The 72089-nt window shown below is 44.7% G+C and overlaps 2 protein-coding genes across 2 annotated transcripts; one reads left to right on the top strand and one right to left on the bottom strand.

Moving 5' to 3' along the window:
• Positions 1-29577: 29577 nt before the first annotated feature.
• SSTR5 (somatostatin receptor 5) lies at positions 29578-42806 on the bottom strand. The gene is made up of 2 exons (XM_040440643.1): positions 42646-42806; positions 29578-31165 (listed from the first exon to the last, which is right to left on the bottom strand). Exon 2 carries the CDS (start codon positions 31115-31117, stop codon positions 30008-30010), a length of 1110 nt encoding a protein of 369 aa, XP_040296577.1. The 5' UTR covers positions 31118-31165; positions 42646-42806; the 3' UTR covers positions 29578-30007.
• Positions 42650-44128, top strand: LOC121008222. The gene is made up of 2 exons (XM_040440645.1): positions 42650-43228; positions 43730-44128. Exons 1-2 carry the CDS (start codon positions 42650-42652, stop codon positions 43892-43894), a joined length of 744 nt encoding a protein of 247 aa, XP_040296579.1. The 3' UTR covers positions 43895-44128.
• Positions 44129-72089: the final 27961 nt, after the last annotated feature.

Raw genomic sequence — 72089 nt, forward strand, 5'->3', positions numbered from 1 at the left:
TGTTCTGCTCGAGCTAAGCTCGGGCAGAAAGTGGAAAGGGGAGGGCTGCTTTAGATGCTGATATCTCCTGACTGGTAGCAGATAGAAGCATGGAACCTGCCTTTTTTGAAAGCTGGCATTCCAGGCTGACAGCATTAGTCCAAGTAAAAGAGGAGACATCACTGTTAGAAAATGACTCAGGAATAATAGTGGGTAAAACCTGCTTTTATTTTCACTTTCAGCTGTATTCACGGAATCCCAAATTCTAACAGTGATATCTTCCCATGTAGTGAAGATAATGCTGTTATTCTGGTATTGTTTGAAAGCCTAGAAAGCCAGCTTTCAAACAATACAAAGCCCTATCTCTAGCTGGCATCAAACCTGAGATATGAGCAGCTAAATCTGCTGCCTCCCCCCCCCCTCCCCTTCAGTCTGGAGGAGAATGAGGGAGCATCTGCAGAGCTGACAGCCTGCAGGAGGAAAGGAAGAATAGTAAAAAAATATATAAAAATGTGGCATTATCATCACTGTACGGACCCACATAATAAAGTTATGTTATTTATGCCACACAGTGAATAAACCCCACAAAATAATTTAAAAAATTCAGTTTTTTATCTTTCCCCCTAAAAATAACATAATAGGTTATTTAATACACTAAATATACACCCAAAAATGGTTCCTAAAAAACTTACAACTAATCCCGCAAAATAAAAATAAAAATTTAGAAATAAAACCTAAAAAGTTATGACTGCCGGAACACAAAGGGGGGAAATATCATTGGTCCTTAAGGCTAAAATGAATGATGTCACTAAGGGGTTAAAAATTCAACAGTGTCCCCTGAGTTGTGCGCCAACAAGATTTACTGCAGACACACTAAAAAAGTGACATTTTTGAGAGGGTTTTTCCAATTTTAACGCGACTGTTAGGAGGTTAATGCCACAGAATTCTGGTTAAAGCACCGAAAGCAAACTTCAATTTGATCTGAGTTCCTTTTATGATCATATTATTATTATTTATTTTTTTAAAGAAATTCCTTTGCACCGAGTAGAATCGTCATGACGGTCCTCGTCATAAATAGACGCTAATTACCCATGTCTGCTCCGTCTGTTACCACGCGCACCGTCCTTCAGATTCGCCATTAGTCACGTAAGGCTCTGCGTTAATTAATGATGACTAATCTCCAGGATTCCCACACTCATTGCACCCACGTAAAGCCGGGGCCGCAACCTGTGCTACGTAAAGGGTTAACGCCATGAAAATCCCATTAAAGCCGCTCCTGTGAGAGGAGGCGTTAATTGGGGCAACGTGATTTGTTATTATTAACCAGCCGAAGGTAACAAAAAAAAAATTGAAAAAAAAAAAAAAAACATTCATTGAGAAATGCTACATTTGTATGAAACCGCCAATTATGTTGTGACCTTTTGCACTTTCCTCCGCTTCCTCTGCGTTCTCTCGCGGCGAGGCTCGGGTTGTAGCTGCTCTCTATGCACAGCCTGTCATTATGCTGGTGGGCTTTTATAAGCCGAGTGAACAGCAGGGGCGTTATATTGGAGTTATTGGACATGTGTAAGCACCGATCGTTGCGTCATCCCCTCCCCCCTTTCAGAAATAGAAAAGCTTTTTATAATTTTTGAATGAGTGAAGTGATGCACGGCCTGTCATTCACTCGGGGGCGCAATTAGTTCTTTAAAAAAAAAAGCAATATTTCTGGGTAATTTCATATCAGTTCTTGTTTTGAGGTCTGCGGGATTATATCTGCGGATGAGTGCTTTAGCAGCAGCCTCCGGAGGTGGGCAGAACAGAGCTCAGAGATGCTCTACTGAACAGATAGCATGATGCGCTAAGAACAGGAGGTGGCATTTTAGGTTTTTACTATTAAAACCCATGACTGAGACCTCCCCCGCACTATACAGTATGGGGCAACCTAATATTTCTGACACCTTTACTGACAACCTCTGGATAAACTTCTAGTAGGGATAATAGAGGAGCAGCACCACATAGAGTCCTAAGAAAAGAGGCTCCAGCATTGCAAGTAGTCACTAAAACAGACACGTCTTAAGAGAGAGGTGACAGTAGCAAGTGAGGGCCTTGCAGGGGTTATATACCAATAAAGGGGAACTCCAGTCTCCTCATTACTGAGACCTCCCCCCAGTATATATGGCAGTCTCATTTTTCTTGTAAGCATTCTGTCCTTGCTGCTAACGGAAATCAACACCGGATCCACCAAACTGGGTTTGCTTTTATGTGCAGCTGCTAATCTGAACATGTAACTGCAGTGTAAAGCATGGGGGAGCAACAAAACATCCGCCAAATGTTTTAGTTTTATATTTTTAAGACAAAAGGGTAGTTTTTGGACTGCTGTATAATCCAAAGGGAAATGTATTTAAGTTAAAGTCACCGAAGTAGGAACATGAAAACAGGTAAGTGGGCTCCAGACACCAGCCCTCCAGGGCCTGTAGATAAGGCAACACCAAAGCAATAAACTGGTAGGAGGCTTAGAAAGGGCAATGAAGAGGAGAAGGTTAGAGAACCTCCCGTCCTCCCCCGGGCTACCAAAGATGGGATAGCAGGCATAGTAAATGCTAGGGGTCCCAGCACCTCAGGGGGCCCTACTTCACTCTAATGGGTCCCACCAAAGTGAGTGCCTACTGTGGATGATGGAGGAGAAGAGCTGCTAGTTGCTGTCAATGGTGCTCATGGCAGCATGGGGCCCGTCCATGTCTTGCTAATGGGCCACATGTGCCACTGAAAAGGAAACTGAAGCTACGAGGAGATAAGGAACAGGACAGGTAAGTCTCCATGGACCCAATGCAAAAATCTTTGACAGGCCTCACCCGCCATATTCTTGTATAATACTGGTGACTTCTTATGTGGCATTTGTGCTCCCTCAGGGCATGGGTGGGACTATTAGCTCTGTACCCTCTATAGCCACGCCCCTGCAGTTCTCCCTTGTACAATAAAATGGTCTTAGAGTAAGTGCCATCCTACTGGTAGATCTTGGTCGTCTTAGGTCAATAGGAATCTAGGTTACAGAGGGGTGAAAGTGGTCCATGTTGCAGATCCTCCATAAAGGTCCTACCTCAACGCTTCAAAAACAGTTCCAAAAAGAAACGGTGCGCCTGGCCCTAAAAATGTGCTGTGTTCTCCCCAAAGCATTGCTATAAACAGGAGGATAGAAATGAGAATTGGTTAAAGGGCTTGTCCCATCTGGCACATTGAAGGTATAACGGTAAGATATGTGTAGGTCCCACATTTGGGTCCCCGCTGCTATCTCCAGAACCACGAAGTGCGCTCTCAATTCACTGCTATGGGAATTCCGCTTGCTCGTCTATTTTCGGGAGTCCCACAGCAGTGAATGAAGGGTCGCCGCTCATGCACGGCTGCTCTGTGTTAACTTTGGGGGTCCTGTTCGGGAGATTTAGGTGCAGTGACGCTTGATCCCAGAGAACGTGTCGGAGGACGTGAAATGGCCATTGGTCGCACGTTAAGCTGACTTCCCCATTTTTCTTTGCGCTGCATATCTGCATTACAGTAAATGAGATTGCTATGCGGATGACGAGTCGCAGGGCTATTTCTCGTCCTTGTTCCCCAGCACAGGAGCGCCAATCAATGTCTGAACGCTTGTGGATAGAGGCTTCACATTGATTCGTTTGTTAGTGGAGAAAACTCATTTACACTTGAGACATCAGTAATCCCAGCTTCGAGTGGCCATAGGAGCTTCTACGAAACATGGAATTGATATAAATCATGGAGCACTTGACTCAAGTCATCAGGTCACCTTAGACTGGAAGAGGAAGGCGTGGGTCCCCCTGCCAAAAGCTTCATATTTAAGAGATTCTTCGCCCATATTTCTGATCTGACAGTCTGTTTGCCAGGGAAACACAAGCTAACAACTACATATTTGCCAAAATTTGCATGGGCCAGACTGGGCCTTTTGGGCCATGCCCCGGGGATATTTTTGGGCAAGGTTTACAACAATCCATCCCTTTTCAGGTCTGAGTGGTGGGCAGAAACAGGAGGAAGAATAAAGTCGGTACAGCAGAGCTGTGTGCACAAAGTCTGTACAGCAGAGCTGTGTGCACAAAGTCTGTACAGCAGAGCCGAGTGCACAAAGTCTGTGCAGAAGAGCCAATTGCACATGTGAGATTGAGAAACCGTTCTTAACTTTTGAATACTGTTTGTGTGGACTAAATTAACAAGACTGTTATTTTGCTGTTTGGCCACAAGAGGCCATTGTTTCCCCACGCAGCTAATAGACTGCACAGATTACAATATGCATGAGAGGAGGGGCTATCAAGCTGTAGAGAGACAGCTAATCGCCATCTTGTAAGGAGAGGAACTCAGACAGTGTGTATCCGTCCCCATCCAAGTGTTTGCACCCTGCAGCCCAGGGGAGCTGATCATGTCCAGGACCCGGATCTCGTCCAGAAAGAGGAGTACTGCTGCCCAGGAGACAGAGGACGTCTGCCAGGAGTGCTGATGAGAGCTGAGGAACAGATTACCCATTCTGTGGTACCGCATGTTTGTTTGAAAGACTGCTTGTTGGGTTCGGAATCATCACTGGAGACCGAGCAGACCCAGGTCGGCAAGACAAATCGTGCACGCACCTCAATATAGGATTGGCGCCTAAAATACTAGAGACTGAGATCAAACCTGCCGGTAGTTAGTTAGTGTTGCTGTGTGGCAGGCTACAAAGAATTGCTGCTTATTTATTACAAGGACTTAACAGTTAAAGTTGTGGTTCGCTCCGGAACAGAGAGGCCTTCACCATAATCTCCAGTTATCCCAGCGTATTTATCGGGAGTGATATATTAGGCATGTGCCACATTACCAGTTTTGGGAAAAGGGAGGGGTAAATTACTGTATAGTCTGGTAAGATTGTAAGCTGCTGTGTTGCACCGCAGGCTAGCCTGTATCGTACACCCCAAACAATCGTTCCTGTTCTTTAGCGTAATAACAGGTATGGTGGGGCAGTGCTAACTCTGCTCGCAGTAGTTAAATCTGCTCAAGTGTTTTCCAGATACCATCGGAGGGCGCCGTGCTGTGCAACACAGGGGTTTCGGCTTCCGGGCTGAGTGTAGGTACACGGCTTACACATAGTCTGTACAGCAGAGACATGTGCATAAAGTCCGTACAGCAGAGCCGTGTTCACAGTGTATGCATCAGAGCCGTGTGCATAGTCTGTACAGCAGAGGCGTGTGCACAAAGTCTGTACAGAAGAGCTGTGTGCGCAAAGTCTGTACAGCAGAGTTGTGTGCACATCTGTACAGCAGAGCCATGTGCACAAAGTCTGAACAGCAGAGCCATGTGCACAAAGTCTGTACAGCAGAGCCGTGTGCACAAAGTCTGTACAGCAGAGCTGTGTGCACAAAGTCTGTACAGCAGAGCCGTGTGCACAAAGTCTGTACAGCAGAGCCGTGTGCACAAAGTCTGTACAGCAGAGCCATGTGCACAAAGTCTGTACAGCAGAGCCATGTGCACAAAGTCTGTACAGCAGAGCCGTGTGCACAAAGTCTGTACAGCAGAGCCATGTGCACAAAGTCTGTACAGCAGAGCCGTGTGCATAAAGTCTGTACAGCAGAGCCGTGTGCATAAAGTCTGTACAGCTGAGCCGTGTGCACAAAGTCTATATAGCAGAGCTATGTGCAGTCTGTACAGCAGAGCCATGTGCACAAAGTCTGTACAGCAGAGCCATGTGCACATTCTGTAAGGCAGAGCCATGTGCACAAAGTCTGTAGAGCAGTGCTGAGTTCACAAAGTCTGTACAGCAGAGCCGTGTGCACAAAGTCTGTACAGCAGAGCCGTGTGCACAAAGTCTGTACAGCAGAGCCGTGTGCACAAAGTCTGTACAGCAGATCCATATCCATGAGGTCTACACAAATGTCCCTAGGGTTCCATACTACGGAGCTGTTGGCACTTCTTGTAATATGGTGGCATTCTTAACTTTGTATGCCACCATATTATTGAGGTATTCCTTTAATACAGTATCTAAGGAAACATGGCACAAACGTCTTCAAAGCCATTTTCAACAGGACTTCCATGGAGTACCAGCATGGCCACCACCATCTACAAACATCTTTCTACGTCTATGTCATCACTTTCTTTCTGCTTTGGATGAATTTTGAAGATTTTTCATGTTATAATAAATCTCCCGGTGGTGAATTGGTCCCACAAAGGAAAATCCTTCTTATCGCTGGGCAGCATGTGCGCCGGGAGTCTGCGGGACGGTGAGATCCAGCGTAAGATGGATGGGCTGCTGCCATTATTACAGACGTCTAGTCCCAGGCTGCGTAAATCTACAGTGCATGATGGATGGTGCGGCTCATGTGAGATCCTGTCTCCCCCCCGGAGCTGCTATCACCAATGCAGCCTTGCATCCATCTCTCCCAGGACGCCTTGTCCTCTGCTGTTTTCACTTTCTAAACAGCGAAGATGTCTACTCCTCCGAATGCAATTTCCATGCGGCATACAGCTGGCTAAGATTTCCAAGATTCATCTGTTAGCAGATTTGTACCTATGAACCTGGCTGACCTGTTGAATGCATGCTTGGCAGCTGAAGACATCTGTGTTGGTCCCATGTTCATATGTGCCCGCATTGCTGAGAAAATGAAGTTTTAATATATGCAAATGAGCCTCTAGGAGCAACAGGGGCGTTACCATTACACCTAGAGGCTCTGCTCTCTTTCCAACTTCTGCACCCTCTGCATTTTAATTGACAGGTCCAGGGGTGATAATATTTACAGTGCCTGGTCCTGTCAATCAAAATACAGAGGGCGCGGAAGTTGCAGAGAGAGCAGGGCCTCTAGGTGTAACGGCAACGCCCCCATTGCTCTTAGAGCCTAATTTGCATACAGTCAGGTCCATAAATAATGGGACATCCACACAATTCTAACATTTTTGGCTCTATACACCACCACAATGGATTTGAAATGAAACAAACAAGATGTGCTTTACCTGCAGACTGTCAGCTTTAATTTGAGGGTATTTACATCCAAATCAGGTGAACGGTGCAGGAATTACAGCAGTTACATATCTGCCTCCCACTTGTTAAGGGACCAAAATTATCATAAATCAAACTTTCACTTTTTAATACTTGGTTGCAAATCCTTTGCAGTCAATTACAGCCTGAAGTCTGGAACGCATAGACATCACCAGACGCTGGGTTTCATCCCTGGTGATGCTCTGCCAGGCCTCTACTGCCACTGTCTTCAGTTCCTGCTTGTTCTTGGGGCATTTTCCCTTCAGTTTTGTCTTCAGCAAGTGAAATGCTCAATCGGATTCAGGTCCGGTGATTGACTTGGCCATTGCATAACATTCCACTTCTTTCCCTTAAAAAACTCTTTGGTTGCTTTTGCAGTATGCTTTGGGTCATTGTCCATCTGCACTGTGAAGCGCCGTCCAATGAGTTCTGAAGCATTTGGCTGATAATATTGCCCGAAACACTTCAGAATTCATCCTGCTGCTTTTGTCAGCAGTCACATCATCAATAAATACAAGAGAACCAGTTCCATTGGCAGCCATACATGCCCACGCCATGACACTACCCCCACCATGCTTCACTGATGAGGTGGTATGCTTAGGATCATGAGCAGTTCCTTTCCTTCTCCATACTCTTCTCTTCCCATCACTCTGGTACAAGTTGATCTTGGTCTCATCTGTCCATAGGATGTTGTTCCAGAACTGTGAAGGCTTTCTTAGATGTCGTTTGGCAAACTCTAATCTGGCCTTCCTGTTTTTGAGGCTCACCAATGGTTTACATCTTGTGGTGAACCCTCTGTATTCACTCTGGTGAAGTCTTCTCTTGATTGTTGACTTTGACACACATACACCTACCTCCTGGAGAGTGTTCTTGATCTGGCCAACTGTTGTGAAGGGCGTTTTCTTCACCAGGGAAAGAATTCTTCTGTCATCTACCACAGTTGTTTTCCGTGGTCTTCCGGGTCTTTTGGTGTTGCTGAGGTCACCGGTGCGTTCCTTCCTTTAAAGAATGTTCCAAACAGTTGTTTTGGCCGCGCCTAATGTTTTTGCTATCTCTCTGATGGGTTTGTTGTGTTTTTTCAGCCTAATGACGGCTTGCTTCACTGATAGTGACAGCTCTTGGATCTCATCTTGAGAGTTGACAGCAACAGATTCCAGATGAAAATAGCAGACGTGAAATGACCTCTGGACCTTTTATCTGCTCATTGTAATTGGGATAATGAGGGAATAACACACACCTGGCCATGGAACAGCTGAGAAGCCAATTGTCCCATTACTTTTGGTCCCTTAACAAGTGGGAGGCACATATGCAAACTGTTGTAATTCCTGCACCGTTCACCTGATTTGGATGTAAATTCCCTCAAATTAAAGCTGACAGTCTGCAGGTAAAGCACATCTTGTTCGTTTCATTTCAAATCCATTGTGGTGGTGTATAGAGCCAAAAATGTTAGAATTGTGTCGATGTCCCAATATTTATGGACCTGGCTGTATGTTAAAACATAATTTTTCTCAGCAATGCGGGCACATATGAACATGGGACCAATACAGATGCCTTCAGCTGCCAAGTGCACATGTAACAGGTCAGCCAGTGTCATAGGTGCAAAACTGCTGACAGATGCCCTTTAAGATCGGACGGGATGTGATGGGAGGGGGTCCAACCTGTGGGACCACTTCTGATCACATGTACAATGGGGGTGCAGAGCTGTCTTATCCAGGCTGAGCTGCGGTCATCTCCAGGGGCCACGGTCATCTCCAGGTGCCTGAGGCTCCTTCCTCCTAGGTTCTGAACTTCTGATCAATCTGTATTGCTGGAAAGCCCCTTTAAAGGACCACCCTGACTACCCTGTGTTGCCTTCTAACACATGACTACTAAATGTATGTGGGGACATAGCTATATGGGGTGCAGAGGAGCCTGGTTAAACGTTGAATTTCCTGAGGAAACATATAATGAGCGCAGAGGTCTTAAAGGATTAATAGCTTCCCCCTCAGTAAGGTTTCTTTTTATGGACACAGCTGGGACATTCGGGAATTAATTAGGAAAGTGACGATAGATACATAAGAATGAATTAGGTTAGACTGGCACAAATGCTTGTCATGGAAACCATCAGCAAGCAGCTGACAATGAATCTATAATTTTTAATATATATGTCTAGTACTTTGAGGGCCCTAGGGTGTACTGTATTAATAAATGGTTCATCAGAAAGGCGGGCAGGTTGTACATGTGCAGCGACCGTGTCCGCAGGGGCAACAAGTGATGCACGGTGGGCCAATGGGGGTAGTAGTTAATTTACTCACGGTCAGCGGAGCCTCCCTGGGCCGGCGGGCAGTGATGGGAAGGACAGCACCAGTTCCTTCGGGGCACTCTCTGTTTGTGCAGGGAATCCTGCCAGACGGTGTTTGAGGTGCCCTGAGTGTAATGGCTTTTTGTTAAGAGGATCCCTGGTGTTCGTGACGCCGGCACCGTTAGGTGCAAATGAAAAGTAATAAACTGAGTCCAGACCTTTTGTGAAGTTCAACAGCAGCTTTACTTGAACAAACGTTTCTCTAACAGTTTACAGACTTTATCTTGGTTCCAGCAGGCGTTAGCATCAACTATGGCAGGCAAACAGACTCAACTCTGCTACATCTGTTGCTCTCTGGCTCTGCTGTGCTGACAGGTTTAAATAGAATCTTTGCTTTCTGCTTTAGGCTACAACTTCTCTCTCAGTAGTCTGACTCTAGATTAATACCAAGGAACTTTTCCTCCTAGCTTCAGAGGCTCCACGCTGTGACCTCCATATCCAGCATAGAGCTTAAGGTGCTCTAGCTGGCCTAGGCAGGACCCGTCCAGCAGGAACGTGGACCTGCTTCCTCCCTTGGCAGGGGGTGACTCTCAACTCTCTCTAACTAACTAGTCTACTCCTCTTCTTAGGGTACTTTCACACTTGCGGCAGAGGATTCCGGGAGGCAGTTCCGTCGCCGGAACTGTCTGCCGGATCCGTCAAAACGCATGCAAACTGATGGCATTTGTCAGACGGATCAGGATTCTGATCCGTATGACAAATGCATTAAAAAATGCCGGATCCGTCTCTCCGGTGTCATCCGGAAAAAGGAATCTGGCATTTTTGTTTTTTCCACATTTTTTTTGCGGTCTGAGCATGCGCAGACCGCAATGCCGGATCCATTTTGCCGGAAACACTTGGGGCCGGATCCAGAATTAAAGCATGTCAATGGGGAAAAATGCCGGCATTCCGGCGAGTGTTCCGGAGTTTTGGACGGAGATAAAAGCGCAGCATGCTGCGGTATTATCTCCGCCCTGAACTGAAGACATCCTGACGCATCCTAAACGGATTGCTCTCCATTCAGAATGCATTAGGATAAAACTGATCAGTTCTTTTCCGGTATTAAGCCCCTAGGACAGAACTCAATGCCGGAAAAAAATTAACGCTAGTGTGAAAGTACCCTTAGAGAGGGAGTTTAGAATGGAAAGAAGGGTTCCATCCTCTGCAACATTAGCACTGCCATGTTTGCTGCCACCTCTGGTGAACCGGGCACATTACATCTGAACATAACCTTTACTTAATCACTGGCCTCAGTCATCAGTACAGTTCATTTACAGGTGAAACTCGAAAAATTAGAATATCGTGCAAAGTTCATTTATTTCAGTAATGCAACTTAAAAGGTGAAACTAATACATGAGACTCATTACAGGCAAAGCGAGATATTTCAAGCCTTTATTTCTTATAATTTGGATGATTATGGTTTATAGCTTATGAAACCCCAAAGTCACCATTTTGAGGTCCCCTTTGCTCAGGGGGTATGGATTAATTAGCTGACTACAGGGTGACACTTTGAGCCTAGAATATTGAACCTTTTCACAAAATTCTAATTTTAAGCTGCATTACTGAAATAAACGGACTTTTGCACGATATTCTAATTTTTCGAGTTTTATCTGTAGATGGTAACGATGATAATCCAAAAATTTTATCGCAACTGTAACCCTGGTAACAGGCTTGACAATGGGTTTTCTTAAGATTGTACTTCAATAGGCAGGAAAGGTTCTTTCTTATATCTGTCCCCCCTCTAGCACTCAGGTTCTGGATATAATAACTTATTACTTGTAATTAGCAATCCACAGGGCGGTCCCCCTAGCGGTAGACAAAATCCTCTGCCGACATATCGTGCGGGTGATACAATAAACCACAAAACTGGTGTTGCAATTAACATATTGCATTAAGCACCGAGTCTGCATTTGTGGCAATTATATCCAAACTGGCCAAACACTTGTTTCTTTGGCTAATGAAAAAACTTTTTTTTAACTCAAACAATATGTTCATTGCGACACCAGTTTTGTGGTTTATTGTATCACCTGCACGATATGTCGGTTACAATACATGGGTTGCACCACCAACAGCCTTAAAGTCAGAGTCCGCAGACACATTTCCAACATTCCTCATGCGCTGACAAGAAATGTGTGTTGTGCGGTTAGTTCACGCTACGCGGCCTGTCATGCAGGTGATACTAGAGGTCTAATTGTGCAGGGGGTGGAAAGGGTTAATTATCCTAAACGTGGAGGAGACCACTCTTAAACGGAGAATCTTATTGGATTTTTTCTATGAACACTTGTAGACCCGATCTTATATTGCTGATCCCTATGCATTGCCTCCTGTTTTTAATATACGTTTTCGTGCTCTAGAGGAGGATCTGTTGTTAATTATTTCCACCGGACATGTTTGACCTGCCCTTTATTTAAGGTCAGAGTCTTACATTCTTTATTTTTGTCATGAGTAAGGATCTGTATGGAATGATCCGAAACGCGTAGATTTGGATGTACATGTTGGATTTTAAAGCACTGATTTATTAAAGCTGGATTCCACTTTTCTACTTGAATTTACTTATCGCCCAGTTCCTGGCGTATGTCCGGGTCTTCCTTCGACATAGACCAGATGAGCCTCAACACCCTTTCTATGGTTTTATCTCTGTGCTGTTCCACACCTCCATTAACTCCTTACCTTCTCCTTGACTGTTCTGCCTTGTATTAGGCTACTTTCACACTAGCGGCAGGGGATTCCGGCAGGCTGTTCCGGATCCGTCCTGCCGCTAGTTCACGTGTGCCCCTGGACTGCCGCTCCGTCCCCATTGACTATAATGGGGACGGGGCGGAGTTCCGGCAGCGCGGCCGGACTAAAACTACTGCATGCCTTAGGGCTCTTTCCTCCCTTCGCTTTTGTTTTCCGGCATTGAGTTCAGTCGTCGGGGCTCTATGCCGGAAAAATCCTGATCAGGATTATCCTAATTCATTCTGAATGGAGAGAAATCCGTTCAGGATGCATCATGATGTCTTCAGTTCCGGACCGGAAAGTTTTTTGGCCGGAGAAAATACTGCAGCATGCTGCGCTTTTTGCTCCGGTCAAAAATCCTGAACACTTGCCGCATCGACGGATCCGGAATAATAGCCCATTGAAATGTATTATTCCGGATCCGTCCTAACATCTTCAGTTGTTACGACGCAACGACGGATCCGGAAGTTGCATCTGCGCCTGCGCCAGGAAGTAGGAAGGACTTGGCTGGCGCGAAAAGAGACTGATCCGGAAATCCTGAAGCCAACATCAACGTTTTTTTTCCGGATCCGTCGTACGGATCCGGCCCCATACCGGATCCGTACGACGGATCCAGAAAAAAAACGTTGATGTTGGCTTCAGGATTTCCGGATCAGTCTCTTACCAAAAAAGCCGGAAAGACGCATCCGGAAAGAAAAAATTATGCGTTCTTACGCGTTTTAATTCCGGCAAATGGAGTAAACGACGGATCCGGACAACGCAAGTGTGAAAGAGCCCTTAGCACACCCTCAAACTATATAAGAGGTGCCAGCACCACCTAGGGGTGAATAGATGTAATGACACTAAAACAGCCTGCTATGAGGAATTACAGCTTGCTACAACAATACATTTGGAATGCATATGCCCAAAGTTATACAGGGACAGGGACCCATGACCATCACTGACATGCACACTGCCGATCGATTCGTTCACTATGGGACTGTCAGAGATTGCAAAGTGGAGTGCTAGACTATCTCCAGCAGTCCCATAGAGAATGAAAGGAGCGGCAGCGTGCCACTCCATTAGGAAGAGAGAATCGGGCCCTTGTTATTGGGATCGGTGGATGTTCCCAGTCTCAGCTCTGCCAAATGGCAGATAAATATAGAGGGAGGGATATATTAAACAAACTATCAACAAGCTGCTGATAACGGATCTATTATTTTTATTATGTGTCTTCAGTACTTTCAGTGCTCAGGGTGTACTGTCGAAAATACTGTAGATGGTGGCTGCTGCTTCTGCCTGTACACGGATGAAAAGATCCGGTGTCGGGGGGAGCAGCCAATGGCAGGCGGTGACAAGGACAAGACTCCCTAGCGCAGGGATGGCCAACCTGCGGCCCTCCAGCTGTTACAAAACTACAACTCCCAGCATGCCCAGTCAGCCTACAGCTATCAGCCTACAGCAGGGCATGGTGGGAATTGTAGTTTTACAACAGCTGGAGAGCCGCAGGTTGGCCAGCCCTGCCCTAGCGTCACCCGCGATGCTAGGGATGCTCGTTCCTGTCCCCGCCTGCCAATGGCTGCTCCCCCCTGACACCGGATGTTTTCATCCGAGCACAGGGAGAAGCAGCATCGGCGGTGCGGGGACCAGAAGCGGCATCGGGAGCGGGGTAAATATATTCCCGGTGAGGGGCCCGGCACATGGGGGGGGGGGGGGCCTGTTTGTGAAATTGGATAACCCCTATAAACTCCACGAAGCCCATTGAAAAACCATCAATAAGCTGATGGATGACGGATCTATTATTCTTATGTATTTCTAGTACTTTAAGTGCTCTGGGGTGTACTGTAGTAAATAGATGGGTGGTCCTGAATGACACTTAGACCCCACACAGTCCATTGAAGAAACAGCAATAAGCTAATGATGATGGATCTATTATTCTTATTATCTATCTCAAGTACTTTGAGTGCTCAGGGGTGTACAGTGGTAAATAGCTGGTTGGTCTGATCAAAATGATCAATAATCTGATGATGACTCCATTATTGTTATGTTTTTCTAGTACTTTAAGTACCCTGGGGTGTACTGTAGTAAATAAGTGGTGGGTCTGATTGGCTCATATACACTTATAACCCTCATTGAAAAACCATTTATAAGCTGCTGTTGATGGATCTAGTATTCTTACGTATTCCTATTACCTTAAGTGCTCTGGGGTGTACTGTAGTATCTCTGGTGGGTTTGATCAGCTCGTAAACACCGTAAACCCCGCGTAACTCCTTGAAAAACCATCAATAAGCTGCTGATGATGGATCTATTATTCTTATTATGTACCGCCAGCAGTGACTCAGTATTTCAGTACCCCTTGCAGTGGTATTTGTCAGACTGGCACAGGGGAGGCCATGCAATGGGCAATCGTGAAGCTTGTTCAGAGGAACCTTCGTATTATTTGGATATTCCCTAACGGGACTGGTCAAGGTGACGGTTTTCCTTTAAGATATGAGCCCCATTGCGCGCCAAGAACTCAGTTAACCGTTTCAGTAACTGTTTAGGTGCAAATGAGATGAAATATAAATATTCAGCTTCCTCTAATGGGGATTTTGCAGAAGCCTTCAGTTTGTCATCTATCTCCTGTGGTGAAATCTATTTAGAAAGACAAAGACAACAGTCTGCAGGCAGGAGGTTTGTCATGGAGAAGAAAGCTTGTCGAAAGAGTTCTGCCTAATTATAATCAAGCCTCATTGTATCTCATATATATATGACAAAACACAGAAAAAGTGAGGATCCTTCATAGTGAAGCCTTCACGCATTTTACTGAAGGTAAGGTGCCCCTATGGATGCCATGGAGACCAAGCAGGGAGGGTAAGTAGGTCAAGGCTGGAACCATTCTTGTAATCCATGACCAGTGTCACCTAAATAGATCTCCCGCTGTCCATGGGAGCCACATGTGAAAGCTAGACCACTTTACTTTCCTCATGGGTGGACAGCAGGAGGGTAAAGAAGCCTCAGAGCCTACAGTTCTGGATTTGGGGGGTAGCATGAACCAGCATCAGTAAAAGACCCAGATTTTTTATTGTTATGTAGCCTTCACCCTTCTATATACTCCCCATCTTATCTGCAGTGAGGGCTTAAGGTCAGGTATACATTGAGGAAAGGCAACATTGAAAAGGATTCTTAACAGTAAGAGCTTTAAGGACTGGGGTAGAGCTCCTGCTGCAGCCAGTTGCTCTACCGCAGAGGCCGATCTGATGGGATATAGCCGATATCTGAGGGCACACTGACTATTTTTTACTTATTTCCCATTGCTTTCATTGCAGTGAAGGAGATTATGGAGGGCTGCCTTTTAATGTCTCCGATGCCCACTTATACCACCAGTTTGTGGTCTTCCGACACACGGGTGAACATCATTGATACCTCGGGAGAAGAAATGGCTAGACCCCTGAAATAGAAGATGTGCTTGATGGACTCCTGGTATTTTTCACCCCAGATAACACTTTTCTCGCCATGTGCAACCAACATTCCCTAAGTGACTCCAGAGTAATGGCTTTGTGCCACCTAGATGAGCACTTAGAGCATAGTGTCCACAACATTTGCTAACCCGGTTTGGAAGTCATGCGTTAACCTATAATTTAATGATGTTTCCACTATAGTCTGTATGATATATCACTGCATTGGAATAGGCAACTCATCTTACCTTAGAAATTATTACAGGTCAAGACTAACACGGAAATTATATGAAAATTTCTAGAAGAGAAAACTCTACGGTTCCTTTACTGAAGAGTTAATTAAAGGTTGTCTATGTCAGCCCTCAAGGACCATTGACTTCTCAGCTGCTCGTGATATTTTCTAATTAAAGTGTAATTTAACCAATTAACTACGCCTTATGCCTCATTTCTCAATGCAAGTAGTGGTTTACTATAACATCACAGGCATATGTAGCCTGTGTCTCCTGGGTTCTGATGCTAACATGGTGCCCATGAGAATGCAACAAAATGCCCTACGAAATCACACAATACTATCATACAATATGGGTACTGGAGTATCTACATTGTTGGCTAGGTGTAAAAAGTCTTACAAAGTGGCTATGTGTAAAAAGTCTTACATTTAGCATATGGTGGTAATGGGACTGCAAGTTTGCCCTCCTCTACCTATAAGTGGCTTCCCTGTAGTTCAACGTCTGACCGATTAAAGAGCCTCCAAACATGGCTAGAGATTACAGCCAAACCAAAGACACCCATCTGTAGAGCTCTTGCCTCTTGGCTGGGTGAGATGCCTTTGATAAAGCTCTCAAAGAATAGTGTTTCTTCAAACTTTAGTTGCTTGACCGGTCACCAGGCCCTTCATGCATTGTTCCACCAATGATAGGATGCTCTTAGTTCTTCATGAAGATCTCACTCTGTAGGAGCATAGCCACACCCATAGGAACTTTGATATAGCTCTTGGTGAGGGCTGGTTTTCCCCATGGAGATAAGGGGTAGAGAAAGCCTCAAAATTTAGTTGCTTAACCAATGATCTGGTTCAACAAGCACTGTTCCACAAAGGACAAGAAGCTCTCAGTTCTTCAAGAACATCTAAAAGGTCCTAGTCGTCTTCCCCCACACTACAGCCAATATTTTCATTCTTCAGTCTTGGTCATAACCATTCAGAACTTTATCTGGAAAGTAGAGACCTGGCCCAAAAAAACCTCCCCTCAAACTTGCCATCTTACAATCAGCACTATGCTTTCGTCTATCACACTGCCCTCATAGTGAAAGGATATTCACATATCCGCTGCTCCAGAGTCCGGTTACAATGTGCTTTACACCAGTCCAGCTACCATTTGGCATTGTCCATATTGAGGAATAGGCAATTTATATGTCCCATAATTAGGATTGGTGTCCATATAGTAGATGTGGTCAACTATGAGAATTGTAACCTTGAGTTTCCTCTATTCGTGACAGTCCCAATGGCCAGAACCTCTTTAAAATGACACCTGTATGAGATGTCACATTGCATTGATTATGGCGTCCTATTTGGAGGATCTAATGACGATCTTTGAATGTGTAGAGGGGAGATACATGATATCCTAGGGTGGATTTAGATCAAATAAGCTTAATATTGCTCTGAACCACCACCATGTTGAACTAAGAACCTTCTGAGGCATCTTATTCCTCAACCACCATGTTTCCAAAAATTGTTAACTTCAGATATTTTGAAGATCTAGGCATGGTGTCCCTCAATGGCTTACAAAATCAAACATTCATGAAATGAGAAAAGAAATCCACTTCATCCACTTCTGTGAAATGTAATTAAAGGAAACTGGTAACAGGATAACAGATTACAGCAGAGGAAATCACCTGTCATCCTTGGCAGCTGACGGGATGGGGCTTCAAGGGGAAGATCAAAGACAAGTTCTACTGATCACAGTCTCCTCTTACCATCGGGCTGAGCATTTACTCCTTTAATTGTGATGAATAATTTCCCCCAGGGATGCCGGCCGAGAGCGATATCTCCGGAATCCTAAACATAGATGGTGCCTTATATAGAAACTAAGGGGTGTGAGCTCTTCTGCAATGTAATATACCTGCCAAAAACCCATATAATCTGGGTATCTCCTGTATATAATTATATATGTACAGCTGGTATAAGTTATACATCTTCTTGTATATAGTGATATGGACCATGCTGGTATAACCTGGGCATCTCCTGTATATAATTATATATGTACAGCTGGTATAAGTTATACATCTTCTTATATATAGTGATATGGACCATGCTGGTATAACCTGGGTATCTCCTGTATATAATTATATATGTACAGCTGGTATAAGTTATACATCTTCTTGTATATAGTGATATGGAGCATGCTGGTATAACCTGGGCATCTCCTGTATATAATTATATATGTACAGCTGGTATAAGTTATACATCTTCTTGTATATAGTGATATGGAGCATGCTGGTATAACCTGGGCATCTCCTGTATATAATTATATATGTACAGCTGGTATAAGTTATACATCTTCTTGTATACAGTGATATGGAGCATGCTGGTATAACCTGGGTATCTCCTGTATATAATTATATATGTACAGCCGGTATAAGTTATACATCTTCTTGTATATAGTGATATGGAGCATGCTGGTATAACCTGGGCATCTCCTGTATATAATTATATATGTACAGGTGGTATAAGTTATACATCTTCTTGTATATAGTGATATGGACCATGCTGGTATAACCTGGGCATCTCCTGTATATAATTATATATGTACAGCCGGTATAAGTTATACATCTTCTTGTATATAGTGATATGGACCGTGCTGGTATAACCTGGGCATCCCCTGTATATAATTATATATGTACAGCTGGTATAAGTTATACATCTTCTTGTATATAGTGATATGGACCGTGCTGGTATAACCTGGGCATCTCCTGTATATAATTATATATGTACAGCTGGTATAAGTTATACATCTTCTTGTATATAGTGATATGGACCATGCTGGAATAACCTGGGTATCTCCTGTATATAATTATATATCTACAGCTGGTATAAGTTATACATCTTCTTGTATATAGCGATATGGAGCATGCTGGTATAACCTGGGTAACTCCTGTATATAATTATATATGTACAGCTGGTATAAGTTATACATCTTCTTGTATATAGTGATATGGACCATGCTGGTAGAACCTGGGTATCTCCTGTATATAATTATATATGTACAGCCGGTATAAGTTATACATCTTCTTGTATATAGTGATATGGAGCGTGCTGGTATAACCTGGGCATCTCCTGTATATAATTATATATGTACAGCTGGTATAAGTTATACATCTTCTTGTATATAGTGATATGGACCATGCTGGTAGAACCTGGGTATCTCCTGTATATAATTATATATGTACAGCCGGTATAAGTTATACATCTTCTTGTATATAGTGATATGGACCATGCTGGTATAACCTGGGTATCTCCTGTATATAATTATATATGTACAGCTGGTATAAGTTATACATCTTCTTGTATCTAGTGATATGGCGCATGCTGGTATAACCTGGGCATCTCCTGTATATAATTATATATGTACAGCCGGTATAAGTTATACATCTTCCTGTATATAGTGATATGGAGCATGCTGGTATAACCTGGGCATCTCCTGTATATAATTATATATGTACAGCTGGTATAAGTTATACATCTTCTTGTATATAGTGATATGGACCGTGCTGGTATAACCTGGGTATCTCCTGTATATAATTATATATCTACAGCTGGTATAACCTGGGCACTTGGAGGATAGAGTTGCCTGAAAGCTGGATGTATGCAGCATCCAGCCATTTTCTATGTAGAATAGAAGCAAATAATATCATGTGGTAACATATATATCTATGATTGGGGTTAATAATGAGAATTTCGGCTTCTGACACTAATCTTCAAATGTTAAACGGGACTATGATGCAGTAACTCAGCTCTTGAATCAGAAGGTCAGATGGTTACTTACTGTGCTGATCAGAAAGTAACATGACTAAATTCATTAATTCAGTGGAAGAGGTGAAGATTGTAATGGAGAATATTCTTGTTTTTAATGCAAGCATACTTATGTATAAGTTTGTTTATCCCATGTCTTCTGAGAGAAGCTGATACAGGTTATCTACAGGATGCGCTAAAGTGGTACTTTATTAAAGGGGGTGGAAGATTATATACTTGTACATTAGAGCAAGTATTATACTACTTATATTCTTGTACATAGGAGCAGTATTATAGTAGTTATATTCTTGTACATAGGAGCAGTATTATAGTAGTTATATTCTTGTACATAGGAGGCAGTATTATAGGAGTTATATTCTTGTACATAGGAGCAGTATTATAGTAGTTATATTCTTGTACATAGGAGCAGTATTATAGTAGTTATATTCTTGTACATAGGAGCAGTATTATAATAGTTATATTCTTGTACATAGGAGCAATATTATAGTAGTTATATTCTTGTACATAGGAGCAGTATTATAGTAGTTATATTCTTGTACATAGGAGCAGTATTATAATAGTTATATTCTTGTACATAGGAGCAGTATTATAGTAGTTATATTCTTGTACATAGGAGCAGTATTATAGTAGTTATATTCTTGTACATAGGAGGCAGTATTATAGTAGTTATATTCTTGTACATAGGAGGCAGTATTATAGTAGTTATATTCTTGCATATAGGAGCAGTATTATAGTAGTTATATTCTTGTATATAGGAGCAGTATTATAGTAGTTATATTCTTGTACATAGGAGCAGTATTATAGTAGTTATATTCTTGTACATAGGGGGCAGTATTATAGTAGTTATATTCTTGCATATAGGAGCAGTATTATAGTAGTTATATTCTTGTACATAGGGGGCAGTATTATAGTAGTTATATTCTTGCATATAGGAGCAGTATTATAGTAGTTATATTCTTGTACATAGGGGGCAGTATTATAGTAGTTATATTCTTGTATATAGGAGCAGTATTATAGTAGTTATATTCTTGTACATAGGAGCAGTATTATAGTAGTTATATTCTTGTACATGGGAAGCAGTATTATAGTAGTTATATTCTTGTAAATAGGAACAGTATTATAGTAGTTATATTCTTGTAAATAGGAGGCAGTATTATATTAGTTATATTCTTGTACATAGGAGGCAGTATTATATTAGTTATATTCTTGTACATGGGAAGCAGTATTATAGTAGTTATATTCTTGTAAATAGGAGCAGTATTATAGTAGTTATATTCTTGTACATAGGAGGCAGTATTATAGTAGTTATATTCTTGTATATATGAACAGTATTATATTAGTTATATGCCTGTACATAGGAGCAGTATTATAGTAGTTATATTCTTGTAAATAGGAGCAGTATTATATTAGTTATATTCCTGTACATAGGAGCAGTATTATAGTAGTTATATTCTTGTAAATAGGAGCAGTATTATAGTAGTTATATTCTTGTACATAGGGGGCAGTATTATAGTAGTTATATTCTTGTATATAGGAGCAGTATTATAGTAGTTATATTCTTGTACATAGGAGCAGTATTATAATAGTTATATTCTTGTACATAGGAGCAGTATTATAGTAGTTATATTCTTGTACATAGGAGCAGTATTATAGTAGTTATATTCTTGTTCATAGAAGGCAGAATTATAGTAGTTATATTCCTGTACATAGGAGCAGTATTATAGTAATTATATTCTTGTACATAGGAGCAGTATTATAGTAGTTATATTCTTGTACATAGGAGCAGTATTATAGTAGTTATATTCTTGTACATAGGAGCAGTATTATAGTAGTTATATTCTTGTACATAGGGGGCAGTATTATAGTAGTTATATTCTTGTATATAGGAGCAGTATTATAGTAGTTATATTCTTGTACATAGGAGCAGTATTATAGTAGTTATATTCTTGTACATAGGAGGCAGTATTATAGTAGTTATATTCTTGTACATGGGAAGCAGTATTATAGTAGTTATATTCTTGTACATAGGAGGCAGTATTATAGTAGTTATATTCTTGTACATAGGAGGCAGTATTATAGTAGTTATATTCTTGTAAATAGGAGCAGTATTATATTAGTTATATTCTTGTACATAGGAGCAGTATTATAGCAGTTATATTCTTGTAAATAGGAGCAGTATTATAGTAGTTATATTCTTGTACATAGGAGCAGTATTATATTAGTTATATTCCTGTACATAGGAGCAGTATTATAGTAGTTATATTCTTGTAAATAGGAGCAGTATTATAGTAGTTATATTCTTGTACATAGGGGGCAGTATTATAGTAGTTATATTCTTGTATATGGGAGCAGTATTATAGTAGTTATATTCTTGTACATAGGAGCAGTATTATAATAGTTATATTCTTGTACATAGGAGCAGTATTATAGTAGTTATATTCTTGTACATAGGAGCAGTATTATAGTAGTTATATTCTTGTTCATAGAAGGCAGAATTATAGTAGTTATATTCCTGTACATAAGAGCAGTATTATAGTAATTATATTCTTGTACATAGGAGCAGTATTATAGTAGTTATATTCTTGTACATAGGAGCAGTATTATAGTAGTTATATTTTTGTACATAGGAGCAGTATTATAGTAGTTTTATTTTTATACATACGAGGCAGTATTATAGTAGTTATATTCTTGTACATAGGAGCAGTATTATAGTAGTTATATTCCTGTACATAGGAGCAGTATTATAGTAATTATATTCTTGTACATAGGAGCAGTATTATAGTAGTTATATTCTTGTACATAGGAGCAGTATTATAGTAGTTATATTCTTGTACATAAGAGCAGTATTATAGTAGTTATATTCTTGTACATAGAAGCAGTATTATAGTAGTTATATTCTTGTACATAGGAGCAGTATTATAGTAGTTATATTCTTGTATATAGGAGGCAGTATTATAGTAGTTATATTCTTGTATATAGGAGGCAGTATTATAGTAGTTATATTCTTGTACATAGGAGCAATATTATAGTAGTTATATTCTTGTACATAGGAGGCAGTATTATAGTAGTTATATTCTTGTACATAGGAGCAGTATTATAGTAGTCATATTCTTGTACATAGGAGGCAGTATTATAGTAGTTATATTCTTGTACATAGGAGCAGTATTATAGTAGTTATATTCTTGTACATTGGAGTAGTATTATAGTAATTATATTCTTATACATAGGAGCAGTATTATAGTAGTTATATTCTTGTTCATAGAATGCAGAATTATAGTAGTTATATTCCTGTACATAGGAGCAGTATTATAGTAATTATATTCTTGTACATAGGAGCAGTATTATAGTAGTTATATTCTTGTACATAGGAGCAGTATTATAGTAGTTATATTCTTGTACATAGGAGCAGTATTATAGTAGTTATAGTCTTGTACATAGGAGCAGTATTATAGTAGTTATATTCTTGTACATAGGAGCAGTATTATAGTAGTTATATTCTTGTACATTGGAGTAGTATTATAGTAGGTAAATTCTTTTACATAGGTAGTATAAAGCGGTAAAAGTAATACAGCTGTTATCGCAGCAGAGAATATGCCCTAATAATGTTATTTTTCATGATTATAGAGCACATTGCTCAGTAGCCACGTTTGTGGGTGCACGTATCTTTGCTCATGTAGTATATTTTGTATTCTTTGTGTTTTTGCCAGTGACTGGGGAATTTTCCACTGAGTCTAATGAAGTCTTAGACTGTGTGACTGGTGTTCACTTCTCAGAGAAAATCCCATAGGACGGTTCTGCGTGTGAACAGAAAAGGACATTATTATCCAGTTTACTACAATGGTAAATTAAAGCTGCATAATTACGCCTCCTTCCATCATTGATTAGTCCTGTAGAGAATGTGGTGGGAAAAGCCACCAATAAAGTAACAGCAACTTTTGATCATATTCATAACCAGTTCTCTGTATATAAAGGCGCTTACATAAAGGGGAAAATTAATTGCTATGGTAATCTGTTCCTCTTACAATGAACACTACAGCACAGACATTATATCCTAACTAGAAGGCGTGACAAAATAAAGTTTTACACTGTGACATTGTTTCCACCTCTTTAATATAATTTTCCATCTGATAATTCAATTTTTTTTAGCACATTACATATATTAAAACATGCAATGTTTTTGTTTTCAAAATAATATATGACATTTTATAATTGGTAGTGTGATCAAGAACACAAGAATATAACCCCTTACCTCTCATGCCTGTGCACAAACTATAGTCTATTACCTCAATTCACCAGTACCTCCTAGGTGGAGAACCCATGATGGTGTGAGGGTACAGAAATCAGGCAGTAAAAGGAGAAGGTCGAGCTAACAGGATCTGAGTCTAAGCAGGGGAGGTCTTGAGTCAGGCCCCTCCCCGAGGAGCAGATTAAATTTGTTAGAGGCTTTTTGGCCAAAAATATTTGGGGTCCACATCTGCCTCATCTCAACTCCTTTCCAAGCCACAAATAAGATTGTTGGGCCTTAAGACTGGTAGCTGAAAAGACAGCCAAGCCGAAGACTAAGAGGGCCACACTGATAGATGGCCAGCTCAGCACCAGAATAGGATCACTGGACAGTTCTCTGTGGTCTTCCTTTTACCCAAGAGGTAGAGACCCAGAGGTGATCATTGTGTACCCTAACCATAAAACTAGTGATGCTACAAGGAAATGCTGGATCAGAAGAACGAGTCTTGGTGAGGGCCCCTAGATCCTCAGGCATCAGGGCATGTGCTCCTTGTGTCTTCACACAACATGTAGCATCATGGTTGACGCTAGGGAGGTTCATCCCCGTCCCCACCTGCCATTGGCTGCTCCCCCCGACACTGGATGTTTTCATCCGTGTACACGGAGAAGCAGCAGCGGTGCGGGAACCAGGAGCGGAGCGGGGAGCTCATTTTTTGACAAAGCTCTCCTTCTCATGGATCATTTTTGCAGGTATAACTTTGGAGTCTGTAGTTGCACCAGAAAGTACTGTGTAATATCTTGATGCACTTTAAATTAAAGGTGATAGCTATTTAGAGCCAACTCTAAAGACACTGAGATGACTCTGCTTACCCTGCCCTCTATTGCTAATGAGATGACTCTGCTCATTCTGTCCCAGTCTGTACAACAAAGCTGACATGCAAGTTGCAGAAAGCAACAAGCGTCAGCCTAATGTGCCCTAGTGGTCAGTGTGAGGACTGCAGAGTTTGGATTTTAACATAAACTTGAAACAACCGCTTGAAACTTGAAACAATTACCTTTTAATTTTCCCCGTCTGGTAAATGAGCCGTACGGCGAGATAATCGGCCGCCGATGCCGTGTACTTAAAAACATAAATGACCATGACAGGACTGATAAAATAGAAATAATAATAGTTTATTCGAAGGCTTGCAAATCTCCATTCAGATTTACCTTCCGCAACAATAAATACTATATACATTCACGCCTCATTTCACAAGTGAAATTCTTCTCGGCCGCGCCGGTTGTAATCATAGACGTGGCGATCAATAACTTCCTGTTAACGCCGCATAAAACAATAAACGTTCCCCAGGGTCAAGCTTTAACCTTTCCATTATATTGGTTACTTAGATACAAAGCATCGGGATTAACCACTTTGTTGCCAGAATGCTTTCAATGCTATAGGTGTAGGTAATTTGCAATGTCAATTTTTTTTTTTTTATTGTGTAGTAAATAATGATAAACTCTAACTGTACATTATATCATCATGGAGAAGTTGGAAAAACATGGTCCAGAAGCAATAAAACAGCGCCACCTAGTGGTCAAAGTGTCCTGAGAAATAACAACATTTTAGCAATGTTACTTTAGAAAGGTAGGTTTAAATCGCGTCAAAAGCAAGGATGTAGCGTCCCTGTGCTCAAATTGCGAACATTATAGCCAGGGGCAAACTGGGAACTTAAAATGGCCCTTGAAAAAACCTAAAAGAGTCCCCGTGCTGTAGGCGGGTCCAAATCTACGGAAGGCGACAGAACTGACAAATACCATTACCAGCAGAACCAAATACAACTTTACAGCACAAAATACTGCCGCCCCCACCGGTATTCAACTGTATTACAGTCCTAAGGACGGCGATACAGCTGAATACAGGAGGGCAACGGCCATGTGCATAAGTAAGCGATGCTCCCTATTGAGTGCATGAGATCATTATGCATCCAGCTGGCGGCCAAGAGGAGGCCTCGAGTGGTCCCCTGGGCATCGGCCCACCAGGAAATTTCCCTGAAGGGTCTATGGACTGTCCGTCCCCGATTATAGCAATAGTTTTCTAGCTGTAGCATGTTTACACTGACTGGAAAGGATGGGACAGAACCATCTAGCGGTCAAAATGTTCTGAAAACATTTTCACAATAGGTTTCTCAATTTGGACCAGCTACAACAAAAAGATGGAACGGCGTCACCTAGCGGTTAAAGTGTTTTTTTTTTTTGTTTTTTTTAAGAATAGTTTCTTAAAGGGAGTATTTTTTTTACAGACTGGGGACAATGGAACAGTGCCAACTGTTGGTCAAAATGTTCTTAAAATTGAAAAAATCTACCAAAAGTATAAGTTTATACTGGCAAAACAAAAAATAATGGAACAGCAACACCTAGTGATCAAATTGTTGCAAAACCAAATAGGAAATTCTAAAATTCTAGCAATTATTATATAGTGAAGAAGCAATGAAACGTGCCACCTAGTGGTCAAAATGTTGCAAAAACGTCTAAAAATGTTTGCCTAAAGAGCAAATTTATACTGATGGAAATGTACGTCAAAACATAGACAATTTAGGTTAATAGAACGGTGCTTTGTGTTGAAGGACCAGCAAGCCTTCGATTCCCCTGCAGCGCCACCGCTGGAGAAATTAAGAATTACACAATTATTATTGAAATCAATGTACTATACATATGATGCATGGACATGCTGGGTCCTCCAGAGTGAGAAACGCTTTTTGTAGCCGCTTTGACTAATAATATGTGAGGGTCTTGAATGGATACCCCCCCCCCCCCCCCCCCGCATTTCCCATTGTATTAACTTACAATGCTTTAATAGGTTATTTCAAACCTATCATTCCTATTAACGGAGTATGCGAATCCTGCTGTCGGAGCATTCAACGTTATATTTTCACATATCACATGCAGAATATTCAACACCCAGAGGACCAACGAATCGGATCATGAATATTAAAATATGTGAAGGTCACATGAAGGTCGTGCACGGCTTCACTCATACGGAGCATCAAATAGCGAAACCCACTTTACTTCCAGAGAAATGGTTATGAAAAATATATCCTTCCCTACAGGGTGAGGTTCTTGTCTACTGGACTTCACAGTGTGCATGCAAAAATGTCTCAGGTTAGATGGCATCTAAGATATTGAAGGACCTGAAGTGATGTACAGGTTTGGTTTTTACATATTGTTCAGCTTTTAATCTCCATCGATCCAAATTGAGAGAAATGAAGTAAGAAAGCATGAGTCTTCCCTTCCTTGGTGGTGCCCCCAATTGGATGACCTTAGACAGGGCTTTGGCTTTGGAAAAACATGGCTTTCTTCCAAAAACAGTGCATGTCCACCTCCAACTCAATGCAGCTGAGCTGTAAGATCAGTCAACACCACTGGACAGGTGAAAGAAGCAGTCAGTTTTTCCTAATCTTGTACAACCCTTTTAAAGAGGACATTTTAGGTTTAGAGGTTATGGTTGTCCTTCAGACTTCCATGGAGGTGAATAAGCCCAGCACCATGGTCCTCAAAATGAAAACTTAGGCACCGAACTCAGACACGTAATCTACGTATTATTAATGTAAGTCTAGTGACCTCCCAAACTAGTCCCCGAGATGAGACCTCTGCCCGTACAAGATGAATTCCCAACATTTTTACTTAAAATTATCACTAATTTATATATTTTTCGTTGACTAAAGCTCAGTGTGATCCCTAATTCTCCACGGACAGTAGAATGTGGGTGTCAGCATCCATTTGCTGTACGTCTTTGAGGTTTGACCTCTCTGCTTTGTGTCCTCTCGATGAGGTCATGGCAGGACTCCAGAGTATTATAGACTTCAGCTGGGACTCAATATATATTCATTATAGGAGCTGTCACGGTCTTAATTCGGTGGTGTATGCAGCTGAGGAGCAGGTCAAAGGTTACGGCAGAGGCTTCATACATCTTTGTAGTGGGAGACGCTTCATCATGGCAACACAGTCTTCCAGACTTTGGTTAAGTAGCATCTAAAAGCAACATCAACCCTATCAATCTAGGTATACTGCCTGGTAGGGTTGATACTGCTAATTGAAATTATCTGTCTTTATCTGAAACGATCTGTCTTGTGAAAATCGACTGTGGCCCCCATTCACAACTGTGGGGCTGCCATGCCCGTGTTGAACACGGACCTGCAAAACATGGGACTGGCTGTGTGCACTCCACTCATTGACTTCAATGGGACATGTCCTATATTTTGTGGCGCGTAGGCACAGTCCCGGAAGCACACGGAAACCCTTCAGCGTGCCTCCAGGTCTGTGCCTCCGCCCCGCGGTTGAATGGGTCCGCACAGCGATGCAGAGTGTACACGGCCGGTCGCGTGTTTTGCATGTCTGATGGCCATGCCTGTATTGTGAAGGTCTGCTGTTTGTGGTCCACAATATAGGCACAGCCGCCCAACTTTCATGTGATTAAAGCCTTATTCTTTGTGCAAATGAGGTTTCAGTGCACCAAAGAGTGTGGCCAACACTGGAAAGCTGAGGATCGGAAGTGCACCGAGGGGCTAGGCCCCGCCTCCTCAATACCCCAAATACCTTATTTGCATATGAAATAAATAAGTGTTTGGGGGAGATTTATCAAAACTGATGTAAAGGATAACCACAGATCAGAGCTGATCACTTAGGATCCTTAGTATGCACCTAACAAAAAGGGACTTTCACGTAGAGACCTCCATTTCGGTATAAAAGGAGCATCTGATAGAATCCATGCACATGGGTGTAAATGTATCTAGGTGGTCTCTGTGATCAAGGTGGCTGGAGGGTTTCCATAGTTCCTCTCATGCATCCTATTGAGTGACCGTAAAATCAGCATCCCCCTAGCATATAATGGCTGATAATGGGTCACAATAGATTCCATCCAACAGTACAGTCCTTGGACAAAAACATATTAAAGGGATTGTCCTGCTACAAATATTCATAACATATCCTCAGGATAGGTCAATGGGGATCCACGACACCTGGGACCCCGATCACCACCACCTCGGAAGCAGAAGGCGCCAACCACTGAGTAGTTTCTGGAGCCAACATACTACCGCTCAGCTCCCATGCACTTGGGTATGTAATGTCCTACACATTGTATGGAGCTGTATGTACAATGTATAGTTTCCGGAACCGGCGGCTTCTCGAAAACAGCTGATTGTGAAGGGATTGGAGATGACGGACAGGGGAGTAACTACCATAGCGGCAGACCATGCAACATGCTATGGGGCCCAAGGCAAGAGGGGGCCCAGTCTTAGTTGGGATCATCTCCTCTTCTACTGGAGGTGAAAACTTGGTCAGGACTCTACCATCTAAAGGAACAACTTTTAGCAAATGAAGCAGTGGAGAAATGGCCCAAGGGTCATTGGAAAGGGTTTAGGCAGAAACCCATGTGTCCTGTGTGGGGGGTCTGGTTTGATCTTTGCTATAGGGCCCTTACTTCTCTATGTATGCCACTGGTGACGGATGTCAGACCCTTACTGTTCTGGTACTGATGACCTATCCTGAAGAAGGGTTATCAATATCTGTAGCCCAGAGGACAACCCCTTTACTTATAAGGAAGGCCATTCTGTAGAAAATGTAACTTTTTAGTCATAGGTGGTCACTTAATTGGATACAGCCACTTGTTATCCTATTCATATTCCAGATTATCATGGAGATCGACTACGTTGGATGATTAGATGTCAGTAAGACTTTTACTTTTTAACCGTATTATAACATAAAAAATCCCAACAACCTCCATTGTTCTGAGACAAGAAAAGTTATTGTGGATGGCCGAGGATGAGCATAATGGTAGCTTTCAATATTGCATATCACATCCATCATTATACAATACCTTCCCTTCTGGCATGAATAGAGATTACGGCAAGATCCAATCATACACAATACACATTAGTATGGAAATGTGACGTGTGTTTATATTACAATGCCGCACATATTTCATGGGTATTTTATTCTGAACATGAACCTGATATGTTGTTTCACAGCTGTAATTGCCAACAATATAGCTTCACGTGAAGTGGGTTACAATGAATTGTTCTTGGGTGTAAGCGGGGGAAGGGCTGGGAAGAATAATGCATGGGATGCGAGAGAGAGAAACGTCATTATCGACTGGTGAAACCAAGCATGACATTTATAGAACAACGGCAGTCTATGTTCCTCTGAATGTTATTCCAGTTATGGGTAGAAAACACCATCATGTTCAAATAGATTCCAAGAAGAATTCCCTCAGGGTCAAGATTTTCATTTCTAATCCATGAAAACCCATATATATTTGCCTCAAGTGCTCTGTGCCTATTTACATTCCTTGTGAAGGATCTGGCGTCTCAGACTTTGCTTGTTTGCATGTGCCCGTTAAATTCAGAGTTCCTTGACGTGAGCATGGTCTCCTGGATTCGACTGCTCTTTTCTTGCCTATTTTCGGTCAGGTCGGCATCCTTGATGCCATTGCTTTTGCGAAGGCAGAGAACCTTCTGAAAACTTTGCTTGAAATTGTCTGACAGGAAGCCGTAGAGGATCGGGTTGGCGCAACTGTTGGCATAAGATAGAATGACCACAAAGAAATACACACCGACGTAGGCTGGTTCCTCCGGTACAATGAATGTTAAATTGACAATGTTCAATATGTAGAAGGGAAGCCAACAAAACACAAAGACGGCCACTATGATAACCACCATTCTCGTGACTTTACGTTCTGATCTTCTACGCCTGGTGGATCCTACACGAAGACCAGAAGACTTCACCTTAATGACAATTAAAAGGTAGCAGAGGCAAATCACCAATAGAGGTCCAAAGAAGCCCAACACAGAGGTGTAGATAATGAATGCAGTAGACCAAATATTCACTGGCTCGGGCCAGTTAATGTTGCACGTGTGGAAGTCTGGTTGGACATCTGAAAAGATGACAACTGGGAGGACGACCAGAAAAGAAATGGTCCAAACCGTGGCACTAATTAACTTGGCCACTCTGGGTCTCCTCCACTTTGTTGACTTGATTGGATGAACCACTGCCAAATAGCGGTCAATGCTCATAACCGTAAGGCAGAATATACTGGTGAACTGGTTTATACCGTCCACTGTCAACACCAGCCTGCAAAGAAAAGTTCCAAAGGGCCAATAAGAGATGGCATTTTGGGTAGCAAGGAAGGGCAGTCCTAACATAAAAAGAACATCTGCTACCGCTAGGTTTAAAATGTAGATGTTAGTAACAGTCTTCATCTTGGCATAACGGAGGACAACATAGATGACTAGAGTATTTCCACTGAGTCCAATGGCACAAACCAGCAAATAAATAAAAGGGATGATGACAGAGCTCATCCTAGACATTGAGGCCTCCACCACTGTTTCGTTAAAAGTCACATTCCTGCATACTGTTAGGTTGGGGTCCCTCACCCCAGGCTCTAAGAGAGAAGTCATTGGAAGAGATATGGGCTCCATGGCTAAGTTATTACAATCTTCTTCAAAACAACGAGACCAACGATATCACTGAAAAACAAAGCAGAGATAAAGATGAGAGACTGAGAATGTCAAAATTCTGTATTTACAATGGACGACTAAAATGGATATTGCCATTAAAAAGGAAAACTGATGTATCGCTTCTCTACAAATGTAATCAGTTTACTTATGTCACATCATGAAGAATATACCTACTATAATACTGCTCCTAAGTACAAGAATATAACTACTATAATACTGCTCCTATGTACAAGAATATAACTACTATAATACTGCTCCTTTGTACAAGAATATAACTACTATAATACTGCTCCTATGTACAAGAATATAACTACTATAATACTGCTCCTATGTACAAGAATATAACTACTATAATACTGACTCCTATGTACAAGAATATAACAACTATAATACTACCTCCTGTGTAGAAGAATATAACTACTATAATACTGCTACTATGTACAGGAATATAACTATTATAATACTGCTCCTATGTACAAGACTATAACTACTATAATACTGCTTCTATGTACAAGAATATAACTACTATAATACTGCTCCTATGTACAAGAATATATCTACTAATATACTGCCTCCTATGTACAAGAATATAACTATTATAATACTTCCCCCTATGTACAAGAATATAACTACTATAATACTGCCTTCTGTGTACAAGAATATAACTACTATAATACTGCCTCCTATGTACAAGAATATAACTACTATAATACTGCTTCTATGTACAAGAATATAACTGCTATAATACTGCCTTCTGTGTACAAGAATATAACTACTATAATACTGCTCCTATGTACAAGAATATAACTACTATAATACTGCCCCCTATGTACAAGAATATAACTACAATAATACTGCCTCCTATGTACAAGAATATAACTACTATAATACTGCTTCTATGTACAAGAATATAACTACTGCACGCTAACCCCCTCAAAGCATAATCTACAAACCATGCTTATTACAGCAGCTCGACTGCTGATCCCTCTATTATGGAAAAACGAATCAGCTCCCTCGTTCTTGATGTGGACGGAAAAAGTTGATCAACTATATCGGTTTGAAGAATTAGCCCACTGGGAAAATCACTCTAGAGCAGTTTTTGTTAAACTATGGTCTCCTTGGAAGCTATACCGCAAATTCTAGGCTTAGATATGTCTTGACTTAAGATTTCGATTGACATCCAACTTTCCCCCTTCCCTCTCTCTCCCAACCCACCTTCCTTTGTCTTGTTAGCCCCCCCCTCGTCAGATATTTGTTTACATGTGTCACTTTATTATTTGAAGTCGTGTATGCAATCACCTTGAATGCATTGTGTTTGCCGACTATGCACTTATCCAGCTGCGTCTGGACACAAGATGTTTGTCTCTCTACATGACTGTGTATTTTTTTTTTTTTTTTTTTTTTCTCAAATAAAAAGAAATTTGGCAAAGAATATAACTACTATAATACTGCTCTTATGTACAAAAATATAACTACTATAATACTGCTCTTATGTACAAAAATATAACTACTATAATACTGCTCCTATGTACAAGACTATAACTACTATAATACTGCTCCTATGTACAAGAATATAACTGCTATAATACTGCTCCTATATACAAGAATAGGTATACAGTACCAGTAACGTGCCAGCAGATGCACCACCACAACATGAAATTATAAAATTCTGGTTGCCTACAGTCACCACAAGGGGGAGCTCACTGCATATATATCTGCAGACCGCCTATTGAAGCTGGAAATTCAGCAGATGGTCACCTATTGGACCCTACACCTACGGGGGCCTGTAAGGGGGATGACGATGCCTACCCTCCCTCTTTTCAAGGAAATGTATCCTCATGTATATGTGGCACGCTTTATTATGTACGGTGTGATATGCCATGTAATGTGCCTTATGCCACTGTGAGACTCCAGCGCGTCACCGATGTAAGGTATGCCTAAAGCCCCGAGTATTCATGCCATGTGTAAGATGAATATTGGGAATGGTGATATCATAGGTGGCCAGTGTAGCAGTGATATCATAGCCCATGTGGGCCATATACCCTCAGTATGATGCTGATGGGTGCTGCAGTTGTGTGCTAGCAGTACCGCACTGTGAGTGATGTAAACCATGCTGTATTTGTTGAGCTACAGCACTGTCTAATGTTGACCTGTGCATAATGGGTTAATGGCCACGTATGCTGCAACTTCTCCCGGAGTGCATGAACAGAGGAGCCCAAGAAGACCTTTTGGTCTGTACACACAGAAAGAGAGCACTGAGAGAACACCAGAGCGCTGCTATAGAGAGGATCAGCTGCCTGTGTGGTAGTTAGCTAGCAAGTAGAGGTGATCCTGCCGAAGGTCTCACCCCTTACAGAACCATTTCCACTTAGACATGAGGTTAGTCATGTGTTAATAAGTGCTGACTATGCATGATGATTTTGGGCTGCGGAACACTGAAGGAATCCCCATTCTGTTTTACTATACAGCCCCATGTTTATCCCTGCTGTGTGCATTTTTCCTGTACTGTGACATCACTGTGTGTATTGATCCTGCATTGTAATATCACTGTGTGCATTATTCCTGTACTGTGAGGTCATTACATACAACCTCCGTGTACTGTGACATCACTATGTGCATTTTTCCTGTACTGCGATATCACTGTGTACATCATCCCTGTACTATGACATCACTGTGTTCGTTATCCCTGAATCGTGACATCACTGTGTGCATTACCTGCATTGTGTACAGTGTATTTTAGGTGACTGTTTAGAAGAGATACATACATTAAAGGGCATCTGTCAGCAGTTTCGTACCTATGACACTGGCTGACCTGTTACATGTGCACTTGGCAGCTGAAGACATCTGTGTTGGTCCCATGTTCATATGTGCCCGCATTGCTGAGAAAAATGATATTTTAATATATGCAAATGAGCCTCTAGGAGCAACGGGGGCGTTACTGTTACACCTAGAGGCTCTGCTCTCTCTGCAGCTGCCGCGCCCTCTGCACTTTGATTGGCAAGTCCAGGTGTGATCACTTTTACACTGCCTGGTCCTGGCAATCAAAGTGCAGTGGGCGCGGCAGTTGCAGAGAGAGCAGAGCCTCCAGGTGTAATGGTGACGCTCCCGTTGCTCCTAGAGGCTCATTTGCATATATTAGAACATCATTTTTCTCAGCAATACGGACACATATGAACATGGGACCAACACAGATGGCTTCAGCTGCCAAGCGCACATGTAACAGGTCAGCCGGTGTCATAGGTACAAAACTGCTGACAGATGGACTTTTAAAGTAAATGGGAAAAAAAGGAGAAAATATTGATTTGCAGAGGTAATTCTGGGAAGCGAGAGCATTTTTCAAGGAATTGTCCATTTGCCCATGAAGTGTGATGATAACATGTAAGAGAACTTATAAATATTACCGGGGAGAGCATCTCAAATGGAATAATTGCAAAGTAGTAATATTCTCTAACGTAAACGCATGCTTCAGTGCACTCCGCGAGCAAGAGTTCAAAGAGCGAGAATCAGCCGAGCACCGGGGACTGACTGAAGACAAAGCTGGGATCGGGGGGCTTATTAAAATATATTATGCTCTATAGGGCTCTTGTACACACACTGCTCCACTTTACTGAGCTACTCCACAATGAAGACTGTATTTGTACTGTGACATCACTGTGTGCATTATCCCTGTACTGTGACATCACTGTGTATAGATTCTGTACTGTGACATCACTGCGTATAGATTCTGTACTGTGACATCACTGTTTGCATTATCTGTGTACTGTGACATCACTGTGTACATTATTCCTATACTGTGACATCACTGTGTTTATAGTCCCTGTACTGTGACATCACTGTGTACATTATTCCTATACTGTGACATCACTGTGTGTATAGTCCCTGTACTGTGACATCACTGTGTACATTATTCCTATACTGTGACATCACTGTGTGTATAGTCCCTGTACTGTGACATCACTGTGTGTATAGTCCCTGTACTGTGACATCACTGTGTGCACTACCTCCTTACTGTGACATCACTGGGTGCATTATCCCACTACTTTGCACCCTCCCTGTACTGCAATATTACTCCTTGCATTACTACCAAAATTAATGTAAGCTTATTCTGAAGTTACTGCTGCCCCTGCTGCCCCCCTGGTTACTTGTTACACCCCTGCTGTTGGGCTGATCTGTGCAGGAAATGACTCTTCAACACTTGCAGCTGCAGGCTACACTGAGGTACCAGGTATCTGGTATACACCGCCATCCAACACTGAGACTCTCCAGTAATTGCCATTTCCTATCACACACACCATGCCCTAGGCAGCTGTCTACTCTGCCTTCCCCTCCCCCTGTCTTGTATATATATAATGGCATGTGTGGGACTATTCCACTCGCCCACCTGACGCCCATCTTACAGCGTACTCGGCCAACTCGTTACGAGCGTTTCATCAGTAGTCACTTTCCTGTTTTTAAAAACAAATCGCTTTGCTGTGAGCACTTCATTGTGGAGAGCTCGCGGTAAATGAGTAGAGGGTGTCATGGGTAATTTTTTTTATTTTTTGGATTTAGGAGGCCCAATGAGAAAAATGCTGCTGTACTATAATAGCGGTGGAAATTTCTGTAGAGTATTCTGCGGTGACTGTGGTACACTCAGCTCATAGCTGGCACCAAAGACTGACCATTTCAGGACATCTTTGACCACATTTTGGAGTCAGATGCCCAAGCCACGTAGCCTGGAAGATATCTGGTTTCCCTCACTTGTTGTACGTGGTAATAGAAGTGAAAACTCCTCGGATGCCACAATTTGAAGTTTTTTTTGTGTGGGTTGCTTTTTATTTGTTACTCTTGACCTGATCTGAAGTTCTTTATAGGGGTTGTCTAGTTTAGTAGACCCATCTTCATAAAAACCTTTTTTGGATGCTTTGTGTTCAGCTTATTGTCAAGAGACCCTTCTAACAAGTTGGAACTGTCCAAAGCAAAGGACCCCTTAAATGTCCGTAACCTTCTGGATGTTCAGCCTACACCTTCTAGACAACCTCAACTGCTCTTTAATGTTCTCATCCAGTGAATTTTCCCCATATGTTGGAGCACCTTTTACACATGGTTGGATGACAGCGATGTGTTTTCCACTCATAACGATGGTCGCTTGTTACTTTCCATTGAGCTTGCATCAGCAAACTGTGTAACTTCTAGAGGCTCCAAATCAAAAAGAAGACGAGAGAGCAAAGACATCAAGATTATGGGAAACTATCTGATATCCAAGGGTGGACATCTCATGGTGGCAGCACATGAAGCAGTCCAAGGAGTAGAAGACCTCAGTATAGAAATATCCTACTTCCTGAGGGTGGTGAGAGCCTACAATTGTCTTGAGATCAGGTTGGATGGCAGACGAGTACCTCAATTTTTCTCTGCTATGGGTCCTCCTCTCTCTTCTGTGGTCACAGCAATGATAGATGGTAGACCCCTGGTAAAGATATTGCATTGCCCTGACAGTATTATGGGCTGAGTTCAGATCTATGTGGACTCTTGAGCTTATTTCTGCCCAACACCATGGTCTTCTGGTCAACTAACCTCAGCTTGACAATCTTAGAGCGTATTTACCCAGGTCACCTTGGGCCCTCCTGAGCCTGGCGTGCCCTGACATCTGCCCTGGTTTCCTTGGTACCTGCCCTGAGAATTTTGTCTCTCTTGTCCCTGTCATTTACATTCCCTTTCGACAGCCCCGGCCTCGATCTTCTATTTTAGGTGACTGTTAAGAAGGGATATATTAAAAAACTAAAAACTAGAGGGAGAACATTAGATTTTCAGAAGTAATTCTGGCAAGCGAGTACATTTTTCAAGGAATTGTCCATTTGCCCATGAAGTGTGATGATAACATGCGAGAGAACCTATAAATATTACCGGGGAGAGCTTTCAAATGGAATAATTACAAAGTAGTAATATTCTCTAATGTAAAAGCATGCTTCAGTGCACTCCGCGAGCAAGAGTTCAAAGAGCGAGCCGTCAGCCGAGCACCGGGGACTGACTGAAGACAAAGCTGGGATCGGGGGGCTTATTAAAAGACATGCTTTATAGGGCTCTTGTACGCATACTGCTCCACTTTACCGAGCTGCTCCATAATGGAGACTTGAAAGGCAACTCCACCAAAAAGGCATAAATCCCCTAATGCTATATCTTTAAGCTTACGACCATACGAGGCTGCTTTAACCATTTCATCATTCTTATGATCCTGTCCTTTGACTGTGATTGCTTTGTGGTTGTTACAGACCCCCCACCAACCTCTGGGGGGGGGGGGTAGCATGTGGATACCTAAGCCTTTGATTGCTAATACTGAGGCCTCCAGTATGAGTCAAGTATTGCCTTCCTCCAGCCCTACAAGAACCCGATGGTCGGCCTCCATGTCCTTCCAAGGGCCCCTTCCGACCACCTCTCCATTCACTTCTATGGAAGTGCGCTCGCCATTCACCTCTATAGGAGTTCCGGAAATAGCCAAGCGCACTCCATCGGCACGTCCACGGACGGGAACAGAGAGCATGGTGCACGCTCCTTCGCTTTGGGGGCCCTGTTCTAGAGATTGGTGCAGGTCCTCGAGGTGTAACTCCTAGCGATATGCCACCACTGTGTGTGATGGGCCAACCCCTCTTACTGATCACAGGCTGTTCTTTGGCTGGGCCTACCAGTGATTAGATGTACTGTACTCTGCAAGGTACTCAATTTGCCCACAGCTCCCCCACAGGGAAAATGAGGTATTACACAATGGAAATCAATGGATTATTCACGTCATGCAGGATCCTATGTAAAAAGAAAGTAATGCCAGCAGGTTCTGAATACTGAGCTCCATCTACTAACTCAAGATACCCGAACTATGTCATTTTAAACCAGACAATCCCTTTAAGTATCCTCCTTAAAAAGCAATACTTCCTTAAAAGCTCTAAATCCGCCATAAACCTTTTCATCTTTTACTGAAGCTGAGATCGGTGTTAATATCACAGACTTCATGTAGAGTTATTCAAGTACGGACACAAAGCGTCAGATCCATCCCGGGGCCCGAGCGTGCGCTGCCATTGTCTCTGGAGCTCAGGATTAGAGGTTTTACGCTAATCTCGCCCTGAAGCATCTCGTAGGTTGTGTTGTGTCTTCAGCCTCATAACGATGGCTCGGTTCTTCCTCACAAGTGAAAGGTAGTTCATTTCTCCACGATGGACACCCCTGGAGACCAGCAGAGGTCCAACTTTTTGTAGTTATTTAGAACTTTTTTTTTTTTTTTACTTTCCTTGAAACAAACATAACAAAAATTGGTCAAAATTCTGAGGTTCTTGGTTAAGAGTCACAAGGAGCCCCAAGTCTACTTCAACTTGGCTTGACTAGCATAAAGCACGATAACCATTGTCCTCCTAAGCCTAGGTCTTCCAAAGTCTACCAGGTTGCCTTGTGTTCACCCCACACCTCAGTTCTTTAGGGGGAATTCTGTATTTGGGTCTATGTAGTGTATTTACCCCTGGACACCTCTCCTATGGAATATTCTCGCCTGGACAAGTAGAGGCCACAGCTGAAGAAACGTACAGGAAGGCAAATGCCCAAGATTGGCCATAGACAGGTAGTTCTGCCCAGCACTGGACTTTCCGTCATGTTGTAAGTAAGACGTCTTTAGAGTAAAGGGTTCGAGGGGAAAACCTGCTATCAATTATTAACAAATATGAGGCATAAATGATTATTTTACCACCTTCATTAATTTTATGGACATCCCCTTTAAATGCCATTTAGAGGTTAATAGGACCTGCGTTTCTTTCTCTCTCGTCCTGGACTTTGTTTCTCTCCTACAAACGGACAGTAAATATTGCCTCTGCTTTATGGAAGCATTTCAAGAAATCGAACTGCAGATCTGGGTCTCCGATAAGCATCAGAATTCCAGGTCATATCATGGTTTGCAGCACTCTGCCATCTAGTGGGTATTGCTGGCATGTGCCGCGAGGGCGATATTGAAGAAATGAAGGCTTTGCTTACAGAGGGAGGGTGAAAATTTTTAGAACATTTTCCCTTTTGACTGGTAGTGCTGTATGAGACTGTATCATACATGGCAGAACTTTCCATTGGATTATCTATATATCTATCTATCTATCTATCTATCTATCTATCTATCTCTCTATCTAATATCTATCTATCTATCTCATATCTATCTATCTATCTATCTATCTATCTCATATCTATCTATCTATCTATCTAAATTTATTAATCCAAATCAATAAAGCTTTATTGGCAGGTCTAAATTATACATTAGTATTGCCAAAGCAAGTGGGAAATAGGGGGTTGAGAAATGGGGACACAACCGGGGTCGGTGTATAGGAGTCCGTGGCGTATATCTATCCTTCTTTCTATCTTAGCCATGTATCAGATTACTGGATTCCATTGGTCTCAGCTGATAATGAACCCTCCTTATTCCTTTTGAGTCCTGGAGTATCTCATATCTATCTATCTCCTCTCTCATATCTATCTATCTATCTATCTATCTATCTCATATCTATCTATCTATCTATCTATCTATCTATCTATCTATCTATCTATCTATCTATCTATTATCTATCTATCTATCTCATATCTATCTCCTATCTATCTATCTATCTATCTATTATCTATCCCATCTATCTATCTATCTCATATCTATCTATCCATCTATCTATCTATTTATCTATCTCTCATATCTTATCTATCTATTATCTATCTCTCATATCTTATCTATCTATCTATATCATATCTATCTACTGTAATATCCATCCATTTATCCATCTTTCTATCTTAGCCATGTCTCAGATTACTGGATTCCATTGGTCTCGGCTGATAATTAACCCTCCTTGTCCCTTTTGTGTCCTGAGTAATAACACTACCCCCCCTCTCCTCCGCAGGCGGTGAATAGGTGGAGTAGTCGTTGATGCCGGTTGCTGGAGAGACTGACTCAATGCCCTCAGCTTCCCATTGACTGAGATTCCGTGTTACTAAGCTACTGTCCGAAATGCTGAATTTCGAGAAGAGAAGCGGCGTCTCGTGTGGCAGCCCCTGGTCTCTGGCATGACCCGGCATCACTGATTCCCCAATATTTATTTTGCTCGCAGCCTCTGCCCTCTCCCCAAGGGGCCGTCAATGATTAACCCACATCAGACATGGGCACATTGGCTCCAGGCTAACCCTTTACTGCCCATTTGCTGGAGCCTTCCAGATCAGGTGGTACTACAAATCCCAGCAGTGGCGTTGCTAGGGTTGTCATCCAGCTTTTCTAGAATTTGGAAAGGGAATAATGTCCCACAAGGCCATGATAGAGGAAATATCGCTGCGTGCTATCCAGACTCTGGGAAAGCTGGGTGACATCTCCTAAGGGAGCAGGAGCGGCCACCACGTTATGGGTCACCCAGCTTTCCCAGAAACAGAGAAAATTTTAAGCAACTGAATAGGATTTTAATATCCTGACAGCAGGGGGCGACTCAAGGATCCATGCAAAGGAACTATGATCCTGGGATCTCAGACAGAGAGGATTAGGGGTCTGCAGTCTTGTGAAACTACAACTCCCAGCATGTTCTGGCAGTCACAGAGAAGAAGTGGAATCTCTGCCTGCTTTATGTTGATTTAGGAACTTATGCCATAACTGGAGACGTCGCAGCCTTAAAGTTGGGGTGCAGTCTTCACTAATCACCCAGGTGTCCACAGACGGGCGCCCAGGTCGCTGCCATAGAATGGATGGGATAACACAGACGGGCATTATGAACGACAATTAGAAGCCGACCCACTATAGACTAGATTCAGGTTCAGAAAGAATCTGGGGTTCAGGCACAGCCAGGAGTTCGGGCACATTACAGACGGGGTACATGCACACAGAATATAGCCAGGATTTAGGGTAAAGCATGAATTTGGGGTACATATAGCCAGTTTGAAGCGTTCACACTGCCAGGATTCAAGATGTGGGCACAGCCTGGATTTTGGGTAAAAGGCACAGTCAGAGCTTGGGCACTTCCGGGATGTAGGGCAGAGCTCGAGTATAGATACACTTAACTTGGGGTGCAGAGACTAACCACATTTAGGATACAGACACAGCAAGGATTCAGGGTGCAGACACAGCCAATATTTGAGGAACAGATAAAGCCAGGGTTTGGGGTACAGACAGTTTGGATTCAGGGTAAAGGCACAGCCAGGATTTGGGTTATAGACACTGCCAAGGTTTAAGGTAGAGACCCAACTTAGTTTGGAGCGCACAGGCTAACTGCATTTAGGATATAGACACAGCCAGGATTTTGGGTACAGATAGAATCCGGATTTTGGGTACAGGCACAGCCAGGATCTGGGGTAAAGACACATCTAGGACTTTGGGTACAGACACAGCCAGGATCTGGGGTACAGGCACAGTCAGGATTTAAGGTACAGAGTCAGGATTTGGGGTACAGACAGTCAGGATTTAAGGTACAGAGTTAGGATTTGGGGTACAGGCACAGTCAGGATTTAAGGTACAGAGTCAGGATTTGGGGTACAGGCACAGCTAAGACTTTGGGTACAGGCACAGCCAGCATTTGAGGCACAGGCACAGACAGGATTTAAGGTACAGAGCCAGGATTTGGGGTACAGGCACAGTCAGGATTTAAGGTACAGAGTCAGGATTTGGGGTACAGGCACAGCTAAGACTTTGAGGCACAGGCACAGACAGGATATGGGGTGCAGACACAGCTAAGACTTTGGGTACAGGCACAGCCAGCATTTGAGGCACAGGCACAGACAGGATATGGGGTACAGACACAGCCAGGGTTTTGGATACAAACACAGTCAGGATTTGGGGTAAAGACAGACAGGATTTGGGGTAAAGACAGACAGGATTTGGGGTACAGTCACAGCCAGGATCTAGGGTAGAAGTAGAGCCAGGATTTGGGGTACAAACAGAGTCAGGATCTGGGGTACAGGCACAGACAGATTTTGTGTACCATCCACATGTATATAACTGCTAATCACATAGATTACAATTAAAGGGGTATCACCTCACCACTTGCCATCAGTAATACAGATGTAGCGGAGCTGTGTGTCATCAGAAGCAGCACATAGTGATTTTACATGGGGCTGCAGGTGAGTCTATAGCAAATCTGGAAGATCAATCAGCATGTGCAAACCTTGCAATCCCAGTGAGGAAAATTAAACTCAGCTCTGCTACATCGGTGCATGCTGCCACTTACAGACCGGAGGTCTCTTCCAAACTATTTGTCTGCAACTAAAATCTTCTGTTCCATCCTTACTGTAATTGTCTCATGTATAGGGATCGTTTCCTGAAGACTGGAGTCCGTCAGTAAGCAGGATCCTAGGTAAACAGTGGTAATGTCACATAAAGTAATAACCACCAGAGGTAGCAGAGCTCAATTTGTCATCTAATTCCATTAGGGTTGCTCTGTTTAAGCACAGTGGTAACAAAAGCTTAGTAGAAGATTATGCCGAATGACAACCTCATCTCTGCTACACATTCTGGCGAGGAGAAGCAGACTTACCTGAATGCTTTCTCTTCTTCTCTGTTGCTCTTGTAAAGATTCCATTCCTCCATATAGTGTAACGTCTATCTCATCCCAGTCTCACAGACAGAGACCTCTGCAGCCTCCCCATCTGTCCTCAGTAGTGCAGACTGCTTCTATTGAACAGTCCTCAGTAGTGCAGACTGCTTCTATTGAACAGTCCTCAGTAGTGCAGACTGCTTCTACTGAACAGTCCTCAGTAGTGCAGGCTGCTTCTATTGAACAATCATCAGTAGTGCAGGCTGCTTCTATTGAACAGTCCTCAGTAGTGCAGGCTGCTTCTATTGAACAGTCCTCAGTAGTGCAGGCTGCTTCTATTGAACAGTCCTCAGTAGTGCAGACTGCTTCTATTGAACAGTCCTCAGTAGTGCAGGTCGCTTCTATTGAACAATCATCAGTAGTGCAGGCTGCTTCTATTGAACAGTCCTCAGTAGTGCAGGCTGCTTCTATTGAACAGTCCTCAGTAGTGCAGGCTGCTTCTATTGAACAGTCCTCAGTAGTGCAGGCTGCTTCTATTGAACAGTCCTCAGTAGTGCAGGCTGCTTATGTTGAACAGTCCTCAGTAGTGCAGGCTGCGTCTATTGAACAGTCCTCAGTAGTGCAGGCTGCTTATGTTGAACAGTCCTCAGTAGTGCAGGCTGCTTATGTTGAACAGTCCTCAGTAGTGCAGGCTGCGTCTATTGAACAGTCCTCAGTAGTACAGGCTGCTTATGTTGAACAGTCCTCAGTAGTGCAGGCTGCGTCTATTGAACAGTCCTCAGTAGTGCAGACTGCTTCTATTGAACAGTCCTCAGTAGTGCAGGTCGCTTCTATTGAACAATCATCAGTAGTGCAGGCTGCGTCTATTGAACAGTCCTCAGTAGTGCAGGCTGCTTATGTTGAACAGTCCTCAGTAGTGCAGGCTGCGTCTATTGAACAGTCCTCAGTAGTGCAGGCTGCTTCAATTCCACAGTTGTTAATAGTTCAAGTTTCAAATCACCTAACCTCAGTAGTGCAGACTGCTTCTATTGAACAATCATCAGTAGTGCAGACTGATTCTATTGAACAGTCCTCAGTAGTGCAGGCTGCGTCTATTGAACACTCCTCAGTAGTGCAGGCTGCTTCTATTGAACACTCCTCAGTAGTGCAGGCTGCTTCTATTGAACACTCCTCAGTAGTGCAGGCTGCTTCTATTGAACACTCCTCAGTAGTGCAGGCTGCTTCTATTGAACACTCCTTAGTGGGTTAGGTTGCTTCTATTGAAGAATCCTCAGTAGTGCAGGTGGGCAGTGTTCACCTGTTCTCAGTAGTGCAGCCAGGTCCCGTGCACCTGCCTCCAGCAGTCCGGCTGCTTTTATGCTGCTGTGGAGGATCCCTCAGTCCTTGTATCGGTGTCTCCTCCTCACCGGCCGCAGATCCATTCACAGACGAGCAGCCAGCCCTCGCATTGTCTGTGACCGCGCAGTGTGCACTGAGCTCCAGACTGAGGCTGGGGGGCCACTGAGTGCTGCTGCGGGGCAGGGGCCACAGACTGGGAGTGAGGAGCCGAGCAGCTCATGGATGACCAGCCTCTTACTGCGATCTGGAGGACCACACAGCACACACAGCTCTGCACAGTCCTGACAGGTACACACTCAGCTCTGCACAGCCCTGACAGGTACACACTCAGCTCTGCACAGTCCTGACAGGTACACACTCAGCTCTGCACAGTCCTGACAGGTACACACTCAGCTCTGCACAGTCCTGACAGGTACACACACAGCTCTGCACAGCCCTGACAGGTACACACTCAGCTCTTCACAGTCCTGACAGGTACACACTCAGCTCTGCACAGTCCTGACAGGTACACACACAGCTCTGCACAGCCCTGACAGGTACACACTCAGCTCTTCACAGTCCTGACAGGTACACACTCAGCTCTGCACAGCCCTGACAGGTACACACACAGCTCTGCACAGTCCTGACAGGTACACACACAGCTCTGCACAGTCCTGACAGGTACACACACAGCTCTGCACAGTCCTGACAGGTACACACTCAGCTCTGCACAGTCCTGACAGGTGCACACTCAGCTCTTCACAGTCCTGACAGGTACACACACAGCTCTGCACAGTCCTGACAGGTACACACTCAGCTCTGCACAGTCCTGACAGGCACACACACAGCTCTGCACAGTCCTGACAGGTACACACACAGCTCTGCACAGTCCTGACAGGTACACACACAGCTCTGCACAGTCCTGACAGCTACACACACAGCTCTGCACAGCCCTGACAGGTACACACTCAGCTCTGCACAGCCCTGACAGGTACACACACAGCTCTGCACAGCCCTGACAGGTACACACTCAGCCCTGCACAGTCCTGACAGGTACACACTCAGCTCTGCACAGCCCTGACAGGTACACACACAGCTCTGCACAGCCCTGACAGGTACACACACAGCTCTGCACAGCCCTGACAGGTACACACACAGCTCTGCACAGCCCTGACAGGTACACACTCAGCTCTGCTCAGCCCTGACAGGTACACACTCAGCCCTGCACAGTCCTGACAGGTACACACTCAGCTCTGCTCAGCCCTGACAGGTACACACACAGCTCTGCACAGTCCTGACAGCTACACACACAGCTCTGCACAGCCCTGACAGGTACACACACAGCTCTGCACAGCCCTGACAGGTACACACACAGCTCTGCACAGCCCTGACAGGTACACACTCAGCTCTGCACAGCCCTGACAGGTACACACACAGCTCTGCACAGCCCTGACAGGTACACACTCAGCTATGCTCAGCCCTGACAGGTACACACTCAGCTCTGCACAGCCCTGACAGGTACACACACAGCTCTGCACAGTCCTGACAGCTACACACTCAGCTCTGCACAGCCCTGACAGGTACACACACAGCTCTGCACAGCCCTGACAGGTACACACTCAGCTCTGCACAACCCTCGCAGACACACAGCTCTGCACAGTCCTGACAGGTACACACTCAGCTCTGCACAGCCCTGACAGGTACACACACAGCTCTGCACATCACTAGTTACATCACTGCTTGCTTCGGCCTCTGTGCAGGGAAGGTGAGCGATGGATTTCCATGTGACGGGGTTTGTCAGGTCTATTCCAGTCGCTCAGGAGAGGGGGCGGCACCGGGGGAGCGGGGGGAACTCTGCGAACCCACGAGGGGGGCACTTAGTATGTGCTGTATACCTAGATAATTGGTGAGAGCCTGGCTGTGAGTTAATTGCACGGTTCACACACCACGGGCAGGTTAGTGGTAGGACCCCCTGCGCTGACACACTGTGACGTGGTGCATGAGGGGCTCCGATAGGTTCCTGACTGGAAGATATTGGCAAAGTTCTCAGCTTTTAACATCGGCCTGAGGAATTAGCTAGTACTGTCAGTTGCCTATCATTTTGTGTAAGATGTCCTTGTGGTGCATGCGGTCCGCATTTTTTGCTGGGGCTTGCCGCTGTCTGCGGACCGCATGCGCAGGAATTGCTCCCCCCGTTAGAGACGCTCCACAGTGTCTGGGTTTGGAGCGTTTTCACCCGTTTAGGCCTTTTTTCCATGAGTTTGTATACCTAGATAATAACCTGCTGCTGCAGAACTACAACTCTCAGCATACCCTCACAGTTTCCAGTTTGTTGGGAAACCCCAAATGAACCTCAGTTTTTATTTTATAATAGTTCCTAATATCTGATGATGTCATCAGTTATAATGATAAAAGGTGATGACATGACAGACAGATACCATACAGAGGCATCCGTCACCATAGAGCTCCATTGTAAAATAAAAACAGCAGGAGAGCACCACGCGTTTCCATCCTGCAAAGTCCAGCAATCTGTATACTTTTTTTTTTTTACAATGGAACTCTATGGTGGCGGATGCGTCCGTTGAGGCATCCATGGACGTATAGCTTTATGCTAAAAACATGATTTCAGCCTTAATTCTGCATATTCAGATTGTGGGATTTGGGCAGAATTCGTTTTCTCCATCTCGAATACATGGTCACTATAGCTGGCGGCATGATGCATATGCTGCAGCTCCACCTGTGGCCACAAGGGGGAGTGAGTAGAGAGTATGGTATTCAGAAGCTGTATTACTTGTGGCCACCAGTAGGTAAAGGGGTAGATGTGCAGATGCTGAAGCCCCAGAAGCAGCCATCAGAGATGGAAGAGAGATGTGTGGATGAGCAGTCCCTCTTGAGACCACCAGAGGGAGTTTTTAGAGGGTAGGTGTGTAGATGCTGTAGAACCATTTGTGGCCACCAGGGGGGAGTAGATACAGGGGTAGATGTGCAGTTGCTGAAGCACCAGTAGCAGCTATCGAAGTTTCGAAGAGAGGTGTGTGGATGCTGCAGTCCCACTTGTGACCACCAGAGGCAGTGCTTAGAGGGTCGGTGTGTAGATGCCGGAGAACCACTTGTGGCCATCAGGGGGGAGTGAGTAGACGATAGGTGAAGGAAGTAGAGTGGGCATCTCATATGTTGTAGTACTGCTTGGGGCCAACAGGGGGAGTGATTGGAGAGTACAGTATCAGCAGTTACAGGTAGAAAGTAAATGTAGAGGGAGTAGTTATAGCTGTTTAGATGTTGCAGAACCACTTGTGACCACCAGGGAGCAGTAGGTAGAGGGTAGATGTACTTATGCTGAGTAGCACTACTTGGGACCACCAGTAGAAGGCGGTAGCGGAAAGCAGGGTGGATACAGGGTAGAAGCAAAGGTTTGGCAGCACCATTTGTAGCCAGCAGGGGGAGTCCACACATACTTCTTGGACTGGATAAGGGCGCGTCCTCCGGGGGGCGCTCCTCCATATACTCGTATTATATCACAGCGCACCATCCACCCAGATAATCGCGGCCTGATCTCATTTCACGTTTGAATACAATTTCCACAGAGGCATCGGAAATCTATAGGGATGAGACGTGAGCGGGCACGATGCCATACGAGGGCCTCGCCCCCCCTTCATATCAACTCAATCACATATAGCGCATCCAAGGTACTGTAGGTTATGAGCAGAGCCGAAACGCGCCAGGGCAGTCTGTTATCACCGATACCTTCAGGCAGGTAGGCACTTATGGTGGCATCCTTAGGGCATCTGATCTGAGGGGCTCTTACTTTATACATTGTTTGACTTGTTACAGCAGCAGTTTGTGCTCCAGAGCTGATTTTCCTACTATAACTGCAGAGTTCTTTGGGGTCTGGGGGGGAACTGCGCTCCCCGGTGTAATTAGGTTGCGGGCACTTTCTGCATCATGTTCCGCCCCATGATCCTAGTCCAGTCACAACCTGCGATGTAGGTGGGTTGCGCTTGCGCAGTCAGGCAGTTTTTGACGCTGTGAGCGGTCAGTGCCCGAGGCTGCCTGACTGTGCAGGTGCAACCCACGTACATCGCAGGTTGGATCACGGGCCAAATGTACGGCACGTGATCCAGGAAGCTTGCGGTTTAGGGTAGGGGAGAATGGGAGGACCATTCAAATTTTTTGAAAATTCCAGATTACCCTTTTACTTTCTCCCCAGTAACGCTAGGCGCCCACCGCCCGTTTTCAGAACCACTGAGGTCTATTGGCCGTAAAAAAGGACCATAACAAAATGGGACGTGTCCTATTTTGGCCGTTTTCATGGACTGACCGCCCCCATGCAGATGAAGGGGGGCAGTTTTTAATGGCCGTCTTTTAGAAGGAAAGAAATCCAAGACTGTCCCGCTGGATCCAGGATGGTAGTGAGGTATGTACCACTATGGTCGTGGCTAATATGTGCTAGGGTGCTACACACAGATAGGGCCGCAGGACACCCCTCACATGGGCACATTCTTACTGCGGTGACTAGTTTACAGGTTGTCCTCACAGCCCATGTAGCTGCTACAGGGTCCCGGGAGAGGGAGGCCCGTTCCAAGGTTGATTTCTCTCCACTCTGACAGGTGTGTAGGACCTGCCCAGGTAGGTGATCTCCATGCAAGAGGTACTGGAGTCATGAAAATGAGACTGGTGCATCAGGACCTCTTGTACTTGGGGTCAGTGTGCTCAGTGTCAATCAGCTCCTGAAAGGGGCCTCATTTTTGTAATGGGATCCCTTCCCTGCCCCCTGAAGGCTTACATGCCATCATCTACCAGTTGTGTTCATGCCACTCTTGGCCATGTGTCATTTCAAGTCAATTCTTTGGCAACTGAAAATATTGACCTCCAGGCTGAGTAAACTTGTCTCCCCCCCCATGCTGGGCTGATAATGACGCCGTTAGCTTACCGCCATATTTATCTATAAATTGTATTTAAGAAGTTACCAGGGATCCAGTAACACAAAGAATCCGGTGACGAAGGCGAATCAGATATTACGTAGTCTGTCAGTGTGCAAACAATGTGCTGTGCCCAGTCCTGCGGGTGACGTCACAGGTCACAACGGGAGGGTCAATACCTGTACAGACATCCCTGCGGATTGTATCTAGTGATATGGAGCATGCTGGTATAACCTGGGCATCTCCTGTATATAATTATATATGTACAGCTGGTATAAGTTATACATCTTCCTGTATACAGTGATATGGACCATGCTGGTATAACCTGGGCATCTCCTGTATATAATTATATATGTACAGCTGGTATAAGTTATACATCTTCTTGTATACAGTGATATGGAGCATGCTGGTATAACCTGGGCATCTCCTGTATATAATTATATATGTACAGCTGGTATAAGTTATACATCTTCTTGTATCTAGTGATATGGACCATGCTGGTATAACCTGGGCATCTCCTGTATATAACTATATATGTACAGCCGGTATAAGTTATACATCTTCTTGTATCTAGTGATATGGACCATGCTGGTATAACCTGGGTATCTCCTGTATATAATTATATATGTACAGCCGGTATAAGTTATACATCTTCTTGTATATAGTGATAAGGAGCATGCTGGTATAACCTAGGTATCTCCTGTATATAATTATATATGTACAGCTGGTATAAGTTATACATCTTCTTGTATATAGTGATATGGACCATGCTGGTATAACCTGGGTATCTCCTGTATATAATTATATATGTACAGCTGGTATAAGTTATACATCTTCCTGTATATAGTGATATGGACCATGCTGGTATAACCTGGGTATCTCCTGTATATAATTATATATGTACAGCTGGTATAAGTTATACATCTTCCTGTATATAGTGATATGGACCATGCTGGTATAACCTGGGCATCTCCTGTATATAATTATATTTGTGGTCCTGGCTACGGCGCGAAGCCTGATGAGTGTGACTGAACCTAACTAGCTAAAGTGGCTGGTGGTGTGCCTGTTGCCACGTGATGAGGGTAGGCCAAATAAAGGGGGCATACCCTGGGAGATGTAAGGAGAAGGGCCGGGAGGGAGGGGCGAGAGAGGACGTGCACCCGGAGAGCTGGGCGGCGGAGCTTAAGAAGCCCCCTACGCCCCTCCCACAAAAGCAGGCTGGATTCAGCCTGCTGAATTTGTGGTCCTGGCTACGGCGCGAAGCCTGATGAGTGTGACTGAACCTAACTAGCTAAAGTGGCTGGTGGTGTGCCTGTTGCCACGTGATGAGGGTAGGCCAAATAAAGGGGGCAAAAATACGAGTAGGAAAGGTTTAGGAAACGACTCTTTATTGTGGAAGATGGAATTACAGAACCAAGTCAGAGAAAGCTGCGGCGATTTCGGCTTTTGGCTGCGGGATGTATTGTGAGAAACAAGAGGACTTCCAGCGACCCATTTTGCGTATGATGTGGGCCGGTACCCCATGTTTGGAGGCGGCGGAGGCGGCTCCGATCCTGAACGAATGGCCGTGATGGCCTGGGGGTTGAACCCTAGCCCTGACGCGAGGCTGCGAATGTGTTTGACAAACTGCGAGGAGGTGAGTGGCTGTGACGGGAAAGGAAGGAGAGGGCTGGCGGGAGCCCGGTTGCCCAGGGTGATTAGCAACCTGTTGAGGACGGCCACGGGACACCAGGAGTTGGAGGTAGGGAAGTATTCTATGCGCACTGGGGGCCCGATTTGTGAAGTTTTGGAGACTGGCAAGGTGAAAGTGAAATGTTCGTGACTACGGATGAGTTGGTTTAGAGTGGGGCCTATGTTGTGAGGAGAGGTGCCGGTGAATTCCCCGGGCCGGAGAAAGCCGTAAAAGCTTAGGTAGAGGGCGGCCTTGAGAATGCAGCTTCTGAAAGGGCCAAAAGGACTGCCGTCTAGGGAGGAGGAGAGTTTCCTGAACAGGTCCCCTGACACAGGTTGCCTGGAGGGAATGGGTTTGTGAGAGCTTTTTTGAATACCCCGCAGTGTGGCTTTGATGGCGTGGGAAGAAAAGACTGAGTTGCTGTCTGGATGACTGATCATGAGGTGATGTTGGACCCCTGACAGATATGATCTGATGGTGCTGAAAGAGAGGTGTAGGTCCTTGTGGCAGTATGCCAGGAAGGCCATGATGAAAGTGGTTTCGCTTACGTTGCCCCTGGGGTGAAGGCGACGAAAAACCTGGAAAGTTTTCCAACCTGACTGGTAATTCCTGGTGGAGTTTTCGGACAAGGACTTGCGGATGAGATTTTGAGCCATGGATAGGTGTCTGTCTAGTCCAGGATCAGGGAGCCGAAGTCCGGGGGGGGAATCCCGATTCTCTCGGCTTGCGGCATGACCTGGAAAAAGAGAGTTAGATTTAGGCGAGACAAGGCATCCGCTGCGACGTTTCTGATGCCCTGGATGTGGGTGCAAGAAACATGAAAATTGTGTTTGAGGGCAAGCCAGGTGAGTTTGCGTAGGAAGCGCATGACTTTGGGTGAGCTGGATCTGCCTTTAGTGATGATGTCGACGACCGTGTGGTTGTCGGTGATGAACCGAACTGGCATGTTACTCCATTCTTCGCCCCAGACTTGTGCGGCTGCCACGATGGGGTACAACTCAAGGAGCGGAGAGGACTGAATGGCTTGAGGGTCTGAGTGGATTTGAGAGGGCCAGGAACCGGCGAACCACTGGTGGCCGAATAAGGCGCCGAACCCGACGGACGCGGCCGCATCGGAGTACACGGTCGGACAGGTGGGACTCCAGCGAGGGACAAACATGGAGATGCCATTCCATGCTGCCAGAAAGATCCTCCACATGTCTAGGTCGGCCAGGGCTTCACGGTCCAGTTGAATCAGCGAGTCCTGGGTAGTGGCTGTTGGTAATAATTGGAGGAGTCTTGCTGTGAAGGATCGTCCTTGTGGCATGATGCGGGTTGCGAAGTTGAGATAACCCAGAAGTGACTGCAGGTCGCCCTTGGTCATGGTTCTGGATCCTATGTGAGCGGAAATGGTTGATTGGAGTCTCACAAGTTTGTCCTCTGGGAGTCTGGCTTCCATTCTGCAGGTATCTAGCGTGATACCCAAGAAGGTGAGGGCCGTATTAGGGCCATCGACCTTTGATGGCGCCACTGGGACCTGTAAGGCGGAGAAAATGCTAAGGAGACTTTCCAATCGGTCGGGCACGTGGTTGGGGTGCTCGATCAGCAAGAAATCGTCCAGGTAGTGTATGACTCTGGGACAATTCCCGTGGTTTACCAGGATCCAATGGAGGGCCTGGGCGAACTGATCAAAGAGCCAGGGGCTGCTCTTTGACCCGAACGTGAGGCGGGTGGCGAAGAAGTACTGGTCCCTCCATTTGATCCCGTGAAACCCCCAGAGGTGTGGTTGGATTGGCAGGAGCTTGAAAGCGTCCGAAATGTCCGCTTTTGAGAGCCAAGCGCCCACCCCAACCTGTAGGATGAGTTGGATGGCTTCATCCAGGGAAGAGTAGCGCATGGAGTATTCTTCCGATGGTATCAGGGAGTTGAGACTCGGGACGTCAGATGCATGAGGCGCAGACAAGTCGTAGATTAAGCGTTTTTTATTGGTATTCTTCTTGCAGACCAGCCCGATAGGGCTCACCCTGTAGACCTGGAAGGGAGGGGTGGGAAAAGGGCCTATGATGAAACCCTTCTGCAGCTCGACCTGCAAAAGAGAATCCACCGAGGCCGGGTCCTCTATGGCCGACATGAGATTGGGGGTCTCCCAGGAATCACGGGGCAGAGTGACAAGACCGGTGTGGAAACCTGTTGAAAAACCGGAACGCAGGAAATCGACGAAGGCGGGATCGTGATGGGTATTGAGGAGGGAGACGAGAAGGGGGACATTAATGTCGGCTAGTCAGCTTTTTGCCGAGCGCTGGGCGCAGGAGGACTGGGGATGGGCCCGGAAGCAGGTGGAACAAATGTGGAGCGCCTTACATTTGCTGTAATTGCAGAAACTGGAATTAAAGTTGTTGCACAACTGGTTTTTACCCAGGAACACAATTGGGCGACCTAATTTGTCCAGGAGCGGACCCGGTTTCTGGGGGGCAGAAGTGTTGGGCAACTGTTTGGGCTGGGATGGGGCGTGGGCGTTTGGGCACCAGTCGGATGCATGCAGAACTGACTGGCAGTTGGAGCAAAAAGGTGACCTGAGACCTGCAAAGTGTCTGCAGAATAGCTCCATGTCCAGAGAGGCCCAATTGGTGATATGCCGGAACTGGGCGAGGGCTGCGGCTGCCTTCGCCGAAAACGACCGGTGATAGTCGTAGAAAGAGCAACCTCCGTATTTGTGTCCGAGCTCCGTGACCCGGTATAAGTAAGCGTCCAGCTCCTCTCTTCTAGCGGGATGTGCCGAGCAGATGATGTCGCGGTAGAGGCTGAACGCGAGCACGAACTCCGGGATGGAGAGTTTTTTATTCAGGCGGGAGTCCTTGGCCTTCAGAACTACGGACACGTCCCCGCATGCGATGGTCCGATTTTCCACCGTGTCGTGCGTGGAGATGAGGACCGCTGCCAGGTTCACGTCCTTGCCTGCGAGTATGTCTCTGCGCAGGTTTTCGGGGACGAAAAAGGAAGGAGCTATTTCGGGAGCCCCGGACGACCTACCTGGGGACGACGGCTGAGAAGTGGAAGGACCAGGGGCGGGACTGGAGGGAGCAGCAGGCGAAGCGTCCCTGCTTTCGACTGCCTGGAGTCTGGTGTTGAAGTCGCCCATGGCGCTGGACATGTTATTGATCGCGGCGTGAAGTTGTGTCAGTGACAACTGTATGGTTGACATGGACACCTGCTCCGTGGACTCTGTGGATGGCTCAGGAAACAATAGACGATATAATTCGGCCTTTCGGGCCGTGGCCGAGTGGCGGATTCCTCGCTTGTTGAGCTCGGCGATCATCTTGGGAATGGTCCATATCCGATAAGAAGAGCGACTTGCTCGCTCCGATACCGCGGACTCCACGGTTGATAGAGCGTCCTCGAGATCGGAAACGTGGGACATGTTTAGAGCTGAAAAACGAAGAGGGAGAAGACGAAAAGCTGGAGGGGGAGCGAGAGCGTCTGGAGGCGGCCGTAGGACGCGTGATCCCCTTGGCGGGCGTGAATTGTCAACTTACCTTAAGTCACAGGAGCCGTCTATGCCGCGAAAAAACGGGGACGGGAAAACAGGGGAAGCCGAGAATGTCACTGCTTTGCCTACAAAGAACGGTGTATGATGCAACGATTGGCTATGCCGGGCGGCCAGAATAGCGAATCGTGTCTGCTACTTACCTGGAAGATCGAAATAGTTTTTTAAGGGAGCACTTCGCGGAGTAGCTTAGCCACCTGAAAGAACAAAACCGGACGTGTTGATTTTTGGGAAACCATGGCTGGTGCGCGACCAGCGGTTTCCCTGGGATATGACCGGGCCGGTGCCGGGAATGCCGCGTGTGACTGCTGCAGCGGCAAGCGAAGGGGTGGGAAGCGCGCCATGGGTGGGAATGCATCCCGGCGAAACTGATGGAGAATGCAACAAGGGGTCAGAGGGTGAAATGTGTGCCAGGGCGATCCTGGGTGGACGAGGTTAAGGAGCGGTTCAGGGCGTACCTTTGGAGAAGAGGGACAAGGTAGGGCCTGGGCGTACCAGGCCCAGGGGAGGTGTGTGAAAGCGAGGTGGGCGCACCACCTTGAAGACACATGGGTTGCGTGACCCGAGCGAAAAAATAAAGAGAGAGATGGACACAGACAGGTGATGCCGGATGGAAACAGGTGTGGACAAGTGACCAGAGAGAGAGGAAAGAAAAGAGAAGAGAGCAGGGCGTTCCTGCGGACAGAAAGTAGTGGGTGTGCGAACCGGATTTTTTTTTTTTTTTTTTTTTTTTTTTTGGGGGGGGGGGGGGGGCCAAAAGCGGGAGGGACGGATGCCGGGCGAAGACCGTACTGTCCCTCCCCTGATGCAGGGGGTGTTTTTTTTTTTTTTTTTTTTTTCTTTCTCACTAAGCAAAAAGAGACCAGGAGGCGCACGGTCCCTGTGCTCAGAAGAAGAAGGTCAGCTGGAGATACATTCTCTGCATTGGAGTCAGTGGGGGATGCGTATGTGCCTAATCAGCTGCTTGAGTATCCCCTGATCCCTGTGAGACTAGAGACCCCATGCACATCTAAGGACATGTTGGCGACAGGAGGAAGAGGGGGGGGGGGCAGCATGGCGGGGGAAAGATAGTTTACTATGCCCGGAAGGGAGAAGTGGCGCCACGGATTTCCGGTGGAAAGTAAACTGGGATACCCTGGTTGGAATGTGAGATTACCGTGCAATGGGAATATAGTGAATAGATATATGCACATACATTGCCGGGAGCTGGGCAGGGGCACAAGCACTGAAGGTACATCAGCATGCATCGAGACTGGCACGATTGAGGCCGGTCCTTCAGAACCTAGCCATGCATGCTGATGTGTGACTGAGATGGTCAGGACTGGAAACAGTCTGAGCTGCTGCGTGGGAAATCAATACAAGAGGTTTGGAAATTTATTGGTGGGGAATCAAGTGCGTTTATGAGGGGGCGCTGCACAGATAAGCCCCCTGCATCCAACTCTGTCCCTGCGTGCGGCCGCGGTCGGACAGATAGCAGGAGTGACAGCTGGAGTGACCCCGCCGACCCCTGTGATAGCAGGAGTGACCCCGCCGACCCCTGACCCGCGGCGGCCGTGCGATGCGTTCCACGCTGGGACGCACGGCAGGCGGAAGGGGCGGGAGTGGGGAACCAGACGCCGGCCGCAGCGATGGACCCGGTGGAAGGAGCTGGCCGAGCGGTGCGTGGTCCTGCGGGGAGAGGTGGCACGGTAAGAGGGGGATCTGTGGGGACCCTGGGGACTGAATGAGCCGGTTTCTGAGTGCGGGGGGCAGGATGGATCGTGCCGGCGGCCCCCACCGACTTCCGCCCTGCGGTCACGTGATGCGCTCCAAGCTGGAGCGCATGGAGGCAGGGCGGGAGCGGCAGGTGAAGGAGCGGACCGGCGGGGGTTGAGGTGGTGGCTGCGGGGTGGTTGGTGTGGACGCGGGAGGGGGATGGAAGGAAGCTGGAGGGGAGCAACTTACCAGGGAAGCGGCGGATTCTGGCGCGCAGAAACGCCGCACGTGGGAGCAGCTTGGCCGGAAGCAAAGGACTGACGGGTGCAACTCCTCCTACCAAACGTAAAGGCGAGAGAGGACGTGCACCCGGAGAGCTGGGCGGCGGAGCTTAAGAAGCCCCCTACGCCCCTCCCACAAAAGCAGGCTGGATTCAGCCTGCTGAATATGTACAGCTGGTATAAGTTATACATCTTCTTATATATAGTGATATGGACCATGCTGGTATAACCTGGGTATCTCCTGTATATAATTATATATGTACAGCTGGTATAAGTTATACATCTTCTTGTATATAGTGATATGGACCATGCTGGTATAACCTGGGCATCTCCTGTATATAATTATATATGTACAGCCGGTATAAGTTATACATCTTCTTGTATATAGTGATATGGACCATGCTGGTATAACCTGGGCATCTCCTGTATATAATTATATATGTACAGCTGTTATAAGTTATACATCTTCTTGTATATAGTGATATGAACCATGCTGGTATAACCTGGGTATCTCCTGTATATAATTATATATGTACAGCTGGTATAAGTTATACCTCTTCTTGTATATAGTGATATGAACCATGCTGGTATAACCTGGGTATCTCCTGTATATAATTATATATGTACAGCTGTTATAAGTTATACATCTTCTTGTATCTAGTGATATGGAGCATGCTGGTATAACCTGGGTATCTCCTGTATATAATTATATATGTACAGCTGGTATAAGTTATACATCTTCTTATATATAGTGATATGGAGCATGCTGGTATAACCTGGGAATCTCCTGTATATAATTATATATGTACAGCCGGTATAAGTTATACATCTTCTTGTATATAGTGATAAGGAGCATGCTGGTATAACCTGGGTATCTCCTGTATATAATTATATATGTACAGCTGGTATAAGTTATACATCTTCTTGTATATAGTGATATGGAGCATGCTGGTATAACCTGGGCATCTCCTGTATATAATTATATATACAGCTGGTATAAGTTATACATCTTCTTGTATATAGTGATATGGACCATGCTGGTATAACCTGGGCATCTCCTGTATATAATTATATATGTACAGCTGGTATAAGTTATACATCTTCTTGTATATAGTGATATGGAGCATGCTGGTATAACCTGGGTATCTCCTGTATATAATTATATATGTACAGCCGGTATAAGTTATACATCTTCTTGTATATAGTGATATGGAGCACGCTGGTATAACCTGGGTATCTCCTGTATATAACTATATATGTACAGCTGGTATAACCTGGGTATCTCCTGTATATAATTATATATGTACAGCCGGTATAAGTTATACATCTTCTTGTATATAGTGATATGGACCATGCTGGTATAACCTGGGCATCTCCTGTATATAATTATATATGTACAGCTGGTATAAGTTATACCTCTTCTTGTATCTAGTGATATGGAGCATGCTGGTATAACCTGGGCATCTCCTGTATATAATTATATATGTACAGCTGGTATAAGTTATACCTCTTCTTGTATCTAGTGATATGGAGCATGCTGGTATAACCTGGGCATCTCCTGTATATAATTATATATGTACAGCTGGTATAAGTTATACATCTTCTTGTATATAGTGATATGGATCATGCTGGTATAACCTGGGCATCTCCTGTATATAATTATATATGTACAGCTGGTATAAGTTATACATCTTCTTGTATATAGTGATATGGAGCATGCTGGTATAACCTGGGTAACTCCTGTATACAATTATATATGTACAGCCGGTATAAGTTATACATCTTCTTGTATATAGTGATATGGAGCATGCTGGTATAACCTGGGTATCTCCTGTATATAATTATATATGTACAGCCGGTATAAGTTATACATCTTCTTGTATATAGTGATATGGAACATGCTGGTATAACCTGGGCATCTCCTGTATATAATTATATATGTACAGCCGGTATAAGTTATACATCTTCTTGTATATAGTGATATGGAGCATGCTGGTATAACCTGGGTATCTCCTGTATATAATTATATATGTACAGCTGGTATAACCTGGGTATCTCCTGTATATAATTATATATGTACAGCCGGTATAAGTTATACATCTTCTTGTATATAGTGATATGGACCATGCTGGTATAACCTGGGCATCTCCTGTATATAATTATATATGTACAGCCGGTATAAGTTATACATCTTCTTGTATATAGTGATATGGAGCATGCTGGTATAACCTGGGTATCTCCTGTATATAATTATATATGTACAGCTGGTATAACCTGGGTATCTCCTGTATATAATTATATATGTACAGCCGGTATAAGTTATACATCTTCTTGTATATAGTGATATGGACCATGCTGGTATAACCTGGGTATCTCCTGTATATAATTATATATGTACAGCCGGTATAAGTTATACATCTTCTTGTATATAGTGATATGGAACATGCTGGTATAACCTGGGCATCTCCTGTATATAATTATATATGTACAGCCGGTATAAGTTATACATCTTCTTGTATATAGTGATATGGAGCATGCTGGTATAACCTGGGTATCTCCTGTATATAACTATATATGTACAGCTGGTATAACCTGGGTATCTCCTGTATATAATTATATATGTACAGCCGGTATAAGTTATACATCTTCTTGTATATAGTGATATGGACCATGCTGGTATAACCTGGGCATCTCCTGTATATAATTATATATGTACAGCTGGTATAAGTTATACCTCTTCTTGTATCTAGTGATATGGAGCATGCTGGTATAACCTGGGCATCTCCTGTATATAATTATATATGTACAGCTGGTATAAGTTATACCTCTTCTTGTATCTAGTGATATGGAGCATGCTGGTATAACCTGGGCATCTCCTGTATATAATTATATATGTACAGCTGGTATAAGTTATACATCTTCTTGTATATAGTGATATGGATCATGCTGGTATAACCTGGGCATCTCCTGTATATAATTATATATGTACAGCTGGTATAAGTTATACATCTTCTTGTATATAGTGATATGGAGCATGCTGGTATAACCTGGGTAACTCCTGTATACAATTATATATGTACAGCCGGTATAAGTTATACATCTTCTTGTATATAGTGATATGGAGCATGCTGGTATAACCTGGGTATCTCCTGTATATAATTATATATGTACAGCCGGTATAAGTTATACATCTTCTTGTATATAGTGATATGGACCATGCTGGTATAACCTGGGCATCTCCTGTATATAATTATATATGTACAGCCGGTATAAGTTATACATCTTCTTGTATATAGTGATATGGAGCATGCTGGTATAACCTGGGTATCTCCTGTATATAATTATATATGTACAGCCGGTATAAGTTATACATCTTCTTGTATATAGTGATATGGAGCATGCTGGTATAACCTGGGCATCCCCTGTATATAATTATATATGTACAGCTGGTATCAGTTATACATCTTCTTGTATATAGTGATATGGACCATGCTGGTATAACCTGGGTATCTCCTGTATATAATTATATATGTACAGCTGGTATAAGTTATACATCTTCTTGTATATAGTGATATGGAGCATGCTGGTATAACCTGGGCATCTCCTGTATATAACTATATATGTACAGCCGGTATAAGTTTTACATCTTCTTGTAAATAGTGATATGGAGCATGCTGGTATAACCTGGGCATCTCCTGTATATAATTATATATGTACAGCTGGTATAAGTTATACATCTTCTTGTATATAGTGATATGGAGCATGCTGGTATAACCTGGGCATCTCCTGTATATAATTATATATGTACAGCTGGTATAAGTTATACATCTTCTTGTATATAGTGATATGGAGCGTGCTGGTATAACCTGGGTATCTCCTGTATATAATTATATATGTACAGCTGGTATAAGTTATACATCTTCTTGTATATAGTGATATGGACCATGCTGGTATAACCTGGGCATCTCTTGTATATAATTATATATGTACAGCTGGTATAAGTTATACATCTTCTTGTATATAGTGATATGGGGCATGCTGGTATAACCTGGGCATCTCCTGTATATAATTATATATGTACAGCTGGTATAAGTTATACATCTTCTTGTATACAGTGATATGGAGCGTGCTGGTATAACTTGGGCATCTCCTGTATATAATTATATATGTACAGCTGGTATAAGTTATACATCTTCCTGTATATAGTGATATGGAGCATGCTGGTATAATCTGGGTATCTAAAAAAGGTTTACACAAACCAATTTTACGATATGATCACTCTTTTCGTTGCTGATAGTGGTTTTCCTTCTTATCTCAGATTACTCAGTTAGCGCTCTGTATATTCCAGCATATCTAGGACATTTTCTGGCGGCTTTGAATTGACTGTTTATCATTAAATGAGACATTTTCCTCCTACTTTCAATTTATCTTGATTTTCCGCAAAAAGAATGAGGAGAGCTGAACGACAAATAAGATAATGTGAACGAGGAACATAAAATGTAGCCTCTCATGTTTTATCAGACCTGACAAATCACACATGACATTGATCTTTTCAGCTTATGACCTGCGTCATCAGATGTATGACCTTAGAGTGAAGAGTCTATCAAGAGCCCTCTTGGTCTGAATAGAACATCTTTGTATCTATGGGACTTTGACGGACAAGTGTGAGGAGGATGCACAACAAAAGCCTCTTGCTTTGATGACACGAGAGGAGGAAGTTGGCTTTTGTCAGACCTGTCCACTCCCAAGGGCAGACCTACAACATACTCAATAAGGAAAGCATTGATGAAGCCCCTTCTTGAGGGACTCTTCTCCTTGCTCCCAAACAGAAAGTATTGAGTCTCTTCGTGCCGTCCACCGGTGGTCCTCATTTTCTGAACACCGTTGGCACGCAAGTGCTAGCAGATGAGCATGAATGTATGGGTGGTGCCAGGTGGAGAAGGTAAAGCGGTGCCTTTGAGGAAGGGTTAGTTTTCTCATGCCTATTTTGACTTTGTTTCATGATAAACAGGGCATAACTACGATGGTAGCCTACTTACCGTTGCATTGCTGTGGGGCACAGTAGCTAATGGAGGCCACCTTGCCTTCTACATGGCCAATGTTAAAACTAAATGCGCTCCTTAGAATTTATGCCAACCAGTAGCTATGGAGCCAAGTATTGGAGTGGATGGCCTCCACTGGTAAAGGAGCATCAGAAAGGAGAAGAACGAGAGGAGACATCTTGAGTTATGGAATCTAGATGTCACAGAAGATTGAAAAAGTCACAGAAGAGAAGAATATACTAATCATAAGCCTGTATTTCCAAAACTTGCTACGGATGATGGTCATTCTGAATTGGGGATCCGTCGTGTCCATGGTTGAATGACATGCTCCAGTTGATGTTTTGAGCTATGTGACAAAAGCATTTGCCGAAATGTAGTAGATAGAGTATACAATGGATGAGGAATCTAATTTGGTGCAGTGAAATCATTGGCTCCGAAGCCACCTCAAAATGTGGTATCTTCTGTTGGATTTTTAAGAGGCAATTTTTTTGTAGCGCTCGGTCACACCCGAGGATTTTCTGCTGCTGCAGTGGGTCGGTCTGACACTAGTCCATGGGAAAGAGCTGACTGTATTGTCACCTGGACCACTGTGGCCCACTTTACCATCAGAGCCTGGGCCGAAGGGAGGATCTTCTCGTTCTATGGTGCGCAACAGTTAAAAAAATTTAGGTTTTCTTTTCAGACCTTTCATTTTCTGTTCCCTATAAGACAAACAAAAACAATATGTTCATTTCAGAAAGACGGATCGAGACGGAAAAGAATAGATACAAAAACAATCAAGATAAAGCTAAGCTCTGGAGAGCAGCTTTTGTGTTTGCTGGGTTAAGGATGTTTGGAAATCTTGAGCACGAAATGCCATTTGTAGAGAGATCTCCTCGGCGATGACTCCCAAAATAAAAGCTGTGCTAAAAGCATCTGTAATTACATCAAGTTAATTGCATTTAATTTGGAAATACACACAAGAGGTTTTGATGAACGTGCCGCAAAACAACAGACCAAGAAGACAAAAATCCAAAATTCCAATTCTGAAGCAGGTTTTGATGAAAGAGATTGTTGATCTTTTTTTGAAATTTTGATCCAAAAAGTTGGAACCTGGTCTAAAAAAAATAATAATTAAATCCAAAATGGAGCAGCTAGATGTTGCTTGTATTAATGGTGCACCTGCTCACTAGTTAAATGGGAGGAAGGGTTAATGGCGCTGATTAGTGGTGATGAAACTCATTAGAAGCATAAAGGTTCCCACCTCCAGACTTCAAGGGCCCTCGAAGGATTCAACTTAGTTTTAAACACCCCTTGTTCAAAGCAATGAAAGTGAAATGATGAAGGAATCGTCTCTGTAATCAGCGATGAGTGCAGATAAGAGTCTGGAATAAGACACCCTAAGGGCCTGTTCAAGTCAAGGATTGCCACATGTGACCTAAATGGATCCTTTTGGTCGTCCATGTCATCTGTATCAATGACCAGCCTCTGTATGTCGCGGAGGAGGAGGATGTCCATTAAGGTCCTATGTGCTGCAAATATCATGTCCATCGTGCCACGCTCTTTGCGAAAACCACACTGTGTCTCAGGTAGCAGACCCCATTGCGGATGATTAATCAGACGATTTAGCAACATTTGTGCCAAGATCTTGCCTGCAATTGATAAAAGTGATATTCCTCTATATTTATCGCAGATTTGTCTATTTCCTTCGATGGACGCGTCTTTCAGTTCCTGAGGTATGGAACCTTGATTCCAGAAAGACATTTGGGTGAGTTTTTCAACAAGCACTGCACCACCAGCCTTATAGACTTCCGACGGAATACCAACAGATCCTGGCACTTTACCGATGCGCTGGACAGTTAACTGATGGCCTGTAAGGTTTTAGCCTCTGATGGTGGGACATCCACGCTATAGTTGATATCCACCTGGGGTATTCTGTCAATTGCCTCATTATTGATGGTAGATGGGCAGTTCAGCACAGAGTGGAAATGTTCAGCCCAAGGCTTCTTTCACACGACCGTTGTGTGCACCCGTGGCCGTTGTGCCGTTTTTCGTTTTTTTTCGCGGACCCATTGACTTTCAATGGGTCCGTGGAAAAAACGGAAAATGCACCGTTTTGCAGCCGCATCCGAGATCCGTGTTTCCTGGCAGTGAAAAAAATATGACCTGTCCTATTTTTTTCACGGCCAACGGTTCACGGACCCATTCAAGTCAATGGGTCCGTGAAAGAACACGGATGCACACAAGATTGGCATCCGTGTCCGTGATCCGTGGCCGTAGGTTACTTTTTATACAGACGGATCCGATGATCCGTCTGCATAAAAGCTTTTTTATAGCTGAGTTTTCACTTCGTGAAAACTCAGAACCGATAGTATATTCTAACACAGAGGCGTCCCCATGGTGATGGGGACGCTTCTAGTTAGAATACACTACAAACTGTGTACAAGACTGCCCCCTGCTGCCTGGCAGCACCCGATCTCTTACAGGGGGCCGTGATCAGCATAATTAACCCCTTCAGGTGCGGCACCTGAAGGGGTTAATTGTACTATCATATCCCCCTGTAAGAGATCAGGGCTGCCAGGCAGCAGGGGGCAGACCCCCCCCCCCTCCCCAGTTTGAATATCATTGGTGGCCAGTGCGGCCCCCCCCTCCCTCTATTGTAATTATTCGTTGGTGGCACAGTGTGCGCCCCCCCCCTCCCTCCCTCTATTGTAATAATTGGTTGGTGGCGCCTCCCATCGGCCCCCCCTCCCTCTATAGCTTTAACAACATTGGTGGCCAGTGTGCGGCCTCCCATCTCCCCCCCCTTCCCCCATCATTGGTGGCAGCGGAGTTCCGATCGGAGTCCCAGTTTAATCGCTGGGGCTCCGATCGGTAACCATGGCAACCAGGACGCTACTACTCCTGGTTGCCATGGTTACTTAGCAATAGTACAATAGTAGAAGATTCATACTTACCTGCTGGTGGCTGCTGCGATGTTCGTGTCCGGCCGGGAGCTCCACCTACTAGTAAGTGACAGGTCTGTGCGGCGCATTGCTAAATGAACTGTCACTTACCAGTAGGAGGAGCTCCCGGCCGGACACGAACATCGCAGCTCCCAGGTAAGTATGAATCTTTTACTATTGTACTATTGCTAGTAACCCGCTGCCACCAATGATCGGGGGGGGGTGGGGGTTAGATGGGAGGCCGCACACTGGCCACCAATGTTGTTAATGCTATAGAGGGAGGGGGGGCCGATGGGGGGCGCACACTGTGCCACCAACGATTTATTACAATAGAGGGAGGAAGGGGGGGGGCGCACACTGTGCCACCAACGAATTATTACAATAGAGGGAGGAAGGGGGGGGGCGCACACTGTGCCACCAACGAATTATTACAATAGAGGAAGGGGGGGGGCGCACACTGTGCCACCAACGAATTATTACAATAGAGGAAGGGGGGGGGGGCGCACACTGTGCCACCAACGAATTATTACAATAGAGGGAGGAAGGGGGGGGGGCCGCACTGGCCACCAATGATATTCAAACTGGGGAGGGGGGGGGTCTGCCCCCTGCTGCCTGGCAGCCTTGATCTCTTACAGGGGGATATGATAGTACAATTAACCCCTTCAGGTGCCGCACCTGAGGGGTTAATTGTGCTGATCACGGCCCCCTGTAAGAGATCGGATGCTGCTAGGCAGCAGGGGGCAGTCATGTACACAGTTTGTAGTATATTCTAACTAGAAGCGTCCCCATCACCATGGGAACGCCTCTGTGTTAGAATATACTGTCGGAAATGAGGTTTCACGATCTAACTCATATCCGACAGTATATTCTAACATAGAGGCGTTCCCATGGTGATGGGGACGCTTCAAGTTAAAATATACCATCGGATTGGAGAAAACTCCGATCAGATGGTATAAAAGGGACTCCAGACTTTACATTGAAAGTCAATAGGGACGGATCCGTTTGAAATGGCACCATATTGTGTCAACGTCAAACGGATCCGTCCCCATTGACTTGCATTGTAATTCAGGACGGATCCGTTTGGCTCCGCACGGCCAGGCGGACACCAAAACGACTTTTTTTTCGTGTCCGTGGATCCTCCAAAAATCAAGGAAGACCCACGGACGAAAAAACGGTCACTGATCACGGAAAAACGGGACCCCGTTTTGCGGACCGTGAAAATATACTGTCGTGTGCAATAAGCCCAACGCTGTTGAAACATAGTTATCTCAGTGATGAGAGTTGTACCATTCAAATCCAGTAGAGGAGAGCTTCCTGAAGACTGAGCTCCATACAGGGATCTGATGGCTTCATAGAAACGTTTGGTATCGTCAGGGCCGTCTTTCATATTGATTGGACCCTGGACAAGAATTTACTTGGGCCCCCTGGATCCCGTCTTCCCACACCCTAGCAGGCAATCACGGCCTCCACCACAACACACAAATAAAAATCCACACATCTGGTAGAGTACAGTGAATTCCTGCAAATACTTCCAGTTCTGAAGACTCCAGCGGCTCAGGATCAGTGCTCTGGGCAGCTGGGCTCAGGCTGGAAGTGGGCACCGCTCTGCAGGAAGGAGACCGGGGTTCGGCTCACCCTAACGTTACAGTGCACCCCAGCACCCCACAATATGCAGTATAGCACCCTATAGTATACATCACCCCACAGTATGCAGTATAGCACCCTATAGTATACAGCACCCCACAGTATGCAGTATAGCACCCTATAGTATACAAAGGAGACAATGCGGCAGCACTCTGCAAATCAGACAAAGTACAGCAATGCTTACAAAAATTATGGTTCTAATACTACGCTTATTAATAAAAGCGAGATGCTTGGTCAATGCATTTTGTACAAAACCATCTAAGCCCGTATGCCAAACGTCAAGGCGATCTCTGTTACACGGGTCCTAACACTAAATACTACCTGTTATGCGCCATAATGACCGCCATAAAATTCAGGGAGTGTTGGACCCACATGCATGTTGGATCCACTCTGCCTTTTTCCGTTTTTTGTGCCAAAATGGCCTCCATTACAAGGGATGCAGGTACCAACATGCATGCTGAGCCCACTCTATACCCTTCCTGGTGCTAGACAGCTTCCAATGAATGTAGTGAGAGCAGGCCACAGCTTTATACTGAAAATGCAACATGCATGTGGGTCCAACACTCCCTGAATTTTATGGCGGTCATTATGGTCACAGGTAGTATTTAGTGTTAGGACCCGTGTAACAGAGATCGCCTTGACGTTTGGCATACGGGCTTAGATGGTTTTGTACAAAATGCATTGACCAAGCATCTCGCTTTTATTAATAAGCGTAGTATTAGCACCATAATTTTTGTAAGCATTGCTGTACTTTGTCTGATTTGCAGAGTGCTGCCGCATTGTCTCCTTTTTTTCCTCTAGGTCTTTGCCATGGCGGCGTGCACCTGCGCACTGGGAGGTGCTGACTAACCCTCTTTTTTTGCAAACCCTATAGTATACATCACCCCACAGTATGCAGTATAGCACCCTATAGTATACAGCACCCCACAATATGCAGTATAGCACCCTATAGTATACAGCACCCCACAGTATGCAGTATAGCACCCTATAGTATACAGCACCCCACAGTATGCAGTATAGCACCCTATAGTATACAGCACCCCACAGTATGCAGTATAGCACCCTATAGTATACAGCACCCCACAGTATGCAGTATAGCACCCTATAGTATACAGCACCCCACAGTATGCAGTATAGCACCCTATAGTATACATCACCCCACAGTATGCATTATAGCACCCTATCATATACAGCACCCCACAGTATGCAAGCAGTATAGCACCCTATAGTATAGATCACCCCACAGTATGCAGTATAGCACCCTATAGTATACAGCACCCCACAGTATGCAGTATATCACCCTATAGTATACATCACCCCACAGTATGCAGTATAGCACCCTATCATATACAGCACCCCACAGTATGCAAGCAGTATAGCACCCTATAGTATAGATCACCCCACAGTATGCAGTATAGCACCCTATAGTATACAGCACCCCACAGTATGCAGTATATCACCCTATAGTATACAGCACCCCAGAGTATACAGTATAGCACCCTATAGTATACAGCTCCCCACAGTATACAGTAAAGCACCCTATAGTATACAGTACCCCACAGTATACAATATATAGTATAGCACCCCACAGTATATAGTACCCCACAGTATGCAATATAGCATCCTATAGCATACAGTATAGCACCCCACAATATACAGCCCCCCACAGTATACAGTAGAGCAGTATAGCACCCCACAATATACAGCACCCCACACTATACAGCACCCCACAGTATACAGTATACAGCACCGCACACTATACAGTATACAGCACCTCACACTATACAGCACCCCACAGTATACAGCACCGCACACTATACAGTATACAGCACCGCACACTATAAAGTATACAGCACCCCACAGTAAACAGTAGAGCAGTATAGCACTCCACAATATACAGCACCCCACAATATACAGCATCCCACAGTATACAGTAGAGCAGTATAGCACCCCACAATATACAGCACCCAACTCTAGAGAATGAACCTTTGATTACCTCATAGCCATGTGACCAGTAAAATCGCTATGTTACTGGTCACATGGCAATGATGTCATCTAAGGTCCTTTCTCCTAAGAGAATCACAGCTCTCACTCTCTTACATTTCGCTGCCTGGGGTGCACGCACGCAGGCAGGCATGGCAGCACCCCCCCTGTGTAGCTGACATCCTGATACCCCGGGGCAGACCGCCCCCTCCAGGCACGCCACTCGATGTAATTGAATTTGTGGGCAGTGGCCAGTGGGGCTCAAGAGGCAGCTACCTTGGCCCCCAGGAGCAACTGGGCACGGGGCAGCTGCCCCTTTTTCCCCGCATTAAAGACGGCCCTGGGTATCGTTTCTATCAGCAAACTTCTGAATTCCATCTGCTTTGGCACTCAGCGAGGAGTCCTGCATCTTACAGAGTTTACTCTATAGTCCTGCGAGTGTTGATAAAAGCATTTTCCTTTGCAGTTGATGACGGGTCATTTTGGTGAGCACGGTGAAGGCGATATTTTTCAGCTAGCAGGGCCTTAATCTCTTCATTGCTGTCAAAGCTGTTGCCCGGGGTCTGCCCGCTGCGCATGTTACAGCTGCTAGAAGTCACAGGTGAGAGCTGAGTGTCAGGTGGGGACCAAAGGTGTACGAGCTGCCCTGAAAAGAGCACGAAATGCCCTCCACAAGAGGTACTACCCCTCCCTAGACACCCCTGACACCCCAGTAAATATAGGAGATGACACAGGATGCACCAACCAAGATAGTGGGGGTACAAAGGAGGGGGTAATGCCACTCCGGGTCATTACATAATTATCCTCTACCCCAAGTGTCATTATCTGTACCCAAATGTCAGTGTCATCATCCTGTACCCCGAGTGTCAGTGTCATTATCCTGTACCCCGAGTGTCAGTGTCATTATCCTGTACCCCAAGTGTCAGTGTCATTATCCTGTACCCCAAGTGTCAGTGTCATTATCCTGTACCCCAAGTGTCAGCGTCATTATCCTGTACCCCAAGTGTCAGCGTGTACCCCAAGTGTAAGCGTCATTATCCTGTACCCCAAGTGTCAGTGTCATTATCCTGTACCCCCAAGTGTCAGTGTCATTATCCTGTACCCCGAGTGTCAGTGTCATTATCCTGTACCCCGAGTGTCAGTGTCATTATCCTGTACCCCGAGTGTCAGTGTCATTATCCTGTACCCCAAGTGTCAGTGTCATTATCCTGTACCCCAAGTGTCAGTGTCATTATCCTGTACCCCAAGTGTCAGCGTCATTATCCTGTACCCCAAGTGTCAGCGTGTACCCCAAGTGTAAGCGTCATTATCCTGTACCCCAAGTGTCAGTGTCATTATCCTGTACCCCAAGTGTCAGCGTCATTATCCTGTACCCCAAGTGTCAGCGTCATTATCCTGTACCCCAAGTGTCAGTGTCATTATCCTGTACCCCAAGTGTCAGTGTCATTATCCTGTACCCCAAGTGTCAGTGTCATTATCCTGTACCCCAAGTGTCAGCGTCATTATCCTGTACCCCAAGTGTCAGCGTGTACCCCAAGTGTAAGCGTCATTATCCTGTACCCCAAGTGTCAGTGTCATTATCCTGTACCCCGAGTGTCAGTGTCATTATCCTGTACCCCGAGTGTCAGTGTCATTATCCTGTACCCCGAGTGTCAGTGTCATTATCCTGTACCCCGAGTGTCAGTGTCATTATCCTGTACCCCAAGTGTCAGTGTCATTATCCTGTACCCCAAGTGTCAGTGTCATTATCCTGTACCCCAAGTGTCAGTGTCATTATCCTGTACCCCGAGTGTCAGTGTCATTATCCTGTACCTCGAGTGTCAGTGTCATTATCCTGTACCCCAAGTGTCAGCGTGTACCCCAAGTGTAAGCGTCATTATCCTGTACCCCGAGTGTCAGTGTCATTATCCTGTACCCCGAGTGTCAGTGTCATTATCCTGTACCCCAAGTGTCAGTGTCATTATCCTGTACCCCAAGTGTCAGTGTCATTATCCTGTACCCCAAATGTCAGTGTCATTATCCTGTACCCCGAGTGTCAGTGTCATTATCCTGTACCCCGAGTGTCAGTGTCATTATCCTGTACCCCAAGTGTCAGTGTCATTATCCTGTACCCCGAGTGTCAGTGTCATTATCCTGTACCCCAAGTGTCAGCGTCATCGTCCTGTACCCCAAGTGTCAGTGTGTCATTATCCTGTACCCCAAGTGTCAGTGTTATTATCCTGTACCCCAAGTGTCAGTGTCATCGTCCTGTACCCCAAGTGTCAGTGTGTCATTATCCTGTACCCCAAGTGTCAGTGTCATTATCCTGTACCCCGAGTGTCAGTGTCATTATCCTGTACCCCGAGTGTCAGTGTCATTATCCTGTACCCCGAGTGTCAGTGTCATTATCCTGTACCCCGAGTGTCAGTGTCATTATCCTGTACCCCAAGTGTCAGTGTCATTATCCTGTACCCCAAGTGTCAGTGTCATTTTCCTGTACCCCAAGTGTCAGCGTCATTATCCTGTACCCCAAGTGTCAGCGTCATTATCCTGTACCCCAAGTGTCAGTGTCATTTTCCTGTACCCCAAGTGTCAGCGTCATTATCCTGTACCCCAAGTGTCAGCGTCATTATCCTGTACCCCAAGTGTCAGCGTCATTATCCTGTACCCCAAGTGTCAGCGTCATTATCCTGTACCCCAAGTGTCAGCGTCATTATCCTGTACCCCAAGTGTCAGCGTCATTATCCTGTACCCCAAGTGTCAGCGTCATTATCCTGTACCCCAATTGTCAGCGTCATTATCCTGTACCCCAAGTGTCAGCGTCATTATCCTGTACCCCAAGTGTCAGCGTCATTATCCTGTACCCCAAGTGTCAGCGTCATTTTCCTGTACCCCAAGTGTCAGCGTCATTTTCCTGTACCCCAAGTGTCAGCGTCATTATCCTTTACCCCAAGTGTCAGCGTCATTATCCTGTACCCCAAGTGTCAGCGTCATTATCCTGTACCCCAAGTGTCAGCGTCATTATCCTGTACCCCAAGTGTCAGCGTCATTATCCTGTACCCCAAGTGTCAGCGTCATTATCCTGTACCCCAAGTGTCAGCGTCATTATCCTGTACCCCAAGTGTCAGTGTCATTATCCTGTACCCCAAGTGTCAGCGTCATTATCCTGTACCCCAAGTGTCAGCGTCATTATCCTTTACCCCAAGTGTCAGCGTCATTATCCTGTACCCCAAGTGTCAGTGTCATTATCCTGTACCCCAAGTGTCAGTGTCATTATCCTGTACCCCAAGTGTCAGCGTCATTATCCTGTACCCCAAGTGTCAGCGTCATTATCCTGTACCCCAAGTGTCAGCGTCATTATCCTGTACCCCAAGTGTCAGCGTCATTATCCTGTACCCCAAGTGTCAGCGTCATTATCCTGTACCCCAAGTGTCAGCGTCATTATCCTGTACCCCAAGTGTCAGCGTCATTATCCTGTACCCCAAGTGTCAGTGTGTCATTTTCCTCCTGTACACATGAGCTCTTGTCTTGATCTTTACACTTTTGGCTCTTCAGGTTTTGGCCTTGACCTCACAAACATTGACATTCATGGTTACGTGTGATGAGAGAAGTTCAGTCTCTGCTCCACATACAGGTTCATAGGTGTTATCAGGTCAGTGACATAGATCTTCACGATAAACCCTTGTAGACGATAATCAATGACGTAGAGTCGTGGTTTTACACCAGGTGGACAAGTCATTATACACTGCTCGTTTCCAGGGGTTGCAACCACCCTATAATCTCCAGCAGAAGTGGTCGTGCTTGCACACTATAGGAAAAAGCGCTGAACGATGCCATGGTCTTGGCCACCAGAGAGGCCGGTGCTTTTTCCTTATAGTGTGCAAGCACGACCGCTTCTGCTGGATTACAGGGTGGTCGTAACCCCTGGAAACGAGCCGTGTATAATGTGATGGAAAAATGAATCCAGCCAGCAAAGGAGACAATATGGATAATCACATCACATTAGTAAATGCCACGTGCTGATGTGAGACAACCCCTGTAAAGAATTGCAAGGAGTCGGAATGATTTAAAAAATAAGATATGGGCAGCACGGTGGCTCGGTGGTTAGCACAGGTGCCTTGCAGCGCTGGGTTTCTAGATTCGAATCCGACCAAGGACAACATCTGCATGGAGTTTGTATGTTCTCCCCGTGTTTGATTGGGTTTCCTCCCACCCTCCAAAGACATTCTGATAGGGAACCTAGATTGTGAGCCCCATTGGAGACAGTGTGATGCGAATGTCTGTAAAGCGCTGAGGAATATGTCAGCGCTATATAAGTGCGTAAAATAAATAAATATTTCATCTTCTAAATGCTGCAATACTGGAGGATTACTGGAAACATCGCACCTTCAGCTCCCCCTGGTGGCGGCCTCAGAAACGTCACCTCACAAACGAGACTGATAATGACACGTTGCGTTCGCTACTA

This window comes from Bufo bufo, chromosome 7 (genome assembly GCF_905171765.1).
Source record: "Bufo bufo chromosome 7, aBufBuf1.1, whole genome shotgun sequence".
Classification (NCBI taxonomy): Eukaryota; Metazoa; Chordata; class Amphibia; order Anura; family Bufonidae; genus Bufo; species Bufo bufo.

Excerpts from the sequence above, each read along its gene's own strand:
- SSTR5 (XM_040440643.1), bottom strand. The coding sequence starts at position 31,117 with ATGGAGCCCATATCTCTTCCAATGACTTCTCTCTTAGAGCCTGGGGTG.
- LOC121008222 (XM_040440645.1), top strand. The coding sequence starts at position 42,650 with ATGCTTTCTCTTCTTCTCTGTTGCTCTTGTAAAGATTCCATTCCTCCA. Across the intron at positions 43,229-43,729 it reads CTTATGTTGAACAGTCCTCA|GCTGCGTCTATTGAACACTC; the intron begins GTAGTGCAGGCT and ends TCAGTAGTGCAG.